Source organism: Drosophila bipectinata, chromosome 2L (assembly GCF_030179905.1).
Source record: "Drosophila bipectinata strain 14024-0381.07 chromosome 2L, DbipHiC1v2, whole genome shotgun sequence".
Taxonomy (NCBI): domain Eukaryota; kingdom Metazoa; phylum Arthropoda; class Insecta; order Diptera; family Drosophilidae; genus Drosophila; species Drosophila bipectinata.
This window is the reverse complement of record NC_091736.1, coordinates 25,219,957-25,292,045: the sequence shown is the minus strand read 5'-3', so window position 1 is coordinate 25,292,045 and position 72,089 is coordinate 25,219,957. Positions and strand designations below refer to the sequence as shown.

At 39.0% G+C, this 72,089-nt stretch overlaps 2 protein-coding genes and 1 long non-coding RNA gene across 5 annotated transcripts in view; 2 read left to right on the top strand and 1 right to left on the bottom strand.

Moving 5' to 3' along the window:
• The first annotated feature begins 4,485 nt into the window (after window positions 1-4,485).
• Window positions 4,486-5,000, top strand: RpL38 (ribosomal protein L38). The gene is made up of 2 exons (XM_017233781.3): window positions 4,486-4,628; window positions 4,686-5,000. The coding sequence occupies exon 2, from the start codon at window positions 4,686-4,688 to the stop codon at window positions 4,896-4,898; it is 213 nt and encodes a 70-aa protein (XP_017089270.2). The 5' UTR covers window positions 4,486-4,628; the 3' UTR covers window positions 4,899-5,000.
• A 10,775-nt stretch (window positions 5,001-15,775) lies between these two features.
• Window positions 15,776-49,561, bottom strand: Maf1 (repressor of RNA polymerase III transcription Maf1). 2 transcript variants are annotated; one of them, XM_043213677.2, is made up of 5 exons: window positions 49,449-49,561; window positions 38,009-38,426; window positions 23,920-24,166; window positions 16,018-16,295; window positions 15,776-15,966 (listed from the first exon to the last, which is right to left on the bottom strand). In XM_043213677.2, the coding sequence occupies exons 2-5, from the start codon at window positions 38,107-38,109 to the stop codon at window positions 15,912-15,914; spliced, it is 681 nt and encodes a 226-aa protein (XP_043069612.1). In that variant the 5' UTR covers window positions 38,110-38,426; window positions 49,449-49,561; the 3' UTR covers window positions 15,776-15,911. The 2 variants fall into 2 exon arrangements, with proteins under 2 accessions (XP_043069612.1, XP_043069613.1); XM_043213678.2 differs by having other exon boundaries at window positions 49,463-49,520.
• Window positions 49,562-71,169: 21,608 nt separating this feature from the next.
• The window catches only part of LOC108131064 (uncharacterized), an 18,581-nt gene continuing 17,661 nt past the window's right edge, over window positions 71,170-72,089 (top strand). For both annotated transcript variants that reach the window (XR_011442193.1, XR_011442192.1), the window contains exon 1: window positions 71,170-71,458. This is a non-coding gene — a long non-coding RNA (uncharacterized lncRNA). The remainder of the gene's footprint in view (window positions 71,459-72,089) is intronic.

The window sequence follows — 72,089 nt, the reverse complement described above, 5'->3', positions numbered from 1 at the left end:
CACACAATAAAAATAAAAAACAAATAGTACATAAAGATAGATTAAAACTTTTTATTTCATAATCAATCAACATTTCATAAATATATCACGTATGGCCATACATAAAAAAAAAAAGAGAAAAATAAGCATACCGAATATAAAAATACAAAAAAAAACTTATTGTTAACATCATTTATTAAATTTTGTACAATCTATGTTAGAAAATAACTTCATTATATTACGTTATTTTTCAAAAGGACGGAGATGTAATATGCTCATTAATATCATATGTATATATATCGACCACCCACTGTACCAAGAGTACTTAAAGGGTACACACTGTAACACTTTGTCGCAGTGTTCATGTTATCCAAGGTCTCGGTCATAAACCTAAGTGCACCGAAATATGAATCGCCCGGTGTGCCTTTGCTGTACGCCGAAAAGTGCATATGTCCGCATATACGTAACACGAGTGGACCTTATGCATGTCCACATACCTCCGCCTAAGCGAATATAACATTAATATATATTCATATATAAATATTTAAGAATACATAACCGTCCCTCCGCTGCCGCTTTGGGCAGCGCAGCTACGGGACTTAGACTTCCTTTAACTCATAAGTAAATTTGTAAAATCAGAAACTCCCTTGAGCTCGGAGCGGCAACAACAGTTGCTCCGATTAATAAAAAACCTAAAACCAAATAAAGAGCCTTTGAAGAACCTATTACAATGGTGAGGTGTCGGCTGTGACATGTGAAGCAGGTATGGACGCTCGTGCAGTCTCGTTGCTGGTGCCCTCGGGCAAAACAGTTCAAACATAACTGCTTCCTTTTAATGTAGTCCGAGCGCCCATTTACGTCCATTTCCAGGAACCGCGGACATAAGCGAATGGGGTGGTTCACCCTCGAACAGAGATCGCAACTCTTGGGGCCCGGAACCACTCGAGTCTCGTATGAATTGAGCCTTCGAGCAGGGGCAGTAGGAGTTCCCGACCTTAGCGGAAGTTGCCCGGAGCCACTAGGCCTGACGTCGTCGATTGCTTCCAGAGTGCGATGGCGCTCTGTCAGGAAGTTGTCTAATTCCTTCCATGTTGGAATTTCGGCCTTATTATGAACGGATTGCTCCCACATGGAAAGTGTGACTTTGGGGAGCTTTGACGAAATCATAAACACCAGGAGGCAGTCCCAAGCCTCAACATTGATGGCGGACATTGCTAGGGCTGTCAGACAACTCTGAATGGTGGCTTGGAGCTCCTTCAGCGAGACCCCGGACTCTTGAGAAATAGCCTGGAGGTTGAAAAGGATTTTCAACTGGCTATTGACCAATAGCCCCCGGTTCTCAAAGCGGTCTGTGAGGCTTTGCCAAGCGACGACAAACCCCTCATGGGTAAGCGGAGCCTTAGAAACGAAACGAGTCTGCCTCTGTGAAGGACCGGGGATTGTATTGACGGATTCGTCACTCTTTGCCCTTGGAATGTACGCCGTAGGCTTTAAAAGAGGCGTCCGCGGAGATGCGGATTGAGATCTGTCCAAACGGATGGTTGGGATCGGACGTGGCTTTTGGTCGTCTCCCGTGGGCATTCTCAGACACCAATTCGCTGGTCAGAGCTTGTCGACTGACGCGTGCCGGTCACTAATGTGATGAGACCGGTGAGATCGCGGACGAAATGCGATTGCAAGGCCAAGTGGGAATTAGAAGCGCCGATGTCGAGAGGAACGATGCGGCACAATTCGGATGTGGGAGAAACTTCAGGAAGCCAAAAAAAACCAGATGGGCCAAGGTTTGTTGAGATTCTAGGCGGATGTTCCCAGGTGCGGAGTAGAAGCAGCGTTAGGAAAATGACGGAACGGAAAATGGACAAGGACCGGAAAATTCGTGATCGTTCGGAAATATAACTGATGACTGTCTATATATGTATGTATATTTCGACCAGTATGGCTCGTACGTAAATATTTAATTTCTAACTATTTTCGAATTTGCGGAGCCGGAACGGTGGACTTGACCTTGGCTTGGATTGAACACAGAGAAAAAATAAATGATAAATTTCTGCCTAATTGTCGGATTTAATTATTATGGAGACAGACGGGTGGAGTTGAAAATTTCAATTTTTAATCAATGGAGGTTAAGTACCCCGAAGCTGGAACGGTGGAATTGAAACCGCGGCTAGGTTCAGAAAGAAGATCGACAATTAAATTATTTAAGTAAAATTTTTTTTTTTTTCGATAATTAAATTTTTGACTTTAATTATTGAGTGGCCGGAAAGGTGAATTAAAAACCCTGGCCCTTTGCTCGGACGGAAAATACGAATTAAATAAATTTTACTAGTTTAGTAGCGGAACAATGCCTAGACTGCTGGTGGACGATATCCAAATATCCAAAAAATCCAAAATATCCTGAATATCCAGATAATCCGGCTCGAAGGACCAAAATGTGTAGGGGGGCGCTGGTGCCGCAAAAGATTCCAGAAATAGGGGTTGAAAATAATAATTCGGGGGCGTCTTCAGGTAAGGTAAAAAACGCGTTCAGCTTTATTGGCTGCGTACAGAGGATTGCCAACTTAAAAACTAGTACAAAAAGAGACGATCGACGACAACCAACGAGCGAGAGAGAGGGCACAGAGGGGCGAGTGCGGATGCGCTCTTCAGCGCGGGTGCGCTCTTTAGCGCGGGTGCGCTCTTTAGCGCGGGTGCGCTCATCAGCGCGGATGCGCTCTTCAGCTGAGCGGCAACGACAACGACATTGCCCTGATATCAATAAATATTATTATAAATATTATTTTTGCTTAGAAAAAAAGAAAAAATTATAATTTACATTAATTGCATAAATCATTTACTCATTTTGCGCTGGGTAAACACTTTTTTCGCTACTAAACGTTTTCACAAATGATTTTCGTTCCAACATTGCCATCCATTGGCGAGCAAGTTCTTGCCAACGTAGACAAAATAGAATGGTTTCAATTTCATGTGAGCATTTTGGCGAACAAAAATTTGACGATAAACACTACCATCCACCGAAAAATTTCGGCGAGCACATGTTCGCCAACATGCTCGCCTGTGGATGGGCCCCTTGACGCACAAGGGTCATACCGAAAAATTGATTTGATTTTGAATTTGAAAATTTAAAATGTTGGAAACAACTGATTTGAATATGTACATCTTCGATTATTTTAAAAGTTCTTTGACGTTTTAATATCTAATTGGGTGTAAAAATATTAATTAATAATGATTTTATTTAAATTGTCGCAATATCCTGCCATGAAATTGATTTAAAATATGTATGGTGTGTCCCACAAATGTAAACTGACGAGATTAATTTCTACTAATTTAATTAGATCTGCAATTTCCAGCACATTGAATTCATTAACTTTATTTTGGCATTTATTTTATTTCTTTGATTTTCTACATTATTACAACAAAAAAGGCAGTCAAAAATGATTGTCCTCTGATGCCTCTGAAAAAATATCTGACGCCAGGCTTACCTACTTAAAAAAAAGTGATATGGAAAATATTAGTTAAGATAAGTAAAATTTAAGTTTTTATGCAATATTTGTTTGATGTGATATGTTTGTTTACATGTGCTTTAGAAAAGTTGCATATTTAACAATTGTAGCGTATCAATTTTCGTGTTTCTTGGGAGTGTGACGAGTTTCAAATGCATAGATCAGTGATGGGAAAACTTTCATTTTCCATAGCATATGGAATATATGCTACGCGTGCATATGTAGATTCGGGACTTATGCCACAAGGCTGCCGACATACTGACTGTGTGAGCACTCTCAAATTTTCTCATTTGCTTCTATTTTGCCTCATTTGACAGCCCAAACCTAAAAAATATATGTTTCCACCGAAAAATATTTAATCTGAAATTGGGTTAAAACAAGTTTTCACCATAGAAAGAAAATATATGTAGGTAGGGAAGCGTAGTTTGTAATTTGTCTAAGAACTCTTACTAGAAAAGCTTTCTCTAAAATTAAATACGCTATTTTAGTGCCTGTTCCAACTTTCAAATAAACGAAAATTGAAAAAAAAAAAACATTCGTTCAATGAATGCCCTCACTCATGGTTTTTTTTCTGCTACGCATACATTCAAATTTTAAACATGTGTGCGTTTTGTCCACTACTTCTTTATATTAATTGTTTTAGGTTGTGCAAGAATATTGGCAATGTATATGCAAAAGCATTTTATAGCAAATTAAAAAAAATATGTATACATGCTTATTTGATTTTAGATTTTGTAATATTATTTATTGATTTTAAATCTTCACGCTGGGGACCTGTAACATATTTATTGGTACGGTTTGGGTACTACAAAATCTTCGAATTTTTTATATCGATTTGGTTAGTTGGTGGTCTCTTAAAAAATGTTTTACTGAAATGATTTACTGTCTTAAAAACAGTTGTTGTTAATGGTAATACTAGGATTATAAGATGGAGGACGAACAAAAATTTTCAAATTATAACAGAATTCATATATAATATTGGTGTAAATAGTGTATAATAATTCATAAATATTTCGATTCTTTCGATAATGTATTGTTATCATAATACATTTGTGTTTCGTCGATAACCGGAAGTGCTGTCTCTGCCTTTTCTTCCTCAACCAACTAAGTGTGAAGTACGCTAATAATACAGCGTTGAAAACAATTATCGTAAGTTTATTTTCAATTAATAGTTATTTTGTATAATAAAAATAAAAATTTTTATAGATGCCACGAGAAATTAAAGAAGTGAAGGACTTCCTCAACAAAGCACGGCGTACCGATGCACGTGCAGTAAAAATAAAAAAAAACCCAACTAATACGAAATTTAAGATCCGTTGCTCTCGTTTCTTGTACACTCTTGTTGTGCAGGATAAAGAGAAAGCCGACAAAATAAAGCAGTCATTACCACCAGGATTGCAAGTTAAAGAAGTCAAGTAAAAAACTTACTTTATATCTCGCGCGTGATTTGGAACGCGAACATGAGTTGACTAAAATTTGTATGAAATTTTTAAATTTAATAAATTGAAGTTGCTACTTAAATTATTTGTTGTGTAACTCAATTAAATATGTCTTCAATTATCGTTAAAAAAAAGTATTGTTTTCATTACCTTCAATTACCAAAAAAGGAAAATTGACTAGATAATTCCTAATTTTTATACACTTGCAGAAGGTATTATAATTTAATAATTTAATTAGAATAAATTATAATTTTGTGCAACGCAGTGAAGGAGACATCTCCGACCCTATAAAGTATTTATTCTTGATCAGGATCACCGCCTGAATTGATATGAGCATGTCCGTCTGTCTGTTGCTACGCGAACAGATTCTATATTTGGTCAGGAGATCCCACCTACCCCCTTTATAACGATCGGCCGACTATATCTTATAGCAGCCGTATAACTGAACGATCGGAAATGGTATTTGGTAAAAATAACAACTTTTGTATTTTTAAAGATAGAAGTTTGGGTTTTTTTTTAGATTTTTTCTTGCAATAAATTGGTTATATTATGATATTCTTATGATGTTCGGCCAACTGTGTACATCAGATTTTTACCATATATGTATGTATATCCGGTTTTAACTGCAAGGGTATATCAACTTCGGCTCCGCCCGAAGTTAGCTTTCCTTTCTTTTTTGGCATCAATTAGTGTGCATTTATTTTAATTTTAGATATGTTATTTAAACTTCCACACTATAAGTTCGATGTAGTTTTACGTATTTTTAGCGAACTTTATTCAAATCAGACAACTGAATCATATAGAAACGAAACCATGGAAACAATACATATTTTTGTTATATTTCAGTCATATACTTTTAAAACTCTTCCCCTATCCAATCCCCAAGCTACACCTACTAAAATTATATCATTAAGAAAATTATAAATTAAAATAAATTAAGCTCTGCAATTTCCGAAGACAACTTGGGATTTAAGAAAAATTTTCTAGCTACATTTCCATCGTTGGACGATATATGTACGATACCTATGTACGTCTTTTGTCCACTATTCACATATTTCCCAGAAACGCCTTTTTGATTTTATGCTTTTGGTCTCAAACTATAAATTGTTGCTCCGGACTTTTAGCTTGCCGCATTTCGATAGCATTTCAGCAGCGCGCGCAAAATGTGACCTCGAAAATGTATTAGAATATTAACGATTACAAATACATTCGCACCTAACTTTAAAGGCTTTAAAATCTTAAAACTTAAGGATTTAACGTAATGGGAATTTCTCTTTAATATGAGGAATGAAATGTCATATATGCACGTGTGTTGCTCCCAGCATAAGCAAAGGCAAAGTACAATAACCATTTTTCGTGTTTTCCCTATTCTCAATCGTGCTAATCCGAATGCATTTTGTTGTTGGATTGCCGAAAATTTTTCACTGCAAAAAATTCATTTTTGTTGGAGGCAAACTCTCATTTTCCATAGCACGTGCGCATAGGGTAGGAAATTCTGCCGCAGCGCTGCCGGCACACTGACAGTGTGAGCACTCTCAAATTTTTTTAGAAGCTCTCTCATTTGCTCTCATTTGGCAGGCCAAACTTAAAAATCAAAATTTTTCCACTGAGAAAAATTTTTTGAGAAATTTGGTTAAAAAAAGTTTTCTCCATAGAAAATACAGATAAAGAAGCGTTGTTTTTCATTTGTTTAAGAACTGTTGCTAGCAAAGTTTTCTTTAAAAAAAAATACACTATTTTATGCTAAATGAAATTAAAAACTACGTTTTTTTTTCGCTTATTGAATGCTCTGCTCTCATTTTTTTTTTCTGTGAACAAATTTAAGACACAAAAAAGGAACAAACAAATACATAGATTTCCCATATCGAGTTAGTTTTTATTAAACTCACATTAAGTATACATTAATTTTATAAGGTAAAATGAATACCTTAAACTTTAAAATCCATTTTAAATAATAAATATTTTGTAAAACTGAACAGTGACCAGCCCGATTTGAAGTGCGCATTTGCTTTGAAATTTGTATTTCACCAGAGCTCCGATGCGGCTGTGCATATGAGCACGTGTTCATGATTTCGATTCTTTCAGCTCGTTTCGTTGATGTTTTGCACTTTAGTCATCGTTTTTGGATTTCGTTTCTAGGTGTATGCCTCTCTGCCTCGTATTTGTATTTATATGGTCTACGAATCTAGTAGTTTCCATTCTGAGTTCACGATGGATATACAGGTTGGATCCAATAAATAAGTTATTTTCAAAGTAATACGCAATTTGCGTGCGTGTCAAATAGCTGAAATGCGCGTGAGGCGCGCTTACCATGTTCCGGTCTCGTACTGCATCTACCTTTATCTGCAGTAGGAATATGAACCTACTGCGGGCAACGTAGGTTCCTAGAATTATTCTAACCGCATCATTTTTGACATTCGTTCGCTCCACACGTGAGGGCATAGAAATTGACGATGAATCGAAAAGTAACCGTTTCCGAACCTAACTATCGACCAAACCGGCCTCGAAGAAGACATTTTCACGGAAGTAAGAAAACTCCAGGTGACAGTGAAGAGAAATGCAGCGCGTCGGGTGCAAACTCGGAGCCTGAAAAGGGCCTCATATGGCCGTATCATGACGAGGAGGAACTATTTTATGGTCCTGGAATAGCTGAGGGGCCGTCCATATATTGCGTGACGCGCCTGGGGCGGGGGGGTCCGGGTTAACGTCACGGTATGTGGTCACGGGGGTCTAACCTCGTGTCATGGTTTGTCACGCGGGGGGGGGGGGGGGGGGGTCAAAAAAGTCTGAAATTCGCGTCACGCAATATATGGACGGCCCCTGACTGAAGTTGCATCCAATTTGAGTAAGTGGAAAATCCTGTTTCACAAACGTAAACTTTAAACGCTTCTACTGAAAAGTCGTGTTTTCAAAGTCGCCGTGCAATGTACAGGTCAGAGATTTCATTTCAATCGAATTTTTTGCTTTATGTTTGAAATGAAATTCTCCACAACATGAATGAAAGGATTTTTCATATTTATTTGTTTGTTACACGTTTTTTTTACGAGCAAAGGTCATTTCTCTACTGGCAAGTGAGCACAGCATGTGCTAGGATACCGCAAAGGGGACACAGAGTCGGCGGAGCCTGATTCGCTGGCAGATGCGGAGCAAATGTCAAATCCACAGTCTCAAGGGTAAGGCACCTTTGTTCCAAGAACAAAGCCATAAATTCTTAATTTGGCAGGCAATCTTCCTGCTAGAGTCTTACCACTTTGTGGCACGGTCCAGCTTTAGGAAGATGATCTTGAATCCTTGGGCATCCTTGAACTTCGTCCGATGTCCCGGAACTCATTAGGGCCCGGATATGGCCATTGAATCGGTTGGATAAGTGCCGAAGGGTTGCAACGGATCTCGGCTCGACCACCCTTAGCTACGGGATCTCGTTTATATGATCCTGGAATATTACTCTTCGATTACTAAAACGATCGACTCTTCGATTACTGAATGATCAAGGGCAACATTATAGTTAGCGTCAGTAATCTCTAGCTTTCTCAAGGTCTCCAAGGCTGACTCCCGCAGACATGAAATAAGTCACCTGAGCTTCTTCACCTTGGTAAAGTGAGAATGGCTGTGAATCGTCGTCCAAAACAGGGCGCAGATGTGCGGCCCTTCAGCATACCCGCCGCTCTTCGGCATACGTTGGCATCGGCAACGGGGGCATTGAAGAAGCAGGCCTGTATAGAGTAGGGAAAATACCAGCACTGTCACTCGAGTTTGTGCACTTGTATCGTACGGTCGTGTTAAGCTCCTAATTAGCAACCACAGAGTGATCCTCAACTTCTTCTGTTGTGCTTATCTGCGCGTAATCTATTTTTAGACTCCGTACCGCCGGGGTCTTTACCGAGTCCGACCTATTTACCACTCGAGCATAGTGCAAGCGCTGTGTACGAATTTGCCCATTGGGCTCGGTCTTGTCTCTCGCTTGCGCTTCCACTGCCCAGCGAGAGATAAGAAGCAAAGACTTTTGAAGATTTTGAATTTGATTTCTATAATTTTCGTAATCGAAAACTATAGTAAATTAATAAATGGATGACAACACACCTTCTTATCCGCCTCTTCAGAAAGAACTGCCCGGATTTGAGAAGATGAAGAAAATCGCTGGCCAATCTCCAGCGGAACTTAGAGCCAGTCTTGCAAGAGACTTGGCTTAACGGCAATTGGACTCCCTTGGTCAACGAATCTCAGACGCAGTTAAAACTAGCTCTGCAACACCTGTAACCAACACCGTTACAGCTACGAGTGCCAGTTCTGGTACCACCACGTACACCGTCGCAGCTTCTTCATATAGCAGCCCAGTCTCTTCAGCAGTTTCTTCAGGAGGGCCTCTGCCTATAGAAACCAACAATGTCCCGATATTACCCGCTATGGGGTGCTCGTTTCAAGCAACAAGTACCTCTCGCAGCAGGAAACGAAACCCTCCAAGCTGCGGTAAAGAAAGAGATGACGTAAAGAAGCCTAAGGCAAATGTAAATAATGCCAAAATGGGCAATTTAAATCTTCCTTCGACGTCCAATGGACTGCGCAACAACCGATTCGCATCTCTGGCTGAAGAAACGAACCCAATTGAGGAGATGGAGACAAATGAGGAGACGAATGATCCTATTGGCCAAGCGCAAATTTCAAGCCAAAAACCTCCACCCATATGTGTTCCAAAGGTCACTGACATCCTCACTCTGGAACGAACTCTTAATGAAATCATTACAGAAAGTAGTTATGAGATTCGTACATCGAAATTCGGAATTACTCGCATATACACTGACGGTGCAGAGTCCTTCCGCAAGGTGGTTCGTAACCTGACTGCTTTAAATTGCGAGTTTTGGCATCATCAACTCCGTGAGGACAAGCCATTTAAGCTGGTGCTAAGGAACATACATTCCACGGTTCCAAAGGAGGAAATCGAGCGTTGCTTCACGGACAAAGGTTTCGAGGTTGTAAATATCTACTGTCCAAGAAAGCCTGGCAGTCGCGGCCCTACGGCCGACGTTAATGTTGATGATAGACAAAATCTATTTTTTGTCAATCTCAAGAAAACTACGAATGTCGCCGAGTCGCTTAAAATTAAGCAAATCGGGAGGCATAGAGTAACAGTGGAAAAGGCTACCCGAAACAAGGACCTTGTCCAATGTTTTAAATGCCAAAATTTTGGGCACACTCAAAATTGCTGCTTCATAAAGCCTGTGTGTGGGAATTGTGCCGGAGATCATCATACTAACTCCAAATCTTGTGTGGCAATCACGAACAATCAATGTTTGTGTGCAAACTGCGGTGAAAATTACCCTGCAGGTTTTAAAGGCTGCAAAGTTAGGATGGAACTAAGCAGGAAACTTAAATCTGGAGTAAGACCAAGCAACCCAACAAACACCAGGACCAACGAAACCCGACACGGACAACTATTCTCCATGTCAGCTACTAGAGACGGAGTTTCTTATGCAGACATGGCAAGGAATAACTTCCCGAGCAGTACCAGCGCCGCAGCTCCGCAGTCTGCCGCACATATACCAGGAGGCGACCGCAACCCCAACAGGAGCTTGTCTACTCTGGAAAAGGCAATCGTCGACATAAACACTAGGCTGGATCAACTCTTCAAATTGGTCATGGAAACGATAGAGTCGAACAAGGCTTTTCGCGATCTAGTTCAGGTTTTAATTTCTAGGAAATGACATTGGCAAAAATAAAAATCGGATTATGGAATGCAAGAGGTATAGTACAGAAAATTGAAGAACTTCGTCTTTTCCTTATTGATACCTCAATAGATATAATGCTCATTACCGAGACGCACATGCGTCCCGGTCTTAACTTTTACATTCCTGGTTATGACCAATATTTTGCCAATCACCCTAGCAACACTGCTAAAGGCGGCTCTGCTATCCTTATCAAGACCGGCATTATCCATACGCAGAGTGAGCCCACGACGAGAACAGACTTTCAGCTAGCTTGCATTGAAATTCAAACAAATGGAGGTCTACTTAAAATAGCTTCCTTGTATCTTCCGCCCAGCGAGCCTTGGACAAAACAAGATTTTGACCAGCTACTAGCCTCTCTAGGTCCAAAATTTTTAGCTGGAGGTGACTTTAATGCCAAGCATCAATGGTGGGGAAATTTAAGGTCCTGTTGCCGGGGAAAGCGTCTCCAAGAGGCCATAGTTTCAAGCCCAAGCCAAGTTCTAGCTACTGGGGAACCTACTTTCTATTCTTCAAATACCAGGCTCACACCAACCGCCCTGGACTTCTTCATCGTAAATGGGGTACCACTCCACAAACTTGCAATCGAAACCAAATACGAGCTGTCCTCGGATCATTTGGCCATCGTCGCAACGCTAAGCCAAAGACCGCAATGCAAGCCAAAAAAGAAATCAATACTCCCGCCCGGCTCCTCTGTTGAAAAGTTTAAGGAGTCCCTGGACAGAAGCATTAACCTCAACACGGTTATCAACCATCCAGACGATCTTGAAGCTGCGGTGGCAGCTTTCATGGAAAATATACACACTGCTGCGACAGCTGCTACCCCGAACCAAACTCACCGTTCGAATCACAATAGCAACAATCTGCTCCCACAAAATGCTCTACTTCTCATACGGCTTAGAAGAAAAGTCCGTCGACAATACACAAGCACAGGAGATATTCGCTTCCACAGGATTTATAAAAGACTGTCAAACCGGCTAAGCAAAGTCCTGACCAAGAACAAGCAGGACCATATAGACCAGATGTTGGAAAATGCGAGTCCAGATGCATCTACCAATTATTCCTTATGGAAACTCACAAGTCGATTTAAGAGACAGGTCATCCCAAAGGCTCCACTCAGAAATCCCGCTGGCGGTTGGTGTAGGTCAAGTCAACAGAAGGCGGATATCTTTGCTGATAATCTGGAAAATAGATTTAAGCCGCTAGATCTAGCTCCACTGGAAAACCGAATGTTTGTAGAAACACAACTGGACAGACCATTTCAAATGGCTCTTCCCTGTAAGCCTGTAACCTTGGAAGAAGTCAAGGCACAGATCGGAAACCTCAAAAACAAAAAAGCACCAGGAGAGGACCTTCTGGACAATAAAACGCTGAAGATTCTTCCCATCAAGGCACTACTATTTATAGTCCTATTGTTTAACAGCGTCCTAAGGCTGAGTCATTACCCGAGAGCATGGAAGAATGCTATCATCACGATGATACCCAAGCCTGGAAAGCAACCTACTGAGGTAGATGCATACAGGCCAATTAGTCTCTTACCTGCATTGGGTAAAATGATGGAAAGAGTCATTCTGAATCGCATCCTTGCACTAGAAAGGGTAAGCAGAGCTATTCCAAAGTGGCAATTTGGCTTTCGAAAGAGTCATGGCACACCTGAACAGCTACATCGCGTGGTCAATTTCGCTCTTGAAGCCATGGAAAACAAAATGTATGCAGTTGCTGTGTTCATGGACATACAACAAGCCTTTGACAGGGTATGGCACGATGGTCTTCTAAGCAAGCTGAAAAACCTCCTAACTCCTCAGCTTTTTCTCCTAGTTCAGAGCTTCTTATCGGAGAGAAAATTCAGTGTGGTTTTCGATGGAGAAAAATCGTCAAAACGCCCAATCTCAGCCGGTGTACCACAAGGTAGTGTACTAGGTCCGACGCTTTACTCTCTGTACACATCAGATATGCCAGACTCCTGGGCCTGTACCCAAGTCGACGATAGTAACATGCTGATCGCAACGTACGCTGACGACACTGCTGTTATGGTCAGAAGTCCAAGCATAGAAATCGCGAGCTTGGGTCTGCAAGAGTACGTGACACGTTTTGAAAAGTGGACTACAGATTGGAGCATAGGCATCAACTGCAGCAAATGTGCTTGTGTCACATTCTCCACAAGGCCAAAAATCTGCCCAGGCATCTCCATGCTTGGCTCTGTGCTTCGTCACGAAGCCTACTACAAGTACCTTGGTGTGATTTTGGATAGAGGACTTAACTTCCAGAGGCACACAACGATGATAAAGCAGGCGGTGCTTTCAAAGGCAGCAAGTATGTCCTGGTTATTATCACCAAGAAATAAGCTTTCACTTTCCAACAAAGTTAGGATCTACAAATCTATTCTCAGCCCAATCTGGAAGTATGCATTACAAGTCTACGGCATAGCGTCTAAGTCAAACCTGAAAAAAATACGAGTAGCGCAAAGTAAGATAGTCAGATCGATTTGTAATGCCCCCTGGTTCATGAGAACTAGGGATATAGAAAGAGATCTTAAAATCCCAAAGATAGGCGATGTAATACGTATACATTCAGAAAAATATCATGAACGCCTTGGCTTTCATCCTAACTCCCTAGCGAAGAGGCTAACATGGAGACCTAGAAAAAGAAGATTAAAAAGATACCATCCACATGACCTTCCTTTAAGATTCATATAGCCGTTGTAGTTAAAAATGTAAAATTAAAATAATTTAGAATTATATATAGAAAATAGAATTAATTAGATATAGAATTAATGTATAATCATTGATACGTACTTATTGATATTCCCCTGTAAATTACAACCTGTTCAAGCTGCCACAAAGGTAGCAGTATACCCGTTAATGTTAAATAAATATACACATTTTAAAAAAAAAAAAAAAAAGAAAATACCAGCACCATTAAAAAGCGTAAAGTGCGCAGCAACTCTCATGGAGCGCTTGGCAACCTTCACCTGCATGTCAATGTGCACCTCAGTGGCGAGCTGAGGGCAGTGGCGACCTGAGGAAATTTCCAACATAACTCACTTCTCATTTTGCTATATTTTAGCTACTCCAATTCCTCCTGTAGCGTGCAGCCTGCATTCTTCACCAAAATGTTACGCTATAAACAGATTTTACCAGCGCACTATGGGCGATTAGTTGATTTTGGCGGCATAAAGTCCACACATAGAGCTAGGAGCTTAATTTTTTTTTTAAGGGTTACTAATATTTTAGTTTGTTTTCGGATTTTTTTTTTAGTCAATTTGACCACGCCTTTATTTTCCGCCCCTTTATAGCCCCGGCACTTGTACAAAAATTTAAATTTTTATTATAAAGCAAAGCATAAAAATAGAAAAAATAATATTTTACCATGTTTTAAAAATATTCTAAACTTAAAAAAACAAAAAGTTAATAATCTTCTTCATCTAAAACAAAAGAATTCTCATGTTTGTCATCGCTTTCGTGGTCGGATTCGGTGTCTTCATCATTAAAAAAATTGTATGAACTCAGCTCTGATGTTTGATGTTCTAGTGCATTTTTTTTTAAAGGAACAAAAAAGAGCAAAAAACATGATTACTACAATAAACTAGACACTTTCGTTAGTAACTTTCCATTTTTAGTTTCATGTTTTGATATGCACTTTTCAAGAAATACTCCACGGAACACAATTAAAATTGTTAGATTTTTGCTAAAAATACAATCAACAATAACACTGGACATTAAAAACACCACGAACATTTATACACATTTATCGTAAATAAAAGATTCAAAATACCTTGAGCTTTGCTACCCATATTACACTTATTAATTTAAACGAAACCAATAATAAAATAAGCACTTTCAATAGCATGAAATTTTTCGTGCCAATTTATATAATTGCGAGCTTCAACAGATCATCTGGTTTTGAAGGGCTGCCACAAAAAGAGAGTAGCCACCCGATAAAAAAAAATTGTTTTTCAGCTAACTGAATTGTTTACTACTAATAAAAAAAACATATCCTTAATATTTCACCATAAATTTTATGACTTTATTATGTCCGCCCATTATGAAAAATCGCCCATAGTGCAGCGTCCAAATAATTAAACGAGTTACAGTTTAAATTTCAACATTTATTCAGGATAAATTTCACCCTAATCTGCAGTCGCTCAAATTAATGCCGTATATACAAATAAATTACGGCGTGGGTAGTTTGCTATAGAGCAAACAGGAGAGAAAAAAAGGCAGTCGAGAGAGAAGGGGAGAGACGGCGTGTCTCGGTGGCTCCCTCACATCGTTTGGCGCTTGCAATGCGAGAGAGCGAATAGGCGAGAGTGGGAAGGATATAATTCAATTTATTACAATACAAAATCTAAAAAAAGTCCCAAACTTCTATCTTCAAACATACCAAAGTTGGTATTTCTACCAAAAACCATTTCCGATGGTTCAGTTATATGGCAGCTATAAGATATAGTCGGCCGATCGTTGTGAAATTTGGTAGGTCGGATCAACTGACCAAAAATACAATCTGTACTTTCTATCTTCAAAAACGCGAAAGTTGGGTTCATTTCCGATCGTTCAGTTATATGACAGCTATTTAAAAACATAAAATATATTGTTTAATATTAAAGCTTTAAAATTTAGAGAGTTATATTCTTTAAGTATGCCAAGTCTCACCTCGAGAGATGAAATATTCGATTTTATGCCACTTATTCGGCAATCTAGCCCGTTGTGCACTGTTTTAAGGCCATAAAATTTAGGTGATACAGTTCCCATGGAATCCTATGTTTTAACATTTAAAAAAACGATTGATTGCTTAAGTGCTTTCACCGCTATTTTATAGGATTGAATCATTCGGTGTGAGCTAGTTTTCAGTTTTAGTTTAACAAAAAATTCAGCACCAAAATCGACTCTAAAAACTAAAAATTTGTTGAATTTTAAGAACCGTGATCGATTTTGTGATGAATATGTATATTACATACAAAGACCTATGGTCAATATCCTTTGCTACTATTCAGGAGTTAACTGATCGCTCTCATTTAGATCATCTTCTAGAAGATAAACCATACCAAAAAGGCCATGTGAGAAGCTTCTTCCGCCCAATAATGGCGGCAACTCGTCATCATGGTGGATGAAAAATGGTGGATTTAAAAAAAATCAAGTTATTTTGTTTTTCTTATTTTAGTCAAACATATATTCATTTTTTTAATTTGAAGCTTAATTCATATTCTAGTTCAATTACGATACACTTTATTTATTTAAACTGAAAACTGATTTTGCTAATTCCTAGGGCTTCTTTTAATATACGTCCTCTTCCATTGAGAAGTCCGAGGTTTCACCAGCATAAAGAGAACTGAAAGAAAAATAGCATTATTTTAAATATCGATCAATTATTTTTACATACTTTAAAGCTCGACTTGTAAAAAATACAATCCGTTTCAATTTCTTATTATAAAAGAAATAATTAAATGACCACACGCATCCGGGTTCCCCAAAAGGGTCAGAACTTAAATCTGGATTATAGCTATATATGTCACATTCTGATAAGTTCACTTCATCGTCAACAGCAGACCATAATGGTTGGCGAATAATTTGATATTGATCTCCTGCAAGCGCAGATAGATTTGAATGTATTGAGTTCATAACCCACTGCAATGATGGTTCCTTGCTGAATTCATGCGACTGTAATAAAAAATTTTATAAATCTTAAAAAGATAATAACAATGGTAAATGATAATAAACGACAAATAATAGCATAAAAGTTGATTGTTTTAAAGTCAAACAAGATATTTAATAGAATGAAATAAACACTGATCAGAAATGACTTTTTTTTTACAATTTTTTTTTAATTATATAAAGTATTGATACTTAAATTCTCATATGGAAAAGTAAACTATATTTACGATGTATATCTAATTCAATATACATATGCATGTCTTATATAAAGTGCCACTTAATTTCAAGTATATAAGTTTACTAAGTTAACCGCGCGACGGCGATGACCGATTATCCAAGAGCTCGCTCTGGCCAAACTGCTGACACAGCGTCTGGCCGGCTTGTGCATAGCCGGCGAACACAGAAAATGTTCGTGGTCGCTATAAAAAACAATTTTTGTTAGCTTTAAGTCAGTTTGTATATGAGCTTCGAACAATAAACAACTCATAATTGAAACAATAAATAACTCATAATACTCCAGCTCAACCGTTAGAGTCAATTCATTTATAAAATTGGTTACCGTGGCTTAAAGGCCGTAGCAACGGAGTTAGTAACTCCCAACACAACTTCCCGATAAGAAGGTAGAACTCCCTCGGCAACCGCCTGGGATCCCATTCATCTCTCACACCAGTGACGTCCAGTGGTGTCACTTTTTTCTGAGCAAAAAAAACTGGATCAACGAAAAAAAAAGCTAAAAAAAAACGGAATACCAGAGAAAAAAAGTTAAGAAAAAAACTGATTTTTATAAGGCAATGTACTGCATGTTATCACTAACCATACAGCATATAGACAACCCATTTCATACAACGAAAATGGACGCGAAAATTTCTTGCTACAGGCCCCAGCAGGCCCCAGAGCGGATTTCTTACGCTCTCTTACGCTCATCGTTCGTTCATCTTACGCTCATTCTCGCATTAAATGTTTTCTGTTTCTCAGTCTCTAAACGGAGCGCGATGAAGAAGGTTGGCCTGCGCTTCGGTTGATCTTTGTATGTATGCGTGTCACACATTCACATACATGGGTGTATGTGTGCGTGCGATTTCGTTTCGAAGCCAGCGCACAAAATTTTGATTTTTCTTACTTTTAAGGCTTGCTACCCTAACAAAATTCGGGTATTCGTTATTTGATGAAATGACGAAAGAAATTATATTATTTTGTATATTATATTTTTTTATTATTTCAGCATACATTTTTAATTTATTTAGGAATAAGATTAAGTGTTAGTAGTAAAATGTTTTCTGTATATATATTTTTACGAATCATTAAAAATCAATATACTGAGAAAGTGTCAGAGTATATTTCGGTCGGAGTCACTTAAAGCGCCGTTTGCTTTTAAGTTTTTGTTGTTCTGCAAGAGGCTTGTGCATGCCTACTCTAACGATGGAATGATTTTTAGGGGAGGGTGAAGACGGGTGAAGAATTAAATTACTTTTTAAAGTTATTATATATAAGGAAATATATATAAGGAAATTATTAAATTAACGACAATAATTTAATTAAATCTCACAATAACCCAAAATATAATAACAAGTGCCTGAAAAATTGTAAACAAAAAAGGTAAACAAGTCCATCAGCTGTTTTCGTGTCTTCACCCTCCCCTAAAAATCATTCCATCGTTAGAGTAGGCATGCACAAGCCTCTTGCAGAACAACAAAAACTTAAAAGCAATCGGCGCTTTAAGTGACTCCGACCGAAATATACTCTGACACTTTCTCAGTATATTGATTTTTAATGATTCGTAAAAATATATATACAGAAAACATTTTACTACTAACACTTAATCTTATTCCTAAATAAATTAAAAATGTATGCTGAAATAATAAAAAAAAATAAAATAAAAAATAATATAATTTCTTTCGTCATTTCATCAAATAACGAATACCCGAATTTTGTTAGGGTAGCAAGCCTTAAAAGTAAGAAAAATCAAAATTTTGTGCGCTGGCTTCGAAACGAAATCGCACGCACACATACACCCATGTATGTGAATGTGTGACACGCATACATACAAAGATCAACCGAAGCGCAGGCCAACCTTCTTCATCGCGCTCCGTTTAGAGACTGAGAAACAGAAAACATTTATTGCGAGAATGAGCGTAAGATGAACGAACGATGAGCGTAAGAGAGCGTAAGAAATCCGCTCTGGGGCCTGCTGGGGCCTGTCGCAAGAAATTTTCGCGTCCATTTTCGTTGTATGAAATGGGTTGTCTATATGCTGTATGGTTAGTGATGTTATTCACTAATAAGACCTCAGTTCCACTTAACATAAAATATATGGGTAATTCTCTAACGGATATCATTACAAAGAAACAAAAAAAAAACAATAATGTACAAAAATTAAGATCTATATTATATTTAAGATGTCGTCAATATTATCATCATCATCAGTTGGATACAATTTCTTGTCTTCAATTGTAGATAGGCAGCTGGGTGGTATATTATAGTTAAAACAGCACATATTGTGTCGACGCAGCCCGTACCTTAAATTTTAAGTAAATTAATTTATAATTTTAAGATACAAATTAAAATATGGACCTTATACTCAGTATAGCGTTTAACGTTTCAAAGCTCATGTTATTTCGAATTTTCGTTTTTATTAAATGTACTTGGCTGAACAACCGCTCGACGTCGGCATTCGACCAAGGCAGGACTGCATTTGCAGAGCAACTGAAGCCAATTCCTGAAAACGGCAGTTTCCGCCAGAATCCAGATATTTAAGAACTTCAGCCCAGAACTTAACAGTATTATCGATATTTTCCCACTCTACCATGGTTATGTCGTTGTACAGTCGTTAAATTTTATCTATATTAGGAGTACCAAAATACTCAAGGATTGGAGAGATTTGTTTCTTTTTGATTGTTAAAATATTTTCAACAGAGAATGCATCAAAAAGTAAACAAAAAAAAAAAAAGGTGCGTAAATTTGCTCAAAAAGCCAGAATTCCCGCTGCCCGCTGTTTTCATATTTTTCCCGCAATCACGCTTTAAAAAAAACCCAGATCTGACGGGAAAAAAGCGGAAATGACACCACTGGTGACGTCACCGATCGCAGTAAGGAAAAACTAAAATAAATTAAATTTATATTAGGTCTAGCTCGCTTTGTGATCTTATCTTTCCCTTCTTGTCTTATGATTGTGTCTGTTCACTCCTCAATTTATTTAAAACAAAAAGCCTAGTTTGTCTTACCTTTAAGCCCCTTCAGGCTGTCCCAATCTAGTGCAAAGCGGTTCAACATGCTTCTCTAATGGCCCAAAATCGAGCCTTAGACAGAGCAATATTTTTAAATTATTCAAAAATAATTAAAAATTAGTAAAAACGTGAATCATTTGTGTACCCTTATAAGTCACTTTTAGTCTTGAAATTTTGTTTGATACTTGCGGGATGCCGAGATCTTTTTGGACATTATCGTTGTAAAAATAAAACCAGAGTGATTCATTATTTTCTATTGCGTCCACTAGATAATGCCAATGTCGATCCTTTTTACATTTCCGCAAAGATGAGTGCCTAGTGGCATTGCGTATTTCTCTTGTTATCCGGTTGGTTTTTTTACAAAAGCTAAAGTGATCTGGGAATTGGTCGGGATAATTTTTTTGGATTTCGATGTATGGTTTTATGTGAGATAAGTCATTTCTGGAAGAGTTTGAAGAGATAGATGGCTGAATGGTATATATATTATGTAGTAGTATGACCGATTTTTTTTTTTGGATAGGCCTATAGGCTTGTAATCCAGTCAAAAAGTTTGCAGATAGCCTCTAGACTGCAACTCGGCAGTTTTAATGTCATTTATGGGTTTTAGCTCGATCTGTTTCACTGCGGGTCAAGTTTTCTAATATGAAGTTTCTGATTGGGGCGTGCATAAATTTGTATGCGCTTGCCGTAGAGGAAATCTTAAAATAGTGATAGCTTTTCTATGTACTTGCGATTTGCATTTTCAGCATTTTGCTTTAGGACTTTGGAGAGTTTGCATGAGTCCTCCTTGAATAACTTCTTGGGTGCCGTCGATCTTTTGAGTGACATCACATCACTTCACTTCTATCGGCGAACTATCTTTTCCATCTTTTCATAAAGAATTACCTAAGAAAGATTCGGCTGTTTTGGCGAGGTTTTGGAAATACTTACGTTCTACATTTGGATTTGTAAACGGCGTAGGCTCTGTACTTGACTCTGTGGCTTTCTCAACAGTTGCCACTTTTTTTTTCTTGGTGCATGAATTGATTGGTGTAGAGCTAAGCTAAGCAACTGATCGAAGCGTGTAGTATTTACATTATTTGTGCTTGGCAGGCTTGTGATCTTTTCAGTTATTTGACTTAAATTAGGTTATAGATAGGATTGACTTCGTCCATCACGTTTCGAGCTTCACGTTGTCGTAAGTGACCCCCTTTTCATCGCCAGTCACCATATACTTCACACCCCGTCGCCTTTGTCTGCGAATCCAGCACCGATTCGCATGTGTCGATACGGTCAAAGTTGCGCGACCCAAACAAGAAGCATTTTTAAAATTTTCTTACGCAAGACAATTAAGACAATTATTATTTAATTGTAAGCTACTTGTAAGCTGATAATAGCATGTCGACCATGTACAAATATATTATTTAAAATTCAACTTCATTAGCCGCTGTACGAAACGTTTTTACGGTGGGAGAAGGGAGGTACTTGACATTACTCTTTACTTAGACTGTCTATCTATCACACACATATGTTTGCTAGAATGTCCTAGAAAAACACTTTTTTAGATCACCGATACCTAGAATAAGTCGTCAAATTCGAGAACTTCACTCGAACAAATTCGGGAGCTCTACAAAAATAAACTAGATAGATCCTTGTAGGCATGATACAATTATAAATCTATCATGTACAATTGTATACAATTATATTATTATTTTATCATGCTTGTAGGAACATTCAACAAGGAATTTTGACAAAAGGGAGCTAACGAAATGAGGGTGAGGACTCTGAAGTATAAACTACCAAGTTTAAGATTCTCACTGGTATTGCTAAGTACCTAGGAATTATGCTAGTCAGGCAACTGGACTGGAAGCTTACCACCATCGATAGAGCAAACAGTTTAAAATAAAATAAAACAAGAAAGATAAGCTAACTTCGGGCGGAGCTGAAGTTGGTATACCTTTGCAGTTAAAACCGGATATATATCTCAAACATCGGATATAGTTGGCCGATCCTTATGAGAATATCATAATAAAACCAATTAATTACAATAAAATGTCTAAAAAAAAGTCCCAGACTTCTTATGCTAGGAATTATGCTAGTCAGGCAACTGGACTGGAAGCTTACCACCATCGATAGAGCAAACAGTTTAAAATAAAATAAAACAAGAAAGATAAGCTAACTTCGGGCGGAGCTGAAGTTGATATACCTTTGCAGTTAAAACCGGATATATATCTCAAACATCGGATATAGTTGGCCGATCCTTATAAGAATATCATAATAAAACCAATTAATTACAATAAAATGTCTAAAAAAAAGTCCCAGACTTCTATCCTCAAAAACACGAAAGTTGATATTTCTACCAAAAACCATTTTCGATGGTTCTGTTATATGGCAGCTATAAGATATAGTCGACCGATCGTTATGAAATTTGGTAGGTCGGATTAACTGATCAAAGCTAAAATCTGTACCAAGTTCCAGCTTTCTATCTTCAAAAACACAAAAGTAGGGTCATCTCCGATCGTTCAGTTATATGGCAGCTATAGAATATAGTAGGCCATCCATCCTTACGAAATTTGGCATGTCGAATTATTTTTCCAAAAATGGCTCTCGTGTAAAATTTGAACGCTCTAACTCTAAAACAGTGGTGGGCAAACTCTCATTTTACATAGCACGCGAGTATAGGGTAGGAAATTCTGCCGCAGCGCTGCCGGCACACTGACAGTGTGAGCACTCTCAAATTTTTTTTAGAAGCTGTCTCATTTTGATTCATTTGACAGCCCAAACAAAAATTAAAATTTTTTTACTGAGGAATTGGGTTGGAAAACGTTTTTTTTATGGAAAATATAGATAATGAAGCGTAGTTTTTCATTTGTTTAAGGGGAGGTTCTTTTGGATTTTTTTGAAAAAATCGTTTTTTTTTTTAAATAAAATGAAAGTTAAATATGTGTAGAATATACGTGCCAAGGGATATTTCGATGCGACGCGTATTTCTTGAGCTAGAGCGTTTCAAACATACCCATTATAACAAGAAAGCTATCTAAAGGCAAAGTTTCTAAAAACTTTAAACGCGTTTTTCTCGGAACCATGTTTTGAAACCTCTTGTCGCGCACAGAGCTCGTTTTATTGATCCGATTTCCTTCATTCAAAAAATGTTTAAAAGTACCTTCTTTTTTATACCTAAAATTGGCATAAAAAATGGTTTATTTATAATTTTTAAACGAGATTAAAGTAAAAGAAAAGAGAAAATATGAATTTTTTTTTTAAACGTCCATGAAATTGGTTTATTTTTACCAAAATTAATTGTCGTTAGGTATAAGGCATAGAAAATTCCATCAATTTTAATAAATTATATACATTTTTTATTTAAGTTCACTACCAGCGGCCCTACACTCGACAAAGCAGAAAAATAGAGGTCTACGAGATCCGCCATTTTGAAGCCGCCATTTTGAATTTCCTGAATATTGAATATTTTTTCAATTGTTAATAAACAACGAATCAAAAGTTCAAAAGCATAAGTTCGTATGTCTTTTCATTATCCCGCAATCCATTCTCAAAGTTTGCTTAATTTTCGAAAAAATCCAAAAGAACCTCCCTTTAAGAAATGTTGCTAGCAAAGCTTTTTTTAAAATAAAATACTCAATTTTAGTGCCCTTTCCAACTTTTGAATTAACGAAAAATGAAATTAAAAAATAAGTTTTTTGCGCTCAGTGAATTCTCTGCTCTCATTGTTTTTCTCTGATACGTACACACTCAAATTTTAAACATGTCTTAGTTTTGCCCTCCACTGCTCTTAAAACACCGAAGTTATACTATTTCCGATCAATCAGTCGTATGGCAGCTATAGGATATAGTCGGCCGTTCCGGGCCGTTCCGACTTTCCGGCCGTTCCGGCCGATTTCAGACTTTCTATCTTCAAAAACACGAAAGTTGGGTCATTTCCGATCGTTCAGTTATATGGCAGCTATAGGATATAGTCGGCCGATCCTCGGACGAAATTTAGCATGTCGTATTATTTTGCCAAAAATATCACTCTTGTCAAATTTGAACTCTCTAACTCTAAAAACACCGAAGTTATACCATTTCCGATCAATCAGTTATATGGCAACTATAGGATATAGTCGGCCGATTCCGTTCGTTCCGACTTATATACTGCGTGCAAAGGAAAGAAGGGTGTGTGCAAAGTTTCAAGTTTCAAGTCTCCATGCCAAAGCCTTTAGCTCTCTCTTACAGACTGACGGACGGACAGACAGACGGACGGGAGGAAAGACCGACATGGCAATATCGACTCGGCTGTTAATGCTGATCAAGAATATATATATTTTACGGGGTCAGAGACGATTCCTTCTTTAAGTTGAAACATTTACAGGACTACAATATACCCTTGTACTGTACGAGTACCGGTTATAAAAACAGTTTAATATAGTTACCTTAGCCTCTGAAAAGTCGTAATCGGGCTCAAAAGAAGCGTTTAAAGTTGCAATTAAGTAAAACAATGTTTTTCTGGATATGGTATCACAAAGAGTTATTCCTTCATCTCCAGACTGGCTATTGTTTCGACGAAAGTTTGGTGAAAAGTCAACCAGTGTTTGTGGTGGTGACAATGCCTGAAGATCATGTCCATGCGTCTCAGCAGTAAATCTTTTGTATAAAACCTTCTCAGCTGCTACCATTTTGCTTAGAATAAAAATAAAATTATATACAAATAAATTTTTTTTTTAGTATATTAAATAAAAAATTTACTTAAAATATATAGCCTAGCCTAAAAATATATACATCTATTATTGTGATCATCGAAAATACTTTATTTAATATATATATGTGAAAATTAGCTCTGCTATATACGCAAAAAAACATTAAAATTGGGTGTGAGTAAGTTTTAGAATAAAATAAACTTAATAAAATATTTAACTACAGCCCTTTTACCTTTTGAGTTCGGAGTTGTAAATAACGATTAGTAGATAACATCACTAACCATACAGCATGTAGACAACCCATTTCATACAACGAAAATGAACGAAAAACATTTGACCTCTAATTTGTTACCGACATAAATACATATATATGTGTATATGAATTTATATAAAGCAAAGGAAATTATAACCTAATTTAATAATTTCGTTAATTTAATAATTTAACTACCATCGCAGAAATATTCGGTTCAAAACTTGTTTGCTGGAGTTTGATGTCTTAGAAACATGTTTCTTTGCACGCTTTCGGCAGATTGCCTATATCTTTGATTTGCGAATTGATGTTTCCACTTTTCGCGACAATTTTAAATATTACGATTCATCGGCCCATATTGAGCAATTCCTTGCACTTGAAACCTAATTTCTTGGTCTTAATTCCAGATTTTAATTTTTTGGAATCTGGAACCACCTACCTGAGCCACCTTGTCCCTTACCTTATGCCGGTGGCATCCGGCATGCGTTGGTAACGTCATGGAAAATCTGTTCAACTAAAAAAAGCTCCTAATGAAATAGCTGTGATAAATGGCTTTCAAAATAGTCCTACCTGATTCCTACCTCGAAAAAGCACTTGTTCCTGTTCCTTGGCCTGATCAAGTTTGTCCAATTTTTTACAAAGAGTGCTTCTTTTGATATTGATACTATTGCGCTTACTAAAAATTGGATTAATTCCTCTGTCTGTGAATATGAAATTTTTTTTCCCAACTTCACTGTGTTTCGTCAACTGATCGTCAATATTTTGCAGGTGGTGATCTGTTAATAATGAATACTGAGCTGAACTTGCAGTAAAAATTTACACTCTTTTTCGTTGGTCAATGCCTATGATGTATGCCTATGCCTATGTATTCTTAATTATGGGCGATTTCAACCTTCGCCTCATTGCCTGAATCTTGTATGAGGATGGAAATTCCCTGCTTGTCATTATGACTTTATTTATGGCTTAACTGATTTTGCATTATCCCACTTAACGAAATCCATAACACTCATGGGAGATTTCTGGACCTTATATTTTTCAATGTGACATCCTTCAATGTGGTCTGAAGTCTTACCATCATTGTTCTTGGTTTAATAAACAAAACCACATTGGTTTCATAAACTCCGTTCTCGTCTTAAGAACAGGAAATCAAGAGCTCAGAAAAAGTTTCTTAAGTCAGGGTGCTTGTTTCAGTCAAACTTTGTGCACATTAGTAACCAGTTTAGCGTTCTTAACCACAAGCTTTATAAACGTTATATCATGAATCCTCCGTAAGGTCCTCCGAGCTCCTATTTTTTGTTTTATCAATTTGAAACATAAAGCTGAGCTGAGAACTACTCTTTTTTTGTTTTATTTTTTTTTTAATTATTACTTTTTGTAGTAGTAGAATTATAATCTTTTTTTAATTTCATTTTTTTTTATACCACAAAGCTAAATATACTCTTGCTATATATTATACACTTTAGCTATATATTAAACTCTTAAGCTTAATATTATACTCGTAAGCTAAATAGTATACTCTAAAACTCCAATTAAGACCATATAAAAGAAATAGGACGCGACAGTTAACACCAGCGGGGTTAATTCATCAATGGAAGAATGGGTCTATGGTGTCCATTCCACAAGAATGGTTCCCTACTATGGTCCAAAAAAAAAATCATTTAGAGATTTAATAAAAGAAAAGAAAAATAAAAACAAGAAAGGAAAGTTAACTTCGGGCGGAGCTGAAGTTGATATACCCTTGTTACTTCCCACCCCAACTCACTCAGTTTCGAAGCTAGACAATGCCCATGAGTTAGGATGCTCTCTCACTCTCTAACTCCCTCTCACTCAATTCGTTGTGTCACTTGCACTCATTCATTCTATTCCATTCGGATGTATTCTATGGCTGAGGCAATAAGAATGTATTCCTGCAGACCTCTAATCTCGACTCTAATTTTTAATCTCTTTTTAAACTCTCGATATTTTCCAAAACGGATATTTAATTTATAAATGTATTCAGTGTACTCAATGTAAATAATCACTAATGTCACTTCTTCCGTATAGCGTACGGGTCTGCTTCTTCTGTATAGGCTGCAGAAATTATCGTTACTGAGCTTCGCGTCGATACACCATACCATTTATATAATTTTAGGGGTCATCTGAGTAACATTTTTAAAAAATCGAACATTTTTTTAGCCTACAAAATTCTTTAGTCTTAAATATAACATATCCTAAGATAAAGTCTAGCAAAAGTATCAAGTAAAATTGTAAAATTTTCCATTCTGCGGCGATGCCTCACAGGTATATCCCACAGTACTTAAAATTTTAAGCGCGTTTTTCTCGAAACCACTTTTTGTTTGACACTGCCGGAAACATAACTCGAAAAGATCTATCGACACACGTTCGATTTTTTTTTATATGACTTACTTTTTTTTATACCCTTGCAGAGGGTATAATAATTTTGTCCAAAAGTGTGCAACGCTATGAAGGAGACATCTCCGACCCTATAAAGTATATATATTCTTTATCAGGATCACTTTTTGAGTTGATATAAACATTTCCGTCTGTCTGTTTCTACGCAAACTAGTCTTTCAGTTTTAAAGCTATCGACTTGAATCTTTGCATCCATCCTTCTTTCCTTTGCACGCAGTATATAAGTCGGAGCGACCGGGATCGGCCGACTATATCCTATAGCTGCCATATAACTGATTGATCGGAAATGGTATAACTTCGGTCTTTTTACAGTTAGAGGTTTCCAATTTAACATATTTTTGGCAAAATAATACGACATGCTAAATTTCGTAAGGATCGGCCGACTATATCCTATAGCTGCCATATAACTGACCAATCGGAAATGACCCAACTTTCGTGATTTTGAAAAAGAAAGCTGAAACTTAGTACAGATTAAATTTGTACTAAATTTGTACTTTAATTTTATTAAATTTGTTTTTTTAACCAAAAATCTGGCGTTACCCAAGATAAGAGAAGACTCAAAACCATCAACTAATAAAAGCAATAGACAAGAATTGATGTGTGACACATTTTTTTGCGATGTGTTAAAACAAAGACTGGTAGATAATTCCTTTAAATAAATAAGTGCCACGCCAATTAGCTCAATGAAGAACGAAAAGAATGAGCGTAAACCAAAGAAACGGTTTCTACACTTAGTTCTCAAACCGCGATTCTGAAATGCAAAAAAAAAAATCGACGTTAAAAAGCAACTCGGCTCTACTGACCGTTAAAAGCCAAAAGACTCAAATTATATTACGGACAACCCGACGTCACCGCCGCGCATATAAAAACCATCCTTAAAAAAACGGGCTCTGCCGCCAAGAAGAATGTAATATTCTAAAGAAAGACAAAAAGTCAAGCCACAAAGTCAAGCTTGAGCCAGAAAGCAGGTCGTTGAAGAAAAACAAAGTCCATCCAACTTACAACCTGACATATCTTTTTCATCGCAGAATCACTGTGGTAGTGCCACATAAACGCAATGGTTCTGTGCAATGCACTAAGTGCCAAGAGCATGGACTCACTAGGTCGTACTGCATACTTCGAGCTGTCTGTGTAGTCTGCGGAGACACCAACAGCTAGTGCTGCCAACTTAGCCTTTTACCGGCCAGATCTGGCATTTTTCAACCGTCAAATGCAGGAAAAATTTTGAGCTTGCTGCTGGCAGGAAATTTGCCATTTTTTTAAATTAAACTAGCCACCTATAGTATTATTTAAAATTTTGGCAGCACTCCTTAAACGTGTGGAATCGGAAGGTAATCACCGATTTGAAGCGTTAGCTTCGTTTGTGATTAAATTACTATCGCTGCCTTGGTCAAACGCGGAAGTCGAACGAGTTTTTAGCCAGATGAACATTCTAAAATCTAAGCTGAGGAACTCAATTCACTTACGGACTTACGGACATTTTAATTCGGACTTACACATACGATAATTATCATTTTTAGCACAATAATGAAAACTTTACTTTGTTTGGTCATTGATAATTTTCAATGCCAGTAAAACAAAAAGCAACTTTTATTAAATTAAACGTTATAAAATCTTTATTTGGCTGCATATGAAATTGGGATCTATATAGATGTGTGAAATCCAATTTAGGGTGCAATCGCAATAAGACAACGAACGAGAGTGATGCCAACCTTCGATAATAGGCTGAGCGGATGCTAGTTGCTTTCTGCTTGACCCGACAAACATCTTATTATACATTAATTAATATATATTCACAGTTATGGATTGCGACGGGCAACTAAATGTTGCCACAATTTCGAAGCGCCTTAAAAGTACTTGAACGCTGCTGAGAGAAATATCGATTTCATTGATAATTGTCTATCAATGTTCAGTTAACAATATATTCAAAAATATTGATTAAAACTACATCAAAACTAAAATGGTTTTTTTCTGGTTTTCTTTAAATTCGTTTCTAGCAGGTTTGGAAGGTTACTTTAGCATTTTATTGTCCGGAAAAGTTGGCAGCACACAACTCCACACACTCCACAAACAAGGAAGACAGAACCGTGAAAAATGTGGAAACTTCGGGAGAACCATATGATGAAGAGTCAAGTGCGAAACTACTTCGCCAGAAACTACGCCAGATGTTTTCTTCGCCAAAACAGCAATTCCTAGAACAGCCATATGACAAAACGTAAATTATGGTGTTTACCTTTCAACAATGTATAATGGTTTTAATTAGAGCTGGAAAACAATCGATGGCACTATTAATATCATCGATGTTTCTTAAATTTTCTAAACATCGATGGTTCTTGGGCCACTATTGATTGTTTTTATTGTATCTGTGCATTGAAGGCAACGTTTAAATTTTTTAATTTTATTTTTAACTTTATTTTAATAAATTTGTTATCACATGTAGTGAAATTTACATGGTATAAGATGTAATTTACATCACATGATAATAATCAATGTAATGTTATGTTTTCGTATAACCAAAAATATTTTTTTTTGTTTTTAGGCGCATACAAACGATGCGTGCCAGCATCTTCCTGCGCTTCAGAGCGAGCGTTCAGCAAAGCTGGACAGATTATATCTGACAGGAGATGCGCCTTAAAATCAAACATTGTTGATCAATTAATGTTTTTAAATAAGAATCTCAATCTCTAAATAAAAATCTCTAATCTCATATAAAAAACTTAATTGTTATTTTTTTTTTTTATTTGAAAACATCGATGTTTCATCGATGTTTACTTTAAAAACATCGAAATCATCGAAGGTCCCAAACATCGATTGTTTTCCAGCTATAGTTTTAATCTGGTAATACAGTTGCTCGTAGAGAGACATTGACTTTGAGAATGTCAATGTGAACAACAATGGTTTTTTATGGCGTAAACTAGAATGGTCACATTTCCAGTAGGAAAACCATGTTGTATATAGCAAATACAACTTTCAAATAAAAGGCTATACAATCTACCGCACAGGTCATCCGGTCATCCAGAAAGCCCATGGCGGAACCGGTGTTCTAATCAGAGAACGCATCAAACATTTTCACAAACGTTGACTACATTGACTACACTACGAGAGCCCTGGAAGAAGTACTAAAGAAGTTGCGGCAGCTAAAATCTCTACTCTTGAGGAGAAGGAAGTAGACCGAAAAAAAAAAATTCAAATCCTATTAGCAAATCGAACCGCTCGTGCGAGAATAGAGGCGCACGTGTCGTGATTGGCAAAATATTAGATCACCAGCTTTAAAGCAATGCCTTAAGGAAGCATTCCTAACCCTTTACGCATAACGCAGAGCTGCGGTACATCCCCTGTGGAGGGCCCACCCAAATCTTAGCGCCCCAACTGAAACGATCACACCGATAATAAATTCTTCGGACAGAGCTAAAACATTCGCTACAAATCTCCAAAGTGTCTTCCAGCTCAATGCTGCCTCGACTTCATTTCTCCTGCAACTAATTTAGCCTCCCTCTGCTAGTTACTTCTTCATTCCGGCCGAACAAATTCGAAAAAGTCATAAGGAATGCGCTATTGAGGTCGGCTTTAAACAATTCAATGGAATCATTAATTTTGGATATTTCCCAAAAAAGTGGAAGAAATCCATTATGATAATGATACCGAAGCCAGGAAAAGACCACACAATTCCGACATCGTAAAATCCAAACGGCCTTCTACTTCCTGGACTACAAGGTACTACTCTACAATTCAGTCCTAAAGCCAATATGGAGGCATGGCTCCCAGCTTTGGAAGAACGCGAGGAGCAGCTACTAATGTACTAATGTCCGGGCATCCTCGCCGTTAAAACGAAATCCAGAAGAAAAAAGTGTCCTACAAAGAAAAACTATCTTCGCACCCAAATTCTCTGGCTCGGGGATTAACATTGGTTTCAACGGATCTCGCTTTCAACACATCGACCCAGCAATCGATATTTAGGGCCGTCTAACTCTGTATCAGTCAATATAACTGTTAGTTAAGTTTACAATTTTACTTTTAATGTTACTATTTTTGTACCCGGTACTCGTAGTCTGTTGCGTTGAACGTGAGCACTTGCCTCCTTGGGCATGGGATATGAATCAATGTGTGAATCAGCGCGCTTTGGAACCATGTTCCGTCGGATACCGACACTCAAGCTGTTCTAGTCATGGCTTATACCCTCGTTTAAGAATGGATGCCTATCTAAACCTCTTGCGGTCTGTGGGATCCCGGCACCCGGTTGTATAACACAACTCCACGTCGAACATGAAGGCTTTACCCGCATTTGCGTATTAAACCACAACCACCACGTAGCTCCCTAAGGGGCCACAAGCATAGCCAGGACGGAACCAGTGGTACCAGAAATTATCACAGTCTACAATCAGGCGCCGTGCCAACAAGGACACTACCAATTTTGACTCCAGAACAGTCACGAGTTGGTGGCCCCGGATAGAGTATAGCATAGCTGCTTGGAATAGCATTATTAAACGGCCGAAGCCAAGTTATAAGGCTCCAAAATCTCTATGTCGGGCCGCCCTCTCCGCTATCTTGAGCTTTAGCTTCTATATGTCTAGTGTCTAGCACTCTCTTTTCATTATTACAATAAGTCAGTGCTTAGCAAGCTGGTCTATGAAAATTGTTGATCATCCAGTTTTATCTGTCTGCAAAATGAATAACTTATACCGTGCAATTATTAAATTAGGCAATTAGTAAATTATTTAATCATTTCGTTGATAAAATTGGAACTTTAAATTTCATAATTTTTAAATGGCTTACTATAATAAATTCAATAAAATTACTTCGAGGTTTTTCTTGTACAAAAACTACAAAAATCTTGTACAAAATTTCAACTTTGGATGAGTACTCAAAAGATGTGGTAACTGCTAGGTGCCATTGCAGATGGTGTTATAATTTTGTCCAAAAGTGTGCAACGCAGCGAAGCAGTCATCTCCGATCCTATAAAGTATATATATTCTTGATCAGGAGCACCTGAGTTAAGGGTGAGCATGTCCGTCTGTCTGTTTTTTTTTTTTAGATATTTTGTTGTATACAATTGGTTTAATTATGATATTCTCATAAGGATCGTCCAACTATATCCGATGTTTGCGATATATATCCGGTTTTAACTGCAAGAGTATATAAACTTCGGCTTCGCCCGAAGTTAGCTTTCATTTCTTGTTTAACTTTAGGTGGTATGCATACATTTCAAAATTGATATTTTGTGGGTGATGGAACATATGTTTGTTTTAGACTTTGGTTCAGTGGAGCCTAAAGGCTATGGAGCAGTTAAAATTATTCGTTGAGGAAAAAAAAACCTTGGAAATTGTCGGCCTGTGTATTAAAATTCTGTGCATGAATTTATATGTTTAATTGTATATATGTAAATATTATATATATATATATATATTGATCTCACAAATGAATGGCGATCAAAATTTAATTTTTTTTCTAAAATGCAGCATTTTAAAACAATCAGTCTGCAAGGCGTAAATATTTTCTAAAACAGTTCCCCATTCATTAAAAATTATTTGGGTGGGATACTAAGCGGGGCCCCATTCTGTAAAAAAAAAATTACCATTCCCCCATTCTCCTAAATGCCCTGACTCCAGAATTGTATTCCGTTCCACAATCGGATGCAAAACGGATCATCCAGATCAGACGCCCACAAAAAATTTTAAATTCTTCGGCTTCATATAGTGTATTTATAATAAACCTCTACCATTGTAAGCCATCCTCGGCTGCTCTCTTGCTCCATTTGGCTGAGGAAAGAGACGACATCGCCCTGGTCCAGAAACCCTGGTGACTAGGAGGTATGGTCTTGCTAACAGCTAAATTAGAAGGTAAAACTAGGACCTGAATTCTTGCTAAAAAGCATTTAAGAATATTCTTGCTCCATAAATACAGTGACGCAACAAAACGGCAGCAACTGTAGAGTTTCAGCCGCCTCCAATCTGGGTACTGTCGGCATACAAGTTAACAAAGGAACGGTGATCTGAGCTAAAAGCACGAAGATGGACGGAATATGAAGACTTACGACAGGCGCTGGTCGACACCGTGATCTGTGCGAGTTAGCGTTACGATTAAGCTCTCCCTCTCTTATGTTAATCAGATTTCAGCTGACTGCCAAAAAATAAAGGGCACTGATCGTGTCCGCCGCCTGGTCTCGATCGGTGCTCTACATTACTACACGACTGTAGAGGCACCTACCAAGTGACCGGCTGTTGTGCGCAGTAACTTGCCGCATCGGGTACATCAGAACTAACACATCCGTGACCAGACGTTCCACGGTGGTAAACTCCTGCAAGAGCTGTGAAGGTGGAGATTATTGTGGGCCACAATGTTCTATAACCTTATCTTTTATGGGCTACCGAAAGCCTGAACCCCCAGACGAGCTAGTGGCAAGCTAGCGAAACACAGTGACAAGCTCATCACAGCTCAACAAGCCTGCGACTTCAACGCTTACTATCAGTATATACAATCAGTATACCATACTATAGCTCTAGCTGCTCATTTTTTTTTTGCAAATTCGCATGCATACGGAGTTGTGAGACTGCTCACGCTATAAGGTTCGTTGCTCACGCCATAAGATTCGTTGCTCCCAGCATAGTCAAAGGGAAATTACAATAACAATTTTTCGTGTTTTTCCTATTCTCCTCAATCATGCTTATCCGAATGAATTTTGTTGTTGAAGTGCCGAAAACTTTTCACTCCAAGAAATTCATTCTTGTTTTTGTTTCTGCCAAAATGGTCCACCTACGCAAAACATATTTTTTTTTAATTAAGAAGTTTTGCATTATTTGTCATAGTATAATAATAAGCTGTTGTAAAAAATTGAGGCTCTTTTTTTATTTGCTATATTAAAAATATTTTTTTAAACCCCTTGTGAATGTTACCATAATTTTATTTTTTAGTGCACCCACATGGATGGGTAAAAAATTCTCGCACCAAAGTATTGGTGATTTTTTGTTTTCTCTTCCATATGCAGAGCTTGGACACCCCTGCGCAAAACAATGGGCGAACCAAAACACAAACGATCGCGGTGAGTCTCGCGGTGAAACCTGTATTAAGCAAATGGGGACAACTTTCATTATATGAAACCGTTCAAAATCAAAAGATTTAACTCTATCTAGCCTAGGCTATCTCAAAAAATAAAAAAGAAAAGCTAACTTCAGGCGAGCCGAAGTTTATATACCCTTGAAGTATATAACCACATACAAACATCGGACCCAATTCATTATAATAAAAAATCTAAAAAAAAGTCCCAAACTTCTATCTTCAAAAATACCAAAGTTGGTATTTCTTCCAAAAACCATTTCCGATCGTTTAGTTATATGGCAGCTATAAGATATAGCCGGCCGATCCTTGTCATGTCGGCCGAAATTTGGCATGTCGTATTGTTTTTCCCAAAAGTAGCTCTCATGTAAAATTTGAGCTATAACCGGAGCTCACCTGTACCACGATAACGCAACAATCCACGCCCAACTGGGAATCCCATCCGTGAAAGCAGAAGTTCAGCGATTCGCCAACAGATACGTGGATCGACTGGATCGACATCCCAATCCTGAAGCCATCAACCTGTTAGACAACAGCAACACCACTAGGAGGCTGAAACGGACTCACCCACTGGACCTTTGCCACTCGAACGAATGGGACTGAGCTGCATTTCTAGATTAATCCACGCCCACTAAAGGGTTCACCATAAAATTCTAATTGAAACGTCAAGGCTTAAACAAAAATTAAAGTTAAAAGTAGTTCGTAGGACAAGCAAAAATCATATTTGTACATTATAACATATTACTCAATATTCCATTAAGCTAAGGTATCATTAAAAAATTTAATTATTGTTCATAATTCCGGACAGATTTTAAATGTAACTTTTGAATGATTGATAATAAAAAAAAAAATGTAAAATTTGAACTCTCTTACTCTAAAAACACCAAAGTTATACCATTTCCGATCAATCAGTTATATGGCAGCTATAGGATAAAGTCGACCGATCCAGGCCGTTCCGACTTATACACTGCGTGCAAAGGAAATAAGGGTGTGAGCAACGTTTCAAGTCGATAGCTTTAAAACTGAGACTAGTTTGCGTAGAAACAGACAGACGGACATGCTTATATCAACTCAGGAGGTGATCCTGATAAAGAATATATATACTTTATAGGGTCGGATATGTCTGCTTCACTGCGTTGCACACTCTGGACCAAAACAATAATACCATTTGCAAGGGTATAAAAATATGCCACTTGCACCACTTCGAGTGAGGACTTCTATCTATGCTGCTGGATACTTCTTTCCTGGATGCCATTCAGAAATTTTTTGATTTTGGATATACCAAACCGGCACAAAAGAGGTCACCGCAAAGCTAAATTTTCTTAAAGACTTTTTATACAACGGCTTTAGAAGAGAAATTTTAAGATATTTTCACATGATCGACATGATATTATCATCTTATAGGAAGACTTTTACTTTTTACTAAAAAAAAAAAGCTGATTTTCTGGAATTTTTTTTGGCCAAATAAATTTTGATGAATGAATGAAGGCCCTATTTTTTAAAAGGGGGTCCATGGCCGAACACCAAACGTCCTTAATTTTTAATCTAAAACAAAAAATCAAGTTTGGTTAGTTTCTGTACATCAACGGCTATCGACACACGTAGGATTTTTTCTATATATTGATTTTTTCCAAAATGGTGAGTGATTGAAGAAAATTTTCAATTTTCACGAACAAAAAACGTCACAAAATTGTTGATAAAAAAAAGTAAGCAAAATAAAAAAAATAAAAAAATCCTACGTGTGTCGATAGACATCGTTATTTCGAGTATACCGTAAAAATTTTAGATCAATAGGTTAAGAGTTGTTCGAGTTATGTGTTCGCCGAACACTGTTCGGTCAACTCAAAAAAAGCGGTTTCGAGAAAAACGCGTTTAAAGTTTTAAGTACTGTGGGATATACCTGTGAGGCATCGCCGCAGAATGGAAAATTTCGACACTTAGACACTTTGGCCGGACTTTATCTTTTGATATGTTATTTTTAAGACCCTAAAGCAGAGGTCGGCAAGGCCCTATCTCGGGGGCATAGGAAATTTCTCTGCCCGAGCTCTGCCACACACACACAGAATAAATGTGTGAAACGTCATGCTCAAAGCCTACTTTCTGCTATACGTTACTAACACTAATGCGGTAAAATCATATCAATGTATTGGGGTGCCGACCTCTGCCCTAAAGAATTTTTTAAGGGGACCCCCCCCCATTCTCGATTTTAAATTTTGACGATTTTCAATGGGCTGGCAAATGAACATAAATTATTTTTTAGGGTTGTAACTGTGCTTACATATATTAAGACACAAAAAGGAAGAAAATCATTTCACAGAATTTTTTTTTTTTTTTGTTTTTGTTGTTTTTTGTGATCAAAGAAAAGCCCTTCTTTTCGGCGGCGCATGTGATTTCCGCTCACTGGAACATCTGAATCCAAAAATTCCAACGGGATTAGAAAAAGTACATGTTTGGCTCTCGTATGAACTAGGATTATTAGCTTCGCTCAAGAATTAACAAAATGGCGGACCTTTGAAATTTTTTTTTGAAAATTTCCATTTTTTTCAGGCACAAATCGAGTTGAAAAGTAAAGAAGATCTTCACCGATTTGATTTATCCTAGTTCATACGAGAGCTATATATGTATAGAATAACGTGTTAAAATTTGGAACCGATTGGATTAATAGTTTTTGAGTAACCTCATGCGCCAGTCGTAAAAACACTGTTTCGAGAAAAACGCGTTTAAAGTTTTGAGCCGGCTCTCGCCGTCGCCTGAGGCTTCCACCATAAATCGGCTATATCTTCAAGAGTTTTTGAAATTTTTACTTGAAATTTTCAGGGAACATTCTTGAATAGTTATAAGTTCGAATTAAATTAAAAAAAAAATCGATTTTTTAAAACCGAGAATGGGGGACCCTTAATGGAAAAAAAAAATTTTCGATTTAGTTTAAGTTTAAGTTCTCCTCGCAGGAAAATTTTATAGGTGCTGCTTTTTTTGGCCACGCAACTGCGTGGCCCCTTAACACCAGAAAATTGATTTTAAAAACCTTTTTTGTGGTCTTTGTGATGCATTGGACAAATAATTAACATTTGTCAATTGTTTTAAATATTGCATTTGTTTATTTCCGACTTTATTTTTTACGCACCCCGGCTAAAAGCTACAAATCCACACACATAATTTGTCCTTTCGACGACCCGAATTCTGAAACGAATTCAGGAAAAACATAGGGACCCGTTGGTTCTGGGGAGCCCAAATATTTTGGTGCAGATGGCATTAGGGCCTGTCCCTATACTACATAATAAATTTTTTCATGATTTTACACCCCTTCCCCCATGTAATCAAACATAAATATATCCCCCCGCGATTATCGATACAAAATTCGATTTTGTCGGCCGGTGTAATGGGTTCATTTATAGGACATTAGAAAAAAGCACCATTTTTTTTTGCCTTTTGCATAACCATTGCTATCAGTTGGGTAAACCGGGTAGGTTCACCTAAGAAAATAATTTTATCAAATTTTCTTTTATTGTATAAAGTGCATCGTATTGGTCAAAAGTGTGGAACGTAGTAAAGTATTTATCTCCGACCCTACAAAGTAAACAGATGTATATTTATATGTAGTCTTGACCAAGATTACCTCCTGAATTGATGTCCAATCATGTTTCCCTATAAACGTCATATGTAAAACGTCATGCTCACAGCCTACTTTCTGCTATTCGTTACTAATACTAATGCGTTAAAATCATATCATTGTATTAGGGTGCCGACCACTGCTTTAGATGATTAATGGTTCGTCGGAAATTAGAACATAAACTACAAAGCTTTTCTTTCTTGTTGAACTATTGTTAAAATGGAGTAACAGTAGGAAGTCAATTTACTATTTTTCATATTTATTACTTTAATATATATCTATTATTTTCTACATTTCGGTGAAAAACGGTGTTATTCGTGATAAATAAAATTGATGGAACCTGTTTTTCTGGAAATTAGTCGTGAGTTGAAAAAAAATAAAAAATGTCGGTTAGTGTAATGGGAAATTCAACGAAAATAACCTCTTTAATATCAACGTCATGCTTAATATTTTATATTTATTAGGTAAAATATTTTGAAGGCTTTCATTTATAAACAACGTACCAGGAGTAACTTTCAATGCGTCCAAATATTGTGATACCGCTAGTTTGTATAGAAAGTGCATTGTTGATTGCCTCAAAACGAGAACTCTCCAGTAATTTCATGATTTATTACGTTTTAATTTATGTAAAATATTTGAATAGAGTGTCAAAAGAAGAAATCCGGTTTCGTTTTCTATTTCTGTTTTATATTTTAAAACCTGGGATAAGCGTATAATTCTGTGTATTTAAATATTTTATATACATGTTTTGTTTTTTATTTTTTCTGTGCATGTAGTTTTTAATAAAAAAAATCCTCTGCATGTAACCGTTAATAATATCTTTGTTCTTGATTGCTCTGTTTTCAAAAATTTGTTTGGAGCAAATAGACTAATATCAGTCATTCTTGAATTCCTGTGTCAAAAAAGCAAGTTATATCCAGGCTGCAAATACAAAAAAAAAAAACGATTTTATTAGAAGATTAAAACACTGAAAACAAGAAAGGAGAGCTAACTTCGGGAGAGCCGAAGTTGATATACCCTTGAAGATAAAACCGGAAACATGGGATATAGTTGGTCGATCCTTAAGAGAATATCATAATATAACCAATTTATTACAATAAAGCTACAAAAAAGTCCCAAGCTTCTATCTTCAAAAATACCAAATATGGTATTTCTACCAAATACCATTTCCGATCGTTCAGTTATATGGCAGCTATAGGATATAGTCGGCCGATCGTTTTGAAATTAAGTAGGACGGATCAACTAACCACAAATAGAATCTGTACAAAGTTCCAACTTTCCATCTTCAAAAAGACAAAAGTTGGGTCATTTCCGATCGTTCAGCTATATGGCAGCTATAATATATAGAAACTGCGAGCACTTTGCACTGCGTGCAAAGCAAGGAAGGATGGGCGCAAAGTTTCAACCAGCACAGTGGTCGATTCGGTCCCGCTAGCGGCATTAAATTAATAACTTCTGAAATATTAGAGATATCTTCAATCGGTTTTTTATTTTCAGTTTGTTACTCAATTTTGCATTATGTGGATAAAAATGAAATTTATAGTGTTTTTTTTTAAATTTTTTTTTTATATTTAAAAAAAGACTTTTATTAAATTTTTTGTATTCTAAAGAAAAAGAGTAAGAAATAGAATTATAACTTATATTATGCAAGAAGCAAATAAGAAACATATAAATTATATAAAAAAATTTTATATACATTATACAAAAAAAAAAGTAAAATTCTGTTAACAGAAAATTCTGTTAATGTCAAACCAAGGGTATTTATTAAAAACAAGAAAGGAAAGCTAACTTCGGGCGGAGCCGAAGTTTATATACCCTTGCAGTTAAAACCGGATATATATCGCAAACATCGGATATAGTTGGCCGATCCTTATGGGAATAGGAATATATAATCCAATATTTTACAATACAAAATCTAAAAAAAATCCCAAACTTCTATCTTCAAAAATACGAAAGTTGATATTTCTACCAAGTACCATTTCCGATCGTTCAGTTATATGGCAGCTATAGGATATAGTCGGCCGATCCTAATGAAATTTGGTAGGTCGGATCAACTGACCAAATATATAATCTGTACCAAGTTCCAGCTTTCTATCTTCAAAAACACGAAAGTTGGGTCATTTCCGATCGTTCAGTTATATGGAAGCTATAGGATATAGTCGGCCGATCCTTACGAAATTTGGCATGTCGTATTATTTTGCCAAAAATAGCTCTCATGTCAAATTTGAACTCACTAACTCTAAAAACACCAAAGTTATACCATTTCCGATCAATCAGTTATATGGCAGCTATAGGATATAGTCGGCCGATCCGGGCCGTTCCGACTTATATACTGCGTGCAAAGGAAAGAAGGGTGTGTGCAAAGTTTCAAGACGATAGCTTTAAAACTGAGAGACTAGTTTGCGTAGAAACAGACAGACGGACAGACAGACGGACAGACGGACAGACGGACATGCTCATATCAACTCAGGAGGTGATCCTGATCAAGAATATATATACTTTATAGGGTCGGAGATGTCTCCTTCACTGCGTTGCACACTTTTGACCAAAATTATAATACCCTCTGCAAGGGTATAAAAATTTCGGCAGTTTCCATAGCGTACGAGCCGAACGCATTGGTGTTTAAGTAATGTCCAAATTAAGTAAAATTTGGACTAATTAATTATTTTAAATAATTAAAATTTGGTTACTCATTTTATGCGCGCCGCTAAATTTGGAAAAAATCTTCGTGTAGTGTTTCCATTGTTAGTACTTTCAGTACCGGCCGTACTTCCAGTTCTTATAATATCCCCGGTAAGCTCCTCGTCAGCGTTCAGCTTCGACACAATTCTTGATGTATTTCCGTCCTTATACAAGCGGCTACTTGCAGCCAACAACAATGCAACGTCGAGACTTTCTCTGAAATGCCTGATAGTTTGTTGATTTGAGTTATTCTGCATCACTTTGAAATACTTTTCTCTGGGCGTCCAACATTTCTAAATGATGATCTTTCCATCAACACCTGAGCCGTGTCTAGCCTTTGATTATTCCTTTTTTCAAAAGCTGCCTTATTTATATCGTATTTCTTCCACTACTGGAGAAGCCCACTATTGAAACTACTATTTTTACAATCATATTTGATTGTAACGGCTTCGCCGTGCCATACTAAGAAAAGTGCTCGCTTCGACACTGACATTCTTCCTAAAAAGTGAAATAACTTTTAGATACGCAGGACTACGCACTTCATTTTTGACATTTCGGACAGATAATAATTCAGACTTTAACAAACAATTGCAACCAGAGTGAATTCAGGTGAATTTGTTAAGTTCTCCTTCACGAAAGACTGGTGTGCGCTCTATTCCGCACATTGTTAATACACTCCAAATTCACTACAATTTATAAGTAACACATATACTGACACGTCACAAGCACAGATTTTCTATGTAGCACATACCTTAATAGTTGTTAAAAACCAAACTTGCACTAGAATAATCGTAAATTGCACTATTTATTCAAATATGCAACCAATAAGTAAAAGGGCGCCAAAATTGTAAATATCAACTGCTGAAACATATGTTGACTTTGACAGTTCACAGCTGATTATCAGCTTATAGATAAGCTTAGAAAACATCAATTAGCATCTAATCAAGGTGTATACTATCGATAGGTAAACTTAAATTAACTTTTATTTAAATTTGAAAATCATAATTAAATGCCGCTAGCCAGGCCAAATCGACCACTGTGCGTAGTGGCCGACCACGTAATACAACAAGCAAAGCTGATACCTTTGTTTTGAGAAAGTTTAAACAGAATTTTTTACATACTTCTTGATCAGTTGCTAATAAATTAAAAGAATATCAGTGAAAGAACGGTTTGTAGACGTCTCAAGGAAGCCGAATTTGGAACATATATTGCCAGAGTCATACCACAAGTAGCTCCAAGCAATAAGTTAAAGCGCCTTGAATTTGCCAAAAAATTTGTCGGTCAGCCTGAAGCATTCTGGAGTGATGGGTTCCATTTCTCGAAAAAAAAAGATTTATGCTCGATTGCCGAAACAACATCGCAAAAAAGTGGCACCCGTATGTGAAAGGACAAGTCATTCAGGCGGGTACGTAACGTTTTGGGGAAGCGCATCACTCATTGGCTTGGGAGATTTAGTTAATGTTGATGGAACCATGAATAAAGATAAGTATTTAGAGGTCCTCAATAACCATGCTTTTCCTTCTGGTGATAAATTGATGGGGAAGTCCTTTATACTCTAACACAGTGGTGCTGATCCCATTGCTCTCGCTGCTCATTTGTTTTTGCAAATGCTCATGCATACGAAGTTGTGTGAGACTGCTCACGCCCTAAGGTTCGTTGCTCACGCCATAAGCTTCGTTGGTACCAGCATAAGCAAAGGGCAATTACAATAACAATTTTTGGTATTTTTCCTATTCTCCTCAATCGTGCTAATCCGAATGAATTTTGTTTTTGGAGTGCAGAAAACTTTTCACTGCAAGAAATTTATTCTTGTTTCTGTTTCTGCCAAAATGGTCGACCTGAAGCGATAAATTTCTTCTTCGCAGAACATTTTTTTTAAGAAGCTCCGCATTATTTGTCATAGTATAATAATAAGCTGTTGTAAAATGAAGGGATTTTTTTAATTGCTATAATAAAATGCTTTTTTTATTATTTTGATTTTTTGAGCCCCTTGTGAATGTTTTTATAATTATAATTTTCAGTGTCCCAACATTGTGCAAAAAGGGGAAAAAAATTCTCCCACCAAAATATTGGTGATTTTTAACAGGACAACGCCCCGTGCCATAAAGCCAAAATAATTACACAATATTTGAATGATGTTGGAACAAATCCCACAGTCCAGATCTCAACATAATAGAAACCCTTTGGTCATATTTAAAAAATAAAAGAGGAGCGCAAACTTGACTAGAAATCGAGATACGATTTTAGAGATAAAATCTCTATGGAAGGATATTCCAGTTTGGTACAGTCAGTACCAAGACGTCTCCAAAAAGTTATAAATGCTAAGGGTGGATACATTTTCTATTAATTTGTTATTAATTTTTTTTAGTCGTCATTTAAGTTTTTATAATTTTAAGGGGTTATATACAGTTGTGATAGATGAAAAAATCGATTTTTTTTATTGCATATTCGTTAAGTATATACTGTTGAGAATACTCTCACAAAATTCAAAACGATCGGCCTATTAGAACCGAAGTTGTAGCTATTTATACATCAAACTTAAACAAATTTGAAACTTTAAACGCGATTATCTCAGAATCTTGTTTTTTCGAAATTACCTTTACGCTGGACACGATTACTAAAAAACTATTAATCCGATCAACAAATTTTGACCACTTATTTATTATGATAATAGCTAGTCCGTAAACGAAGGATTTTAAATTATTTTTTTTCCTGTTTTAGAGAATTAAAATTAAAAATCTTATACCTTGAAAAAGTATATTTTTTTTTTTTTAAAACCGTTGCCATTTTTTTTTTTATCAAAATTTTTACATATCCTTTGTTCACGGACTAGGCAATACAATATACTAACGAAATTTTGTAGAATTGATTTCGGATGAACCGTTATCGGGATATGATGTCCACCGCAAGACACCATCGAAAAAAACAGTCTTGGAATTTGACTATAACATTTTTAATTTTTACAATTTTGTTATGAAAAAATTTAAATAAGTACCCAGAAACCTGTAATATACAACGTCGGTAAAACATTTTTAGTAAATATTTTCTATGGTGTCAAAAAAAAGCGATAAAATTTAATTTTTTTGCGCGGTACAACTGTATGTAACCCCTAAAGACATTTAAATAAATTTTCAAAATACTTATGCCACTGGCAATTTGTAAAAAAGTAATTTTTCTTTAACCAACAATGCACTCATGTACCATTCTGTATTATTAAATTTAACTAATATGCATACTATAACTATGTATATACCAAACTTATTGAACAATTTTTCTTAAATATTTATGAAGTTACAAAGTTATTGTGAAATTTAGTTATTGTGTCAAAATAGTTTTGCCGACTTGTGTACTTAATAGATCAAGTTTGTCTCAATTTTTAATTGAAAAGTCTGAAATCCAGACTCTGGATGCCGAACTATTAACAAAGTGGAACTATGTAATGAATAGATAATAACTGAGCTGGCAGAAATATTTTTAAGGCCTTAAAGTGCAAAAAAAAGATTTAAAAGTTGATTATTACGGGAAACCTGTTTTAAGTAGGTGTATTTTCTTTATTTTTTTGTAAGCCCTGGAAAATCAAACCGTTATATTTGACTCAACTTGCCAAATGTAAAAAAAATAACTATATGGGAAGTACTTTAAAATTAAAGAATTAATATGTACTAAATACCCCGTTGTGAACGTAATTTTGTTACAGGTGCATTTCTCTTAGCAATATATTTTCTATTATACTTATAAACAAAGTATTCATTAAGGAGAAACAACAGAGTAAGTGGGGAAAACAAGCGGATTTTCTGGAATTTTTTTTGGCAAAATGAACAAGCCAATCGAAAATTTTTAAATTGGGTTTTATAATATTAGATGCGAAGTACAAAATAATTTTTTTTCTCGAATAAATCGAAAACACAATAGCGGCTGTGCAGCATTTCTTCGTAGGCCCATTTTTGTTAAAGGGGGTCCATGGCCGGACAGTTTTCAGTTCAGTTTCTATACATTAACAGCTATCGACTCACGTATGATTTTTGCGATATATTTTTTTTTTTGCAAAATGGTTAGTGATTGAAAAAAAGTTCAAATTTTCACAAATAAAACGTCACAAAATTGTTGATAAAAAAAAATAAGCATAAAAAAAATACGATATATAGTGTCGATAGATAAAGGTTAAATATTTTGAATATAGCTATATGTACAAAAATGTTACTGTCAGATCGATCGGTTAAGATTTGTTCGAGTTATGTGTCCGGCAGTTTCAAAAAAATGGTTTCGAGAAAAACGCGTTTAAAGTTTTAAGTACTGTAGGATATACCTGTAAGGCAAAGCCGCAGAATGGAAAATTTTGACTCTTAGACATTTTTGTTGGACTCTATTTTATGGTATGTTTTTTTTAAAGCCGGAAAGAATTTTTTAAGCAAAAAAAAAAATGTGTCGATTTTTTCAAAATTTTACTCATATGTCCCCCCGTCATTGACTCACTTGTCAGAACGAAATCTACCGAAATCAAAAAGCACACATCGGTATTATTTTGCTTTTCTCCTAAGTCAACTGAAAACTCATTTGTCCAACTTGATGGGTAGTAGGTCTTTAAAACGTCCATGAGTGTTTCTATGTTATTGCATAATAAGTCGAAGGTGCATAATTTTGTTTAAGGGGTTACGCCACCCTGACCGCGTGGAAACGGGACGGTTTTTCAGAAATTTTTTGTGACTAAACTAGTTGAGATAGGATTTTTCCACTTTTATTTCTATTTAATACAACAAATGAGATTTATAAATTCTAAAAAAAAATTTGTTTTCAATTCAAAATGGCGGAGATATGAACATCGGCGATCATGGGTTTTTCCGGAGTGCTCCTTGATGGTGGGCATGATTCACGTGTCAATTTTCATCAGAAAAAAGTCAACTAAATTTTTTTTTAAAAAGTAATAAATTTGGAACAGAGTGACGTAGACGTTTTAGAAAAAAAAAAAAATTACGCAAATGAGAGCACTTCAAAACTTGACTCAATGCTTTGGACAAAAAATTTCGTACTAAAAATTGCATAAAAAAATTTCTATCCATTGGATCGAAAAAATCCTACGTCACTCTGTGGAAAATCTATGTAAGAAGAAGTGTTTCAAATTTCAAGTCAATCGGTTGAACAGTTTTTGAGTTATCATGCCCACCGTCTTGAAAAAAGTGGTTTTGAGAAAAACGCAAAAGAAGAAAAAGAAGTGTCTTAGGTGCACTCCTGCCGTGCCGACTTCAAATAAACATAACTTCCATAATTATCAAGATATTGTCTTCGGGGACGTCTTAAAATACGCGTAAGAATATAGTCTTTTAAATTAAGTAAAAAAATCGATTTTTTGAAAATTTCAGGGTGGCGTGACCCCTTAAATATGTTGTTCGGTTTGATTATATTATGCTTATATGATTTGAAATTATACTATATGATGAACCTGCAATGTGTATAAGGAAAGAGATAAGGAAGGATTAGGAAGCAGCATAAGTGTTAGCAAAACAAGTGCAAATTCATAATCCTAATCCTTTCTTATCTCTTCATAACTAAAGCTTTGATTTGACAAAACATTGCGGGACTAGATTCCTCAATATGAAAAGCAAAATTTTTTGTTTCTATGATATGTCCCATCTATGTACTTTATAATCTTTGGTTTTAGAATTTAACAAGCTCTACATTACTGAAAGTTTATTTTATTCTTTGGTACGTCCCATACTGGAGTTCGTTTCATGTGTCTGAAGTCCCTAATATGGAGTACATTAAGACCGCATAGAATCTGTACAAAAGAATTTATTAATATTGGCTCCTAAAGGTTTTAACTGGGATGCAACTCTTTATCTTCGTTCGTATTGTAGCTGACTCTGCCTAAAAACTTATTAAAGGTGATGTAGATAGCCAGCATTTACTAACACGCTTAAATTTCAATATTAAAGGACTAATAGAAGGACTAGAAACTTTATTCATCTAGTCCTTATACATTGTAGTTCGACGAATGCACGACACAACCTTCTTCTTCTTATGCTCGAACTACAATGGTTAAAAAAATTTTTTTTTCAATATCTATTCACCTAATAACTCGGTTCTTGCGATTCAAGCCGCAGCGCCCTCTCGGTCGGTTGGGCCTCCAAGCTTTGTGATTAATGCAGAATTGCTATCTATGCACTAGCACTAGCTAGTGTAAGATCACGAAAAAAAAAAATACGAGACAAATTTACCACTTTAAAATTTTTAGGGTGACAACATAGAAGTACTTTATACCAGGAGTGCCCAAAACCCATTGCTTCTTTTTTGTTGGAATTGCTTTTTCATATGGGAAATGCAAAGTCACTGGAACCGAATCGGAACCAAAAGGAAAATGGAAATGTTTTTTGGAAAATGTTTTAATACCGCATACAGCATATAGACTACCCCTTTTCATACAACGAAAATGGACGCAAAAATTTCTTGCGACAGGCCCCAGCAGGCTCCAGAGAGAGATCTTACTCTCTTTCTAACGCTCATCTTTCGTTCATCTTAAAGGGCCCACCTACAGACGAGCATGTTGTGCTCGCACAAATTTTTTCCGTGGATGATGGTGTTCGTCGTCAAATTTTTGTTTGCCAAAATACTCGAATGAAATTTAAATCATTCTATTTTGTCTACGTTGGCAACAACATGCTCAACAACATGCTCGCCAATGGATGGCAACGTTGGCACGAACATCATTTGAGAAAACGTTTAATACCGATAACAAGTGCTTGAGCCCGAAATGAGTAAATAATTTATGAAATTAATAAAAATTATATTTATTTCTTTTTTTCAAAGCAAAAAATTATTTCCATCAGCACAACTACAGAGCTTGATTGCTTGAATGTTTATTTAAAAATGATTTTCGTGAACATGTTGGCTCTAGTTGATGGGCAAATGAAATTCAAGTAGGCGAGCATGTTCGCCAAAATGCTCGCCTCTGGATGGGTCCATTTATGCTCATATAATGATTGAATGTTTTCTGTTTTTCAGTCTCTTAAGGGGCAACCCCCCATTCTCGGTTTCAAAAAATCGATTTTTTTTTATTTAATTCGAACTTATAACTATTCAAGAATGTTCCTTTAAAATTTCAAAAACTCTGGAAGATGGCGAGAGCAGCCTCAAAACTTTAAAAGCGTTTTTCTCGAACTACGATATGAACTAGGATAAATCAAATCGGTGAAGATCTTCTTTACTTTTCAACTTAATTTTTGGCTGAAAAAAGGCAATTAAAAAATAAAAAATTTCAAAAGTCCATTTTGTTAATTTTTGTGCGAAATTAATAATCCCAGTTCATACCAGAGCCAAACTGTACTTTTTCTCATCCCGTTGAAATTTTTCCCCATAAAGGAGCACCATGAAGAAAGTTGGTCTGGGCTTCGATTGATCTTTATATTTATGCGTGTCACCGAAGGATCATTCAGATCGCCCAAAACAAGGCCCTAAGAACTTTAACTGGAGCTCATCCGTTCCACGACAATGCGACAATCCACGCCCAACTGAGAGTCCCATATGTGAGCGAAGAAGTTCAGCGATTCGCCAATAGGTACGTGGTAAGGCTGGACCGACATCCTAACCCTGAGGCCATCAATCTTCTGGACAACAGCTACACCACAAGGAGGCTGAAACGGGCCCACCCACTGGACCTCTGCCACTCGGGCGAACGGGACTGAGCTGCAGTTGTAAAACTAACAAGGCCCACTAAAGGGCCCGACAATAATTAACTTGAATTCTATCGCTAAGGTCTACTGTTAAAATTAGTTTCCTAGGATAAGCAAACATTGTACTACTCAATATTTCATTAAGTTAAGGTCCCATTATACAATTTAATTATTGTCCATAACTTCCGACAGATTTTAAATATAACTATTGATTGATTGATAAAAAAAAAAAAAAAAAATTTATGCGTGTCACATATTGGACGCTGTCAGGGGCTCATCCTTACCATGACAATTTGACTATTCATGCTCAACTGGGAATCCCTACAGCGCTGAAGTTAGAAGATTCGCCGCTAAATACAAGGACAGACTAACACGACATCCCAACACATGTGCCACCAATTTGCTGGACAGCAGCACCACTACTAAATAAACTTTTTAGATTTAAGCTTGTATTTATCAAACTCCTATTGTCAAGGTTCACTTAAATAATTTAACTATTGTCCCTAACTGTGGACAGATTGTAAATAAAACTTTCAAATGTTACATCAAAAAAAAAAAAAATTTTTTTGATTTTCTAACTTTTCAGGCTTGCTACCCAAAAAAAACCGGGTACTGGGTGAAATTACCAAAGAAATTATATTATTTTTATATTCTATTTTCTAATATTTCATTAAAAATTTTACATTTATTTAGGAATAAGATTAAGTGTCAGCAGAAAAATGTTTTGTATATACATATATATTTTTACGAATCATTAAAAACCAATATACTACGATAGGAAGAGGTTATGTATTTCAGTCGGAATCACTTAAAACGTCGATTTCTTTTAAGTTTCTTTTGGTGCAAGAGGCTTGTGCATGCATACTCTAACGATTAAATGATTTTGCACTGATTATGCACAGTGAATAGGATATATTTCAGGAAAGCGTAGTCAACTTTTGACGGCAAAAAACGCACTAAAACAAAATTAGAGTGGCCCTTGTGTGTGTGCTTACAGCAAAAGTCTGTTTAGGTGGGCGGCACTTTTTGTTTGAAGTATGCACATACGTATGTATGTAAGCATGCAAGAAAAGTGCCAGAGTTATGTTCACTTTTCAAAATCATTAATATAAATACATGCATACGTTCATATGTATATACGTTCATATGCAAGAAAAGTGCCAGAGTTATGTTCACTTTTCAAAATCATTAATATAAATACATGCATACGTTCATATGTATGTATGTAAGGCCATACAATCATAACACTGTTGACCATAGCAATGTTGTTTTGTAAATATGTATAACATACATATGTATGTAAATATGCACGTACAAGTAAATCAATGCTTTTTATTTGTACTTGTAACTTTCTGGTAAATATGTATATGCAGCTAGTTTATTGGTTGGTAAAGAATCTTCAACAAAATTGTTTTTCATTTTCCAAACATTTTTTAGATATACTTTTAGTCAAAATCTACTGACAGGCGTCATGGAAAGTTTTCACTACTAACATATACATATATATGTACATATTTTCGCACGTCAAAAAGAAATTCCTAATTAATATACTTGGGTAATTCTAAACTGAAATGTTTCCTAGATCGCAAATTCTTACTTTTAATTAATTACATTACAAACTTGTATCTTCTACGTAATTTTAAATAGACTAATAAAAAAAGTATTTTTAATACACCTTCCTGCATTGTAAAATATTAAAATTAATACATTTTATTTATTTTTTGAAACAGATGGAAAAGAACACTAAACAATAACAATATATAAATGGGGGTGATATAATTGCGAATCAAAAACTAAAAATATTTTTTCTCTGTAAGTCGTCCCTATAACTTACGTTGAATATGTGGTTTACAAAGTCATAGCAAGGATTATGCAGTACATAGATGGGACAGTTCATAGAAACAATAGTGTTCCAATGGCTGGTTCCCCAGAGCAAACAGGATAAGTTTAGGAAATTTTTCGCGTGACAACGAGTTATGGATAGCCGAGTGGTAAAATGATACACCAGGCAGTTATTTGTTCAGTGATAAATACGACCCCTATTGTCCTCTTGCTCATTCAGCAGAAGCCAAAATCGACAGGAATTGACATTTGGAAACAAAAATACTTTTACCCGTCGTGCGGGCAGTGACGCATGCATACAAAACATTTTTTACACATACATGAAAAGAGTTCTAAAAATAGAATCCGTTGCGTTCCCCCCTTCATCAAGAAGCTCGGAGACTAAAAGTTGACCCTTTTGGTCCCGATTTCTCATCCATAAGGTATAATCTTTGGTTCTAGCTCTCAGAAGATCGTAAAAATGCCGCGAAGCTCTTGCATCTGAAAAATAGGGTTAGAGTCGAAGTGCCCGCAATTGCCGGTGTAGATCTCGTCGGCTAAGGGGTGCGTTCCCTTAACGCTTTCCTCTCCCCGTAAGATCCCCGCTTCTTCATAAAAAAATTGGAAATTTATTAAATGAGTGCATGGCCTGTCGAAAGGACCACCATGAAAAAGGTTGGTCTGCGCCTCGATTGATCTTTGTATGCATGTGTGTCACATATTCACATACACGGGTGCATGTGTGCGTGCACAATTTATGATTTTTCTATTTTGTCACGCATTCTAGCAAAAAAAAACCCGGGTATTCGTTATTAGGTGAAATTATATTATTTGTTGTATTATATTTTTTAATACTTCAGAAAAAATTTTACATTTATTTATGAATAAACGAGCGCACAACTAACAACGTCAACGTTCGCCGATGATACCGCTATTCTTAGTCGCTCCAGATGCCCAACGCAGGCAACAACCCAACTGGCTAATCATCTCACAATAGTGGAAAGGTGGCTGTCCGACGGCGCATTAAAATAAACGAACAAAAGTGTAACATATAACGTTTACTCTTAATAGACAAACATGCCCTCCGCTTTTACTAAACGGTATGCAGATCCCTCAAGCTAACGACGTAACGTACCTTGGCGTTCACCTTGATAGACGACTTACCTGGCGTAAGCACATCGAATGCAAAAAGATGCATCTAAAACTGAAAGCCAGCAGCCTCCACTGGATCATAAACTCACGATCGCCACTGTGCCTGGACTACAAGTTACTACTGTACAATTCAGTCCTAAAGCCAATCTGGACGTATGGCTCCCAGCTGTGGGGGAACGTGAGCAGCAGCAACATAGACATCATACAGCGCGCACAATCAAAAATCCGGAGAACTATCACAGGGGCACCTTGGTATGTTCGCAACGAAAACATCCACCGGGATCTGGGCATCCTCGCAGTGAAAGACGAAATCCAGAAGCAAAAAGAGTCATACAAAGAAAAACTGTCTTCGCACCCAAATTTTCTCGCTCGGGGATTGACTCGGGTTTCTAGCGTATCCCGCCTTAGACGCAACGACCTCCCAACCCAGCAATCGATTTTTAGGGCCGTCTAACTCCGTATCAGTCAATATGACTGTTAGTTCAGTTAAAAATATAAGATTTGATACACCTCTTGTTAGTCTCGCAAAGAGAAGATTCAAGAAATAAAAGCAACGTTAAAAAAAAAAAAAAAAAAAAAAAAAATTTATGAATAAGGCGCGCGAGAAGGGGAGGCGCGAGAGCGGCGACAGGGCGTGAGCAGCACCGGCCAATCATTAGGTGGCCGCAGGAGATACCCCAAGGACCAATACGAGCGGGGAGGGGCAGGGTTCCACCATCGAGTGCAAAGACGGAATCAACGTGGAACGTAACGGTTCCCGGAGCACCAGTGGACGAATGGAAAGGCAGTGAGGGCGGTGAGGGGCAGAGCTCCATCATCGAGGGGGAAGACGGAGTCAACGTGGAACGTAACGGTTTCCGAGGCAACGGTGAGGACATGAGCCCACCGCGCAGCTGTGTTCAGAATGTGCGACAAGACTAGTAGCAGCAAAGGAGCAAGGAGCAACGGGGAGGCGAAGGAGGCCAGCGGCGCATCGCATAGCAACAGCAGGGGTCAGCGGCCGAAAGGAAAGGGCAACGGCCGCATGGCCGGCCACCTGCCAGCGGGAAAGTGGCGTGAAATTGGAAGCAGGAGTAACGGCCGCCGGCCAGCGGGAAAGTGGCGTGATATTGGAAGCAGGAGTAACGGCAGCCCGCCAAAGGGAAAGTGGCGTGATCTGTGGAGCAGAATCCAGGAGGATTAACGGGCGCTCCAGTCAGTATAAAAGGAGGCCCATTGGAGCGGCTCGGGACGAGTCTTTTTAGGAAGCTTGTTGCGTTGAGTTGGAGGACCGCCTGTGGAGAGTCCGCCATTCAAGTGTTAGAGCGTTTCTAAAAAGGATTCGGTTTTGTTTGAGTTGAAGGACCGCCTTTGGAGAGTCCAACAGCCAAACGCAAGGAGAACGAGCAAGACGAGAAAGGATCTGTACTGGGACAGTTCCTTGGAAAGACCTAGGCGACAGGAGACGAGTTGGACCGGTTCCTGGCCCCGGCAGGTAGCCTTGCAAGGAAGTGAGGGAAGGACAAGTCTGGCGCACGCCGCTCTCTGACTCCTGACTCACAACCAACAGGCGTGGACCTGCAACGGAAAGGACAGGCCAACTCAGGATCCCGAGCCCGGTTTGCTCCAAAAGACGCTAAAGACAGAACGAGAAAGGATCGGTGTCGGTCGGTTTCCTCGACAGCTATAGGGTATCAGAGTCGAGTTGGGCCATTCCCGGTCAAAACAGGTAGCCTTGCCAGGAAGTGAGGAAAGACTAAGTCTGGCGCACGCCACACGGATTCCTGACTCGCAACCAACAGGCGTGGTCCTGCAAGGCACGTATAAGCCGACTCGAGAACTCGCGCACATTTAGAAACGCGATCGGGGAAGTGCCGATCACCCACCGAGCAGCTCTTGATCCGGGCCCATTGACGCGTACGCGCGGTGGTCACCCGGCCAAAGGGAGACGTGACATACGGTCCTGGACAGGCGACTTCCGACCCCGTCGGGACTGACAAGACTTCGGCGACTCCCAATCCAGGCCCGCGGTGCGAAAAGCACGGCGGTTTTTCCTGGCGTAGAGGAGCCGGCTGTAGGCAGCAAACTTTGAACCGGGGCCGCTGGTGCGCATGCACGGCTTGTCTTCCTGGCGTTGCGGAGGCGACCATCAGTAGCCATCTCCCAAACCGGACTCGCCGGTGCGAAAAGCACGGCGTTTTTCTGGCGTAGCGGAGCCGACTGTAGGCAGCAAACTCCGAACCAGGTCCGCCGGTGCGCATGCACGGCGTGTCTCCCTGGTGTTGCAGAGGCGACAGTCAGTAGCTATCTCCCAAACCAGACTCGCTGGCGCGCAAAGCACGGCGTTCTCCTGGTGTAGCGGAGGCTACAGCCCGCCAACTCCCGAGCCCGGCGGTACAGCGCGTAGGCGCGGTATCCCCGGCAACTTAGTGGAAGCCTTTCAGTGCGCAGCCGAAGTCCTGACTAGACCAAGTCAAAGAGGTGGAAGGCTCGACGACAGAAAACCAAAGAGGAACCCCCGGCAACGAGAGCAACGACGGAAGCACCAGCAACGGAGCAGACCATCAGGACGGCCAAAGGAGGCAGCAAGGGTCACGAATATTCGGAGTGGGGCCCGTTCTCGGAAACCCGGTTAAACCATCATTGAAAACAGAAGGAGCAGCAAATAAAGAGACTGCATAAAATAAAAGCTATTTGTATTATTTCTGGGCTCGGGCAATCACGTTGAACTATAAATTCGGTGGAACTAACCCGCAGACTCTGTGAGCTAGCCGCGGCATATTGTGGCGAGCGGAAGCAAAGAAAACAGTTCGTTACAATGTTTTGTTTAAACATATATATTTTTAGGAATCATAAACGGGACAGCCCCGTATCTATTCCCGTCCTCAAGGAACAACTGATGTCGCTAAGATGCTCATTTCAATTATTTTGGTCTGTCTTAACGTAAGACCGAATCGCTGCGATTCACTCGTTGAGACGCGTTTGCAAGTGGCAAATACAGAGCCGTAAAAACTTGGTACTTGATATCATTATCCTCTCCATCAAACCTTTAAATGCTTTTTCTTTGAACTGGGTGCCATTATCTAAAACCACCGACTCTGGCACGCCAAAAGTTTGGACAACGGGGACAACTTCTTCACTGCTTTTAGAAAAATAAACTTGGTATGGTGGTCCAATACAATGGATATGCTCACATTACCAGACCGTGACCAGACCACATTACCAGACCATTACCAGGCCTAGAAAATCTCTCTTCACTTCTCTCTTCTCCTCTTAAGCGAACGGTCGTGTTTTTTTGGTACGCACTGTCTTTATCATAAATATTGGTAAACCGGTGTTTACTTACTTGTGAATCTATTGAGAATATTAATTTTTAACCTAAACCGTATCGCTTCGCGAGTGCTGTGGTATATTTGGAGGCGAATTAATAATTTGTCTAAATTCAATTCCAAGCATAGCTCAGCTCTGCTTCTTCCCCGTCTTATCTATATTTCTGCACTTTTCCTTTGCATTCTCAAAAGCTCCCGCTTCGGCTTCCTATTTCGCACAGTGGTTCAAGGTATAGTGCTTTTTTAACTTTTTATTTATTAATTTTGTTTGTTATTAATTAAAAATATGGAATTTAAACTGGTCTGTGCTAGGAAGTATTGTAACAAGACAATTTCCTCATCCCAACCTACAATCCATTGCTGGATATGTGAAAACGTCGTACACGCCAGGTGTGCCGGGTTCACTGCCTCAGTCTCGGACGCCATTTCCCGAATCCGGGTATTCATTATTGTTGTGAAAATTGTCGTGCTGTCCAAGGCGAAATTAGGTCGTTCATAGATAGAATGGATTTAATGGGCTGATCACTGGTTTTCGTAAAATCAATGACCAGCTCTGTGCGCTTGACACTCAGTTTAGTGGCCTTCAGCTGCTAAATGAGTCCCCTAAGCGTAAGAAATCCGCTGTTTCTGATCCGCCTCAGCCGCTCATATCTCTGGCCACCCCAAGGGCTAGAACTGAGAACCATTCGTCCGATATTGTGGCATGCACTAATCTTAACGTGACCTTAGAAAAATTTTACTTTAAATAAAGTTTTTTATTCATAAGTGCCATGGAAATATCCGTCCGCTTCAACAAATCCTCTTTGGTTTACAAGGTGCCTTACTAACCTAAAAAATACTTAAAATACCTTTTACTTAAATATAAAATAACCTGCAGCAGTATTGATTTTTCAAGATATCTACTAGGTTAGGTTAGGTTGAGGCGGCGATGCGGGGCCAGTGACTAACCCCCCATGCACTTGAGCCGCTGGGGCGCCTTGTGATACCGCACAGGCAAGGGTCCTACAAGAGGACCTTTCCCTTCCTATCTACTGATGTGCCCAAGAGTGATCTATCCTTCCTGCGGCGGGTCGTGGTTCCATCCAGATTTACGGATGAAAGCTACGAGTCTGCGTGGAGCGGTCTCCGCGAGGTCTGTTGGGTCCGTGAGTATTGCTGCGCCCAAGAATTTGAGTCGGCTGCGCCCCAGCGCAGGGCATTGACACAGGAGGTATGCGACTGTCTCTTCCTCTTCTACGTCCTCACAGCTCCTGCAGTAGTCATAATGTGGCACCGCTAGTCTAGCCGCGTGTGCTCCTATTAACCAATGTCCCGTAATGGCCTTGACCGCCAGACTACAGTCCTGCCTATTAAGGGCGATAAGCATCATTGACCTCTTCCTAGAGCGGATAAGCCATATCATGCGTGAGTTCCTGCAGTTTTGGAGATTTCTCCATTTTCTCAGTGATGCGCAGTCAAAGTGATCCCTGCATTTAAGACTACACGTAGCTAAGGGGATACCTACTGGTTCCTTCTCCGGTAGGAGAGGATTGGTAGTACCTTCTCTTGCCAGATCGTCAGCGGCGCAATTACCCTCGTGGTTCCTATGCCCGGGCGCCCATATGAGGGTGGATGTCATTTCGTCTAGTTAAGAGATCTGCGACAGTTATTTACTGTCCTGGAGTTGGATGAGAATCCGTCAAGGGCTTTGAGAGCCGCCTGACTATCTGGGATGGGATGATCGACAGGTACGCAGTAAGTCTGTAGACCCCGTTGGCGTGCAGTGGTATAGATCTAACTTGGTATGTCCATAGTCAGTCCATTTCCATATGCCCGTCTCGCGTAGCCTAATTGCCGATAACGTGGCTATCTTTACCCCCATTATCTCTACCGGCAATATGTCAAGAAGGAAGTCTAGGGCATCCGTCGGTGTAGTACGTAGGCTGCCTGTGATACAGACTTCCGCCATCCTTTGCGTTTTCCTAAGTTTCTCTCTAATTGTGGAGTTTGTGAGAGCTGGCCACCAGACCACCACCCCGTAGAAAAGGATGGGTCTTATGACCGCTGTGTAAAGCCATCTTACTATTTTTGGGGACATTCCCCATTTAAGGCCAATGGTTTTTCTGCAAGTATAGAGCGCGATTGTTGCCTTGTTAGCTCTATCCATAGTGTTTGACTTCCAGTCCAGTTTCATGTCTAGCGTAATCCCTAGGTACTTGGCGCTACCGCTAAGGGAGAGTGTTTCTCCTGATAGTTTTGGAAGCCTTAAGTTTGGTATTTTGTACTTCCTGGTGAAGAGGACGAGGTCGGTTTTGGACAGGTTTACACCTAGTCCATTTCTAACTGCCCATGTTGAGAGGACCCTAAGTTTGTCCGTCATGCGGTCACATAGAGTCTGGGGAAATTTTCCAGAGAAGGCAATTGCGACAACATCCGCGTAAGCGATAACTTTGCAACCACCACCTTCTAGGGATTGCAGTAGGCTATTAACCGTTACTTTCCACAGTACGGTTGAGAGTACGCCTCCTTGCGGAGTGACTCTTCTGACGTATCTATGAATAAATTCTCCTCCTAGTGACGCCTCAACAGTCCTGATTACCAGGATCAGCTCTATAAGGCGTATGGATTGATTCCTAGTCCCGTCAGCGCATTGATTATCGAGCATGGTAGGATGTTGTTGAACGCACATTCTATGTCTAGAAAAGCAATGAGTGCGTACTCCTTGTCACTAAGTGCCTTTTCGACAAAAGTAGTGATTTCATGGAGTGCCGTTTCCGTGGATCGGCCCTTCCTATACGTATGCTGTGATCCCGAGATATCATCTGGGTTGATAGTAAGATTAATATGGAGGCTGATTAGTCTCTCCATTGTCTTGAGAAGGAAGGATGACAGGCTTATTGGTCTGAAGTCCTTAGGGGTGCAGTGCGATGGTTTTCCCGCCTTGGGTATAAATACGATTTTCGTCCGCAACCACATTGCGTGTACGATGCCTATTCTGAAAATTGCTGAGAAAGCTTTCTTGACCCAAGACCTCAAATTGGGACCGGCTTTAATTAGTTGAGCCGGGACAATGCCATCTGGTCCTGGGGATTTGAAAGCCTTGAAGCTATTTATCGCCCAGCTGAGATTCCTGTCACTCAATAGGTATTCAAGTTAGTTAGGGAGGGAGGAGCTATCCCCCTGTCTCTGCATTTCCAGGGTTGTTTCTTCTAGGGAGCATCCCGGGAAATGTGCCTCTGTGAGAGCCGTTAGGGTTTCTTTGCTGGACGAAGTCCTAAGTTTCGCTTTATACGTCTCTAAGGCTGTCTCCGAATTTGTCTTGCTGGCAAAATAAAAGGCCTTGCGAGCCTTGGTCTTAAAGGGCGCAAGTGTTTGCGACCACCATGGTGGTTTCTTTGACTTGCTATTGCCTGATCTGCTTTTGGGACAAGCGTTGTTAAATGCCCTGGCGCACGCTGCCGTAAGCGTGTCCACCATGGCATCCAGGGTTTCCCTACTGTCAACGTCCCTTGTTGGAGGTTTCCCCAAGGAACTGTCTAGTTTTTTCCTGTATAACTCCCAGCTCGCTTTCCTCGGGTTGCGTACCGTTAGTCGATTAAAGTTCTCAAAATTGACCACTAATTCTATGTATCGATGGTCCGAGAAGGAGTGTTTCTCTAGGACTCCCCATCTAACAATCCTGTCTGCTAGGGACTCAGAGTAAGGAGTGACGTCAAGTACTTCCCTTCTGTTCTTGACTATGAAGGTGGGTTCTGTACCCCTGTTACCCACCAGAAGATTGGAGCCTAGGATAAAATCGAACATTGACTCACCCCTCTCGTTCGTGTCAGTGCTTCCCCACTGATGATGATGGGCGTTAGCATCGCAACCTATGATCAGGTCGATCTTGTGTTTCTTGCTGTCTTCCACCAGCTGTTTGAGTAGCGGGTGCGGGAGGAGGGTTTCCTGGTGGTGGCCCATATACGCCGAACATACCCTTAGAGGGCCATTTGGGCTCTCTATGACTGCGGCTATGTGGTCTTCATTTCTGAAATTGGGTAGCAAAAAGAGGTTAAGGTTCTTTTTTCCGAAGATGCAGTCTCGCCTTTCACCTGTTGTATCGGCTTTGCAGAGCCTATACTCCGACGCCCCCAACCCAAGAATCCTATCTCCAAGGATCCAGGGTTCCTGAATGAGGGCCACATCAGCTCTCGGCGAGGTGGAGTAGGAGGGCAGCTGACGCCGCTTTACTGTGATGGAGGTTTATTTGCAAGATTGTCAGGAACATCCTTACAATTCTCCACCTCAGTAACTTCTGCCTCCATCTCGAAGCTCAGCAGAGTGTCCTCCTCCATTCCGACTCCACTAAGTGCCCTTGTCAAGTCGCTTTCCTCCAAGGTGTACCCTTCCAGGATGTCCTTCTCCTCATCCGACATTCCTTCCGGGTGCCCCTCTTCGGTCGGCTCCTCCAAGTCTGGCTCTTGCGTGTCTGCCTCCAGCCCGATACCTCCTGGCTTGGCCTTCGCATCGGATTTGTAGATACGGACCGAAACGTGTTCGAATTCGTACTTCAGCCGGTGCTCCGTCCTCTCCAGGGCTTTTACGGTATCCTCGTTGAGTGTGAGGACGACCTGCCTCCGCAGTCCCACCGCCTCTTCGACCGTGGCGACGCTCCAGTCCGCCGTGGGATTACACATCCTGAGCATGGTTAGGATGGTCTTAGGGTCGGATGGCTTTTCAGTGAGCTACACTCGCGCCCTTGGTTTGCTAGGGATCTCGTCCCACTCAACCGCCACTAGCTTAGCTCCAGGGTAGGGCTCTCCAAGCGGTGCAACCATACGTTTGTAGGTCTCTACCGATCGCGCGTCTTGGCAGGCAATTACCTTGATGCTACCTTGATACCATCCTGCGTCTTCGCATTCTGGTGGGGGTCCTCCGCATCTCAGCATCTCCTCCACGAAGCGCCCATGCAACTCGTTTACCATTCGTTGCCAAAGGTCCTTGGGGATGAGCCCATCCTTGGAGCCCTTGTCCAGGACTCCAATTAGGGTTCGTCCCTTCGTCACTTCGGCGAACGAGCGGTTGGACGGCTGCGGCTGGGCCTTCCTCTTCTTAGCCTGGGGGGCTTCTCCCTCCGTGGACCTCTGCCTTTTCGCACCTTGCGTGATCTCCTTGGCAGGGTCTGACCCAGTACGTTTATTCGGATCCAGCCTCACTCCCGCCTTTTCCGGATTAAAGTCGGGCAGGATCTCCCTTGCCCACTTAATGATCTCGGCCTGGTCCGGGTTGGCTTCGGCCGATGGGTCCGCCCTCATCAGAATGAAGGCTGCTCTTCTCCTATCTTTGTAAGAGCCTTTACGCTGCGTCAAGTGAGACGCTCCCGGACCAGGGTTAGCCTTAGGGGCCCCACCGGTTGGTTTAGAGGTTGACCCTGGGGTCTTCCTCTCCACGGCATTTGGTGGTCCCATGGCTAGCCCCGCTTTGTAAGAAGATGGCTTGGCAACCTCCTCCGCACCGGCGCATCCCGCCTCCAGATGTTGCCCCTCTGTGGGGGGCTTCTCCATCTCAGCAACTCCTTGGCTTTAGAGGACCTTGGAGTTTGACGACTCATTGACCCCATTTCCGGACTTTTTTAAGGAGTTCCGTTCTCCACTTAGGTTTTTGTTTGGATTGGTATTGTTTATATTTTGGTCCCACGAGTAGGCGGGAAGTGGTTCGTCCATTATGACATAGCCCGCTTGTCACAATAAGCCTGGTTAAAACTGGGGGGTCGGCCGGTCCCCCAGAGTTCGCATACTAGCCCCTCTCGGACACGCAACCTTCGGCACATGCTGTTCCACCTTGGAATGGGGTGATTTAAGGAAGGGAGTGTTCTTCTCCCCGGCCGACTACCATTGGCCAGCATCCTCGGCAGAGACATGACCTTATCGGGACCTGTTGTAGGATGGTGTACACAGTTACGGCACGCAATTGCTTGCGTGTAGGTCCCCCTGTTGTAGCCGTTGGCTGACGGCCCAAGATATCTACTAGCTCGGTCAAAATTTACCGTACATAACGCTAAATGTTACAGGAATTATATTCACCCCTGCTTACGTTGGAAAATTCCTTTGCGACCTCTGATCAGGCCATTGCCGATCAATTCGCAGAATTTTTTCAAACAACTTATTGTCCGCCTAAATTGACAGATCAGCCTTATGCATATAACATTCAAGCAGAAAATCTTATTTTTTGTCCGTTTTTCTCTGAGAACAACTTATTATCTGATCTTCTAAGGGTCAAACCCATTTATTCGCCAGGCCTCGATGTAGTACCAGGCTGTGTGTTAAAGTATTGTGCCAGGGCTCTGTGCAAACCTCTTCTAAGACTTTCCAACTTATCTTTGGAAACCTCGATTTTTCCCCTTAAGTGGAAGGAATCCTTCATAATTTTCCTACATAAAAAAGGAAAAAAGTCCGATGCTGCCAACTACAGAGGCATTTCTAAGTTGTCGGCAATAAAATGTCGGTACAAGTTCTTTGAAAAATTAATTACACCTCATTTGCAACACCTTTGCTCTTCGATTATTTCTCCCTGCCAGCATGGCTTTATTAAGCGTCGCTCCACCACCACAAATTTACTGGAGATGACATCCTTTGTCATAGATGGCTTTTGTAAGGGATATCAAACCGATGTAATTAACACAGACTTCAGCAAAGCATTTGATTCAGTTAATCACTTACTCTTGTTGAGTAAACTGAATATGCATGGATTTTCTATAGACATCTTAACGTGAATCTCCAGCTACTTAGATGGAAGAACACACAGAATCTTATTTAAAAACGGACATTCCCATATCACTATGGGGAATTTGACCAGTTTTTGTGATAAAAACCCATTTTCTGAAAGTCTAAAAATATAAATATGTTTCAGTGTAACGCATTCCAAATTCACCAATCTTCAGTGGTGCATAACATAAATTTTGATAGACGGCGCCACAACAAAGGAATCAGCTGACAAACACAGCTGTTGCAATTGTAAAGCACAGGCGACTAAAATATTAAGTTTTGTTAACACAGTTTGAGAGGTTAGAATTAAAAATCTAAACAATATAACAACTTTTTTTGAAATGAATACCAATCTGTGTGGTTTGTATTATATGTTTGTGATTTGTCATTTGTAGAATAAAATCGTGTTGTCCCCGTAATCGAGCAAAAATGTAAGTAGCCTTGTCACTCCATATTTTGGATGAAGTCTCATGTTCCATAAGGGATTTAAAGTGAGTCTAGAAGAGTCCATCGACGAAACCTATTGTATGTTGTAGAGTATTAAATTCATGTTCGAATGAATGTAATTTTAAATACCACTTTTTCCGATTATGCGAGAATTTTTATTTTTAGGACATAACCATAATTTGGCAAACACAGAGTTGTTTAAAGTGATTCGAAACAAAGAGAAAAGTCGCAAAGGAGTATGTTGTCTTTCATTTTATTAAAGATTCCATCTCAGGAGTGAATTTTGAAGAGTACAGCGATATCGTAGACCAAGCGAGTAAAAAATTTTGCTACCGCTTGACGCAAATGTGGAAAAGGTGCTCATTTATCTTAAGTCAGTAGCGCCGGAATCTCGCAGCTTGGCTGAATTCTAAAACTCTTACAAATTTTCCGAAAACCAAGAAGCCAGTAGGACAACACTGCCTTTTCATGCGAAGGGCAATATATCCCGCAGAAAGCACGCTGCAGTGCCTCCAGACTTGTAGTCCAGACGTATTTCTGCAAGCTACAGATACTTCTATCCGATCATTTCGCCAGTGAAGTTAGATAGAAGAATATAGCGACAGAAAAAAATGTGTCTTCCATTAGAGGTTTTGGACCTATCAAAGGGGTCATCAAATCCCGATGACACCACGGCGGGTGAGGATGAAAGCTCTTTTGATATTGTGCATTTTGTTAATTGCTTTGCTATTATATTGAAGTTGTCGAAAATTTGAATTATAGTTTATAGTTGAATTGTATTTTGTAGTTGTTAGTTTTTAAATTTACTCTAAGATAGCTTAGGGCGGGAGCGAAAGCTCACATTCGCTCTGGTGCGAATTAGCCCCGCTTCGCCGCACTAGATAAGTTAGGCTTAAGATTATAGAAAAATACATTTGAAATTATAACGTTAATGAGGCACGACCATCTTTTTTCGTTATCGTTTTTTTCGCATTTTTAAATATTTAGCAGCCATCCTTTTTTTTGATATTTTCAAAAGTGTGAGATAAATCAATCTCGTTAAACATTTTGGCGGTCCCCGGGTTGACTATAGTGGGAAATATTTAAAAAATAAACAAACATAAAAGTGACAGTGACACTGTGTTATTATACACAAACTAAAAGTCAAAGAGCTGCTCGCGACGCGTCCGTGAAGTGCAGAATAAAAAAAAAAATTATCGCCACCAGGAAACCATCTACCTCCATGTCGTGCACCTGCATTGACTGCACAAGGAAAGTGGCAGCGGGATTAAAGGATCCCAAGGCAGAACCGCAGGTATTTGTGCAAAAAATTGAAAGTTGAGAAAAGACAAATTAAATCTTCGTCTTGTGCTGGAATATTATATTAAAATTAGTAGAGCTAAAAATTTAAATAGTTAAGTTAAAATTATTAACCAACTGCCTGTGGCTAAAATTGACAAAAAACATAAATACATATCCACATCACTGTCGCCCCCCCTTTTTGCCCCTCGTTCGTTTTTCGCCCAACAAAATAGTTAAATTTAGTGCAGCCAAACATTTATTTATATACAAATATATGTATGTACAAATATAATACATATTTACGTGCATAAATAATTTGGCGTACAACAAATATATGCAGCGGTAAAATTTTCGTTTTCGCTCCAACCGTTGTCCGCTGCTATATATGTATGTATGTACATGCATTAGTTTGGCGCATTTTATTTTACCGGAACGCCAAGTGACGCGCTACACTATAATTGTGTGGTGTATAGCTTTTTCGGTTTCATTGGCAACCAACTATTTTTTTGGATACTCAGTGCCTCGACTATCAACATTATTCGACTATCAATTAATTAATTATTTATTTCATCTTTTTCCCCATATTAATTAATTATTTTTCGTTTTCGCCAGATATTAAATTAACTATCTTTTTTCGTTGGATTTCGCTTTTGCTGTTAGTCAAAAATTTTTATTTTTACTAATTAACAAATAAATTAAAAAATTTTTATTTAAAAATGAAAAACAATAAATTTTAAATTTTTTATCGTTGTCTGTTTATTAAAAAAAAATAAATTTTAAAATGGAAATCGACGACTCTTGATGAATTAAGAAGAAGATTAAATTTCAGGGTAAAAAGCATTCGCCGGTTCGAGGAACGTTTGGAAGCTGGGTCAGTTCCTTTAGTGAAGACCGAGCTAGAGTGCAGGCTTCAGGTTTTAAATGAGACAATATTTAAGGCAAATGAGTTGCAAGACCAGATCGAGCATTTAGATGAGGAAGATGAATTTGGAGCCGAGTTGGAAGAATTAGAGATAACAACTAAGGCAAGGGTGATGTCATTATTAAATGTCTTCATGTTAGCTGAAGAGTCCCCACCAGCTACTGCAATTTCTGCAGCCCCAACTCGAGCTCGACTTCCCAGTTTGGCATTGCCAAAATTCAGTGGAAACTATTCGGAGTTTAAAAATTTCATGAGTCTTTGAGACATTAGTAGACAAGGATGTGAACATTCCTGTTACCGAGAAATTTAACCATTTAATTTCTTGCCTCTCTGGTGAAGCCTTAGGAACTATCAAGGCATTCCAAGTCACCGAGAGTAATTATGACAAAGCTATTGCTAGTCTAAAAAGAGTTTACGATAACGAATGTCTCATCTTTGCGAACCAAATAAGCAAATTATTCAGCCTTCCGAAAGTTTCCCAGCCGTCTGCGTCGTCGTTGAGAGGTCTCATCGACACAGTGTCATCGATCTATGGGTCACTATTATCCATAGGAGATGACACTAAAATTGGAAACTCAATGATCATTCACTTAGTTTTGAGTAGAGTAGATCCAATGACCAGAGAAAAATGGGAAGAGTCACTTGATTATGAGGAATTGCCGCTGTGATCCGATTTCGAAAAATATTAAATCGTAGGTACCAGCACCTGTCCGCTGAAGAGACTGGCAAGCCAAAACAGGAGAAAACTGGGTTTGGGAACCAGCACAATAGGAATTTGTTGGCTTGCTCCGATTCCAACAAACAAGCTAACAGTTATTGCAACGCACAAGGCCATAGTCTTGCCCAGTGTAGTCCGTTCGCTCGCCTTGCGGTAATGCAACGGTTTGAGTTTGTCAAGTCAGCCTCATTATGTTTAAATTGTCTGCGAAAAGGTCACACGGTTGCGAAGTGTAAATCGACTAGGTGTCAAATTTGTGCAAGATCGCACCACAAACTTCTGCACCGATTTTCTGTGACCGAAAATAACTTGGCATTACCACCACCAAATGAACATCCTCCTCCAGCGCTACATGTTGATGGCCCTTCTACGTCACATGCTTTGCATGCGTCATCTCTAGAAAGGGTTTTGTTAGCGACGTCGATCGTAAGCGTTAGAACTAAAAATAGCGGGCATATATTGGCCCGAGCACTACTTGACTCTGGGTCACAAATGAACTTCATTACTGAAGAACTTAGAGCTTACAGCTCAACGCTTACAGATCCGTAGGGAGGAATCGTGTATCAACTTGCTTGGAATTGGTCAAGCTAATTCCCAGGTTAAGAAAAAGATACACACTGTGGTGAAGTCAACGATTAATGGTAGTGAGTTTCCGTTTGACTTTTGGATTTTTAGAACTATCTCGGGTTATCACCCTGACCAGTCAGTGAACGTGAAAGATTGGGACTTACCAAAGAACTTGCCGTTAGCAGACCCATATTTCTACAAACCTCAGCGGATAGACATGTTAATTGGAGCCGAGTCATTTTTCGAATTGTTGTCCGTTGGCCAAATAAAACAAGGGCCAAACCATCCCATCCTCCAAAAAACTCTCCTTGGATGGATAGTATCGGGAAAATATAAGGCAAATACCTCAACTCCTCAACAGCCTGTCTCTAGCCTGAATTGCCAAGAAGTCAATAGATGGCAATTTGAAAAAATTCTGTTCGTTGGAAGAAGTACCAAATTCTAAAAAGCTTTCGTCACCTGAACATGAGTTATGTGAGGAACATTATCAGAAAAATACAGTTTTACTGCCTTCAAATCGATTTGAAGTCAGGTTTCCATTCCAATCGGATCCAAGCGTTTTGGGAAACTCATTCGAGGTAGCCAAATGCCGTTTTTTGTCGCTCGAGAGAAGACTATCTCGAGATCCGAATTTAAAGAAAATGTATGTGGAATTTATGGAAGAATACGAATCCTTAGGTCATATGTCCCCTACAAGCAATGATGTTCTTGCTACTCCACACTACGTCATACCCCATCAGTGTGTCTTACGGCCTCAAAGCACATCGACTAAATTAAGAGTCGTGTTTGATGCGTCTTGTAAGACATCATAAGTCTCTTAACGATCTGTTGATGGTTGGTCCTACCATCCAGGAAGAGTTGTATTCAATTCTTCTTAGGTTCCGGCTGAACAGATTCGCTCTGATAGCCGACATAAAAAAAAAAAAATCGCCAAGTAATGGTAAATGAAGCCGATAGGCGATACCAGTTGATAGTGTGGAGGAAAGACCCATCAGAGTCCTTGAAACTGTGCAAGCTCAACACCGTTACATATGGCACTGCGCCAGCCCCATTCCTGGCCATAAGGTGTTTGAAGAGGTTGAGTGAATCTGTGAAAAATACATTCCCTCGAGCTGCCGAAGTTATTGGGTCCGACTGTTACGTCGACGACATGTTAACGGGTGCTGGTTGCATTGAGGAGCTAAAGACAATTAAGTCTGAAGTAACTTAGGTTCTTCAAAACGCTGGGTTTGAATTGAGCAAGTGGTTTTCAAACTTGCCTGAAGTTACTGCATCCGAGAGCACGGTAAAGCCAATAACACTTTCGGACTCAGAACTGACTTAAGCATTAGGAATCGCTTGGGTTCCTAAAGAAGATGTATTTAAATTTGAAATGGATGCATCAGTCATGGGTCAAAGGGCGACCAAGCGAAACATCCTTTCGGTGACACCGAAGTTGTTTGACCCCCTTGGCCTATTAAGCCCGATACTTATAAAAAGAAAGATCCTATTGCAGGAACTTTGGCTAAATAAGCTAGATTGGGATGAGTCAATTCCACTGCACTTAGAAACAGCGTGGAACAAAATACAATTTGCCTTGTCGCAATTAGAGGACATCTCAATTCCGAGATTCGTGTGTACCGAGCCGATGTCACCGATTCAAATTCATGTCTTTTCTGACGCATCGATGAGAGCCTATGGAGCCTGCGTCTATATTCGTTGTGAATCTGCAGAAGGTATTAAAGTTTCATTGTTGACGGAAAAGTCCAAAGTAGCGCCGCTCAAGACAAAGACGCTCTCCCGTCTTGAGTTATGTGCCGCTCACCTTCTCGAAGATCTCTGCCGCAAAATAGAGCCATCAATACAAGTTCCGATCGAACGAAGTGTATTTTGGTCGGATTCAGAAGTAACTCTTCATTGGATTCGTTGCCATCCATCGTCATTGTCAACGTTCGTATCAAATAGAGTAGCTGAAATTCAAGAGTGGTCAGATGATAACACGTGGCGGCATGTACCAACTAAACAGAACCCGGCAGATATAGCGTCCAGAGGTGGAGGCGTAAAGGAGACTGTAGAATCGATCTGGTTTACAGGTCCATCGTTTTTAAAGGAACCGGAAGATAAGTGGCCGACGAGCCCCCGGTTTGATCTGTCACCAGAACTTCTACAGATGGAAGCGAAAAAGAATGCGGTCGGATTAACCGCAATCGTATCTACCTCAGATTTATTGGAAGTGATAGAAGGTTATTCCTCTCACCTAAAACTGCTGCGAGTGTTCGTTTATATGTTCCGCTTTATAAGGAAATCGAAGAAATTAGTGGTGAATTCTGATATTGTTCCCTCACCTGTCGAATATAATGAAGCCTTTAAGAAAATAATCGAAAGAGTCCAAGAGCACGAGTATGAAATAGAAAAGATCCGGAAAAATTTAAGTGTTAGCCCTAGTCTACAAAAGCTAAATCCTTTTCTACACGAATCATCAGAGGCTGGGCTTACCTTTTCGTTGTTGCGGGTGGGGGGGCGACTAGCTAATGCTCCAAAACGCTCTCAATTTGTTCAACGAGTCTCAACGAGTCGAATTTTTAACGAGTCGAATTTTTCACGAGCACTTATGAGTCTTATGCGACAGCGCATATGGATCGTAAATGCGCAGGAAGTCTGCAGTCAGACAGTACGGTCATGCACACGCTGCTTTAAATGCAAGCCTCGTCTGATGACTCAAATCATGGGTGATTTACCCTTAGATAGAATTCGTGCTCTCCGCCCATTCTCCATATGTGGTGTTGATTTTTGTGGCCCTATTGATACGACATTGAAAATTCGTGGTAGGCCACCCTATAAGTCCTACATTGCCTTATTTGTTTGTTTTGCGTCCAAGGCAGTTCATTTAAAAGTAGTTTCCGACCTTTCAACTGATTCCTTTTTGTTGGCTTTTGAAAGGTTCGTTGGGCGCCGAGGATGTCCGCAGATCGTGCACTGCGACAACGGGACGAACTTCGTCGGAGCGAGTCGGAGCGAAAAAACGGATGCGTATTTGCGTTCATACCGCCGCGGGCTCCGCACATGGGAGGAGCTGCAGACCGTCCTCGTTGGAGTCGAGGCCGTCCTGAATTCACGACCCCTGGGGGCTCTGAGTCAGGACCCAAGCGACGGCGAGGCGCTTACTCCCGGGCACCTGTTGACAGGTGGGCCGCTCATCGCCCCACCAGCACCGCGGATCCCGGACCAGCAGGGTCTAACAGCGATAGGGGCTTGTCTCGTCAATCAAGCAAATGTTTTGGCAGCGATGGTCCCGGGAGTACGTCTTGGGCCTACAGGCGCGGTCGAAGTGGCAGAACAAGGAGGACGACATCTGGACGGGCGCGCTGGTCCTGATCGCAGAGGATATCCAGCCGCCACAACAGTGGCTCACAGGACGAGTAGGCGCAATACACGCCGGGGCGGTCGGAAGGGTCAGGGTCGCCGTCGTCCGAACTAGCTCTACGGAATACAGGAGAGCGGTCCATAAGCTGGCGCGGGTGCCAGTTGGTTGAAGCCTGATGGAGGCCTTCAACGGGGCCGGTGTTGATTGTTTTGCTATTATATTGAAGTTGTCGAAAATTTGAATTATAGTTTATAGTTGAATTGTATTTTGTAGTTTTTAGTCTCTAAATTTACTCTAAGATAGCTTAGGGCGGAGCGGGAGCGAAAGCTCATATTCGCTCTGGGCGAATTCGCCCCGCTTCGCCGCAATAGATAAGTTAGGCTTAAGATTAGAGAAAAATACATTCGAAATTATAACGTTGATGAGGCACGACCATTTTTTTCGTTATCGTTTTTTCGCATTTTTTTTTAAATATTCAGCAGCCACCCTTTTTTTGTTATTTTCAAAAGTGTGAGATAAATTAATCTCGCTAAACAGTTCTTATTTTCCAATCAATTTTATATTCCGATTAAAAAGCGTATTGATGAAATCCCCCATTCCCCCATATTTACTTAATATATATTTACCTTGGATTGCCACTCTGACTCAAGTCGCCCGTAACTGTGTCTCGGTGGCTTCTTCACATCATTCAGCGCTTGCGAGAAAGTGACAGAGAGAGCGAATAGGTGAGAGTGGGAAGGAGCAGCTGCTCACTCGTTTCACTCGCCTTTTTTCAATCTAACTTGGGGCCCCAGACGCGCCTAAAGAAGTTTCATTTCAAAAAGACTAATACTTGTAGAAATGGCCAGATGCATGCTAAAAAATCTAACGCAACCCCTGGTTTTTAAGCTGAGGCCGGAAACACGGCAAGTTTTATGCGTAACCGATGCAACATAAAAGCTCGAGGAAATGAAATTCCATACACGGCATGGACTGGTAAGGTAATAACAGTAATTCACCTGCGTACGGTTGGTACAAAGGCCTTCGCGCGCATAAAAGGCAAATTCGAGTTAATATTAGAAGAATGCGTAATGGTGGGATACGACAATAAATCAAAGTTTTTCATGGTATTTATAATTCTCTTTCTCACTTTGCCGCATCTGGACGTGTTTCTTCGATCGCTCTCGCCAGATTGCTTTTATCTTCGATCATAGAATTAAAGTTTTCTCCTTTCGTGACAAATGGAAATATAACGATTAATTCTAAAAATATGTTTGACTTAATAAGTTCATTGAACTATTTATTTCCTATTTAATCGTTTGTAGTTATTTATGTTGAGCTTTAACTACATTCTCCAACATAAAGTCTCTCCGAGCTGCTCTCTCTGGAAGTAACCCGTAACAGCGTAGTTACTGTGGAGTTTTTCTGCATGACGCCTAGCCTTCGTTGCACATCTCTTTTGTAACGACGTCTCGTACATCTGATCTGATCGACTACTCTCGGCTACAAAGTGCATATTTAAATTCTTTACACTCTGCTACAGTGGTCTGCAATCTGTCAACATTGAGTCTAATTTGCACAGCCTAAAAATGTGAATTGGGTGGATCCATCACGGGGGACTCATACCTGTCTTGCTGGCTTTGCAACAACTGCTCACATATTAAATGTGCTGGAGGTGGACAGAATGGACGGATCTTATTAATAAGAAGATTGGCCTGACGTGGTCTTGCATCGCTTGCAGAGAAATCGAGTCAGAGATACGGAATTTTATGTAATAGACTAGAAATGGTTTCCTTGATGTTTGCAAGCAATTCTCGGAGCATTTGAAACCCAATTCCTTGGTTTGATTACATGATTAGCCTTCCAACAGGGAGTACAAACCTTGAGCCTCCAATCATCTTGGAGCCTCCATCGTTGGACAACCTACATTCTGCTCCTGATGTGCTGTCTCCAAGGCCTCTGACTGGTGTGGCGCCTGAGGTTAGATCTTCTGGACTTACGCCGAGGACGTTTGCTCCCCATAAGGCCATATTTGTTTCTCGCCTTATGCCGGACGCTACTGTTGATGATGTCAGGAGTCACCTGTTAAACCATCTTAAGGTAGCTCCTAATGAAATAACTGTTTTTAAGTTTAACTTTAAACATGAGCGTTCTATATCTTCTTTTAAAATATCATTATCAGTATCATTCATGAATTCCTAGCAAAAGACGCTCAGAATCCTAGCCCTGCAGAAACTGGTTCAAAAAACTAAATAATCAAGTATTTTCGGGTTGCTATCAAAACGTTCGAAGTATTCTGGGTAAATTGGGCCACTTTTTTACAAAGAGCGCTTCTTTTGATTTTGATGCTATCGTGCTTGCTGAAACTTTGCTAAATTCCTCTGTCTCTAATTATGAAATTTTTGTTCCTAAGTTCACTGTGTTTGGATTGGATCGTCCATCTTTTGCTCTCATTGTGTCTCATTGGTGTTTTCATTGCTGTTAATAACTAGTATCCTTCTGAACTTATTCCTTTCTCGAATGAGTTCGGAATAGAGTTCATTGCGGTGAAAATTTTAACTGGCTTGTCTCATTTTTTCCTGACCGGTTCCTACATTCCTCCCATGGTTGAAGATATTGTATATTTTCAGCACCTAGAGGCCATTGAGTCTCTTCTTTCATTGGTCAAGGACTCTGATTTATTTCTAATCATGGGAGATTTCAACCTTCCCCTCATTTCCTGGATCCCGTCTGAGGAAGACAATTCCCTGCTTTCCAGTTGTCATAACGACTTTATCGATGGCTTTACTGATTTTGCCAACTATTCCAACTTAACCCAATTCGGAACACTCATGACAGATTTTTGGACATTATATTTTCCAATGTGCCATCCTCTGTGACAGTCATTCGAGGATCGCCTAACCGCTATCGCATCCTGAAGACCTTACCATCCTACACTATTAGCATCGGAATTAATTGACGTTCCTCATAATGATGCTGGCTTTAATGTTCAATCTCGTTTCAAATGCTTTAGAAAAACAAATAATAAAGTTCTTCGCAATCATTTGGCTGAATTTGATTGGAATTTTCTGTCATCTATAAACACAATTGAAGCAGCTACGGATTCGTTTTACAAAATAATTCATGATGCGTTGAATAAATTTGTTCCTGAAGTCCCTTCATTATTGTCTACAAAACAACCTTGGTTTAATAAACACCTTTCTCGCCTTAAGAACAGGAAAACTGGAGCTTACAAAAACTTTCTTAAGTCAGGATCATTGTTTCAGAAGTCAAACTTTCTGTATAATCGCAACCAGTTTATTATTTTCAACAATCAACTGTACAAGCGGAACATTATGAATTGTAAGGTAAACTTTTGGAATGATCCGAGCTCATTCGATTCTTTTGGCAATATGAAACGTAAATCTAACCTTTTTTTCCTTCCCTATCATAAAAAAATATCTAACATTCTTCTGAGCTAGGTATAGCAATCTCTTTGCGTCATTTTACCAAACAACTTATTCGTCCGATTCATATAACCTCAATTCTTCTTATCCCTATAAATTACCACATATAAACAAAATTTATTTGTCAAAATTTCGATATCAGGATGTGTTCAATGCTCTCTCAATAATAGATATCTCATTCTCTGCTGGTCCTGATAATGTCACTAGCTGTGTTCTAAGGCATTGCTCAGATGTCCTTTGCTATCCTCTTACTATCTTATTGAATTTATCCTTGGAGCTTGCATGTCTTCCCAAGCGATGGAATGAAGAATTTATTATTCCGCTTCATAAGAAAGGCTCGAAAGCACTTATTGAGAACTAACGGGGAATAGCTAAGCTATCTGCGATTCCAAACTGCTAGAGAAACTAGTTACTTCCCAACTGCAACATTTTTGTAGAAGCATTATTTCCAGTTCACAGCATGGTTTGGTCAAGCATCGCTCTACCACAACTAACCTATTTGAATTCACTTCGATCATTCACAGAGGTTTTC

Coding starts and splice junctions, on each gene's coding strand:
- RpL38 (XM_017233781.3), top strand. CDS start 4,686: ATGCCACGAGAAATTAAAGAAGTGAAGGACTTCCTCAACAAAGCACGG.
- Maf1 (XM_043213677.2), bottom strand. CDS start 38,109: ATGAAATTACTGGAGAGTTCTCGTTTTGAGGCAATCAACAATGCACTT. Junction 24,167..38,008: donor CGCATTGAAAGTTACTCCTG/GTACGTTGTTTA, acceptor TTTTATTCTAAG/CAAAATGGTAGCAGCTGAGA. Junction 15,967..16,017: donor TTTACAAGTCGAGCTTTAAA/GTATGTAAAAAT, acceptor TTTTTCTTTCAG/TTCTCTTTATGCTGGTGAAA.